Source organism: Nicotiana tomentosiformis, chromosome 1 (assembly GCF_000390325.3).
Source record: "Nicotiana tomentosiformis chromosome 1, ASM39032v3, whole genome shotgun sequence".
NCBI lineage: Eukaryota > Viridiplantae > Streptophyta > Magnoliopsida > Solanales > Solanaceae > Nicotiana > Nicotiana tomentosiformis.
Genome location: NC_090812.1, coordinates 28106757 through 28178845, shown reverse-complemented (window position 1 = coordinate 28178845; position 72089 = coordinate 28106757). Strand labels below are relative to the sequence as shown.

Here is a 72089-nt window from a genome sequence, read left to right as displayed (position 1 = left end):
AACTCTTTCGATTACCTAGAAAAGGCGTAAAATCAACTCAAATAAGATGGTACAATGCAAATAACAGCAAAACTTCTCTTTCGATTAAAGTAAAACTACAATAAGCTATGCAATTCAATTAATAACTCATTCAATAAATTCGGGCAATTAACATTGAGTAAAACCCAAAACAATATTCAAATCTCACATCCGTCAATAGCCCTAAGGAAGATTACTTCATAACAGAGAAAATATTCATGGCAAGAGTATTAGAATAACAAGAAGACATTACAATTCACAAATTCAAACAAACTTTCGTATTGAGTGAATTGGATCAAGTATCTTGCTTTTATGTTGCTTCCGTGCTTCTTCTCCCCCAAGAGTTGCTCTAAATATCCAAGATCTCCCCTATTTAGACGAGTTGGGCTTCATATAAGTCAAGAAAAGTTACCTCCGAAATTACCAAAATAGGCTTGAGAAAGTTTTTCGGAACAGACGTGCGCGGCCGCGCACCTAGGCAGGTGACCGCGCATATGGCCGCGCACTTTGGTCAGTGTTATGCTTCTCATGCGCGACCAGTGTGCGGCCGCGCACCTGGGCAGCTTCTTGCTCACTTCTTCGTTCTTCTTGTTGAGTGTGATATTATCCGTTGATCCTCGAACATAATCCCAACTTACTCCATGGGTTTTTACTCAGACTTCAAAACTCCATAATAGCTTGAATAAGCTCCATAACCTCATTGTACTCGGAATCGCTCCTGCGAAGCATAAAATACACACTTAGTGCAAATTAATACCATTTAAAGCTCAAATATTAGTAAAGTGCAGCGAATTAGAGTACAATTTGTGACCAAAATATACAATTATAGCCTACCATCAATACCCCACACTTAAACTATTGCTCGTCCCCGAGCAATCCACTACACTTCACCTATATACGCCTCTATTTCAACAACACTCAAGACTCATCACACCAAGACTCTTTAAAACAGATTAAGTACAATATCGTGACATCTTAACCTCAAAGTTTGACTCAATAGCACCACGCATTATCTATAACCTACTTATTTTCTCTAACATAGAGGTCAAAAATTACCTTTCCGTCATGAATCAAGTGCCCTCACACAACAATAGAGAGTAGTTTCGTATACTATAAAAGTTAATAAACAATTAGGAACTCAAGGTAGAAAGAATTCGCTCACTCTCGGAAACAACATTCATATGCCACAAAAGATGAACCATAGGCTTGCCTGTAGTGTACTACTCTACTAATTGAGTTCATTCAGTCAAGGATCAGGTAGGACTTTAATTAGTTGTAATGTAGGTTGCGGAACGGGAAGGATATATTTAGATATAAGAGTGACTACACCTCCATAAGCACTTTAATACATACATTTTAACATTCAAACCCCACACTTATGTCAAACCATAACTCCACCTTTACATCGATATACATCAACTCCCAAATTATTTAATCACAATTACATCAAGAGCCACCACTATTAATGAATATTTTGCACAACACTATAACTATTTTTTTTTCTTTTCTTATTCAATTCAAATGGCTCTTACTTTTTCAAAATAGTGCACCTTTATCCTTATTTCATTAGTTTCGTTCAAAAGCCAAACCAATCACCTCACACTTCATTTTTTACACATTTCATATAATTTAAGTGCTAAAGAGAGGTACAAGGTTCAAATAGATTGTCAACTCAAATAACTGGGTAAGGCTTGTAATGAGGATGCCAAAGAAAACAGGATTATAGGCTCAAAGGGGTTAATTAAGATACATAACAATTAGGTAGGTAATAACATATAGCTAGCTCAATAAAGAAACGCCTATATCACTTCCAAGACTGACAAAACTGCTATTTCTCTTTGCAAACACACGGGGCAAGTTCTAGATACCAAATGTAATGCATAGAATATACAAAACCTCACACACACATGGCTCATACTTTACTCAGGATTGGACTCATCAAGACACTCTAATCAAAGCAGTTAAGCAAAGTTAAGATCATACAATTTAAGGTACTTACACAAGAGTCAAAATGTGAGCCTAAGTGTCACAACTAAAGAACTCACTATTCTCAAGGTATAACGAAGTCGAGAGATATTGCGTTCATTTCAAATCACAGCTCAATATTTCCCGAATCCTAAAACAAAAATCTAACTACACCCGGTTCAAAACAAAATCCTTGAAAAAGAGTCGCGACACAAAGAAAAATCAAGGGGGAATTAATATACTACTAGCAAAAGAAAATCTTTTTGTCTTTTTGTTTCGACTTTACTCCCTCAAGAAACCTATCGAATGATATCCATCGTCGGAAAAAGTCAAAAATTTTAAAACTTTTGTGGTTTTTTATTTTTCTACCTACTGCATCTAGAAAAGACAAAGAAACTACAACTACCAAGAGGAAAACTCATATACATGTACATACAACACACACATATCCCCCACCCCACACTTTAAATGATGGCATGTCCCCATGTCACATAAAGAAAAATTCAAGGTAAAGAAAACTTCCCTGATAGAGTCAGTCCGTGTTGGAGACAGTGTCGGGGTCTAGATGGCAAGCCCGGCCAAGTACACGCAGCCATGCCATGATCTTCCTCTCATATTTGGCATTTTGTGTAGCAAGGGCATCCACTCGAGCTCCCAAGTCTGCGACAGAGGTACGCATCCCTACTATCTCCTGCTCTAAGGTGCTCATTCTTGTTTCCCATATGCCACCTGAGATATCCCCAACATCCTGCTCGTGCTTCGGGGAAGCAGGGGCCTGCTCATGTGGCGGAGAAACAACAACATCCTCATCTTGCACTTCATTGCCATCTTCGGGCGCATCAGACTCCTCGCTATCCACCTCAACAGGCCCAATAGGGTCTTTCCTAATTACTACTTTATCAGCCCGAAATTTTTGTTCACGCTTGACTTTTCCATCTATGTCCCTGTTTTTCGGTCAGCCCCACAACATAATGGAGTGACCAATGAGGGGAAAAAGAACCCATACCACTGCACAGGACATCGAATGAATATCTCATCCTGAATAACCTTAGCCACATCAAAATCGTGGCCATTGATAAAGCACCTGACCAGTGCAGCCCGAGGACCATTCACCTCAGTGGTATTTGTGGAAGGCAGCAGGCAGCTATTTATAATGTAGAGCTAGCATTTCGCTTCAAAAGTAAGCGACGCCGAATGAAACTTTTGCCCCTGCGTGATCTACACTACCTCCTTGTTGGGTACACAAATGGTTCTAAAGAACAGTTGTGTAATGACCCGGCCGGTCATTTCGGGAGTTATAGCCCTGTTTTCCCCATTTCTATTTCCTTTATGCTCTTAAGCTATATTATGATATACCGGGTTAGTTGGTTCGGGTCCGTAGTGGTTTCGGAGTAGAATGAGACACTTAGTCTCTTATTTAGAACCTTAAGTTAGAAAAGTTAAATGGATGTTGACCTATGTGTAAACGATCTCGTATTTGAATTCTGATGGTTTTGTTATCTCCGTTAGGTGATTTTGGACTTAGGGGTGCGTTCGGAATATATTTGGAGGTTCGTGGTAGAATTAGGCTTGAATTGGCGAAATTGGAAATTTGGCGATTTTCGGTCAGCGGTGAAAAATTTTACATCGGGGTCGGAATAGAATTCTAGAAAGTTGGAGTAGGTTCGTAGTGTTATTTGTGACGTGTGTGCAAAATTTGAGGTCATTCGGACGTGGTTTGGTTGGTTTCGGAATCGGATGCCGAATTTAGAAATTTAGTAGTTCTTAGGCTTGAATCCAAAGGTAATTTGATGTTTCGATGTTGTTTTGAGTGATTCGAAGGTTCGACTAAGTTTGTATGTTGATATATGACTTGTAGGTATTTCTGGTTGAGGTTCCGGAGGCCTCGGGTGTGTTTCGGGTGGGTTTTGAGCGAGTCTGGGCATTAACGGAACTAGGGCATGGTTCTGGTGCTTAATATTTTCGCTGAGGGCGGCAAAATTCCACTGAGGGCGGAGGAGGGGGCGCGGATCACGTAAATTTGGTCGCGGAGGCACTCCAGGGCAGATCTGTAGATTTGCTGGTCCAACTTCGGAAGCCTATATCATTTGATCTACAAAGAATTTTGAGGTGATTCAAAAACGAAAGTTGTAGCCCTTCGTGTCTAGTTTCCGGAAAGTTAAAGAAATCATCATTTGGATATCTGTAGAGAAAGTTATAGTCAAAACACTAAAGTCTATCACTACAGCCACCAGAAGCGCGAACAACGCTACTTTTTCGCGACCGCAGGGGGTGGATTTTTGCGGCCGCGCCTGGATTTTCGCGGTCAGCGTAGTGGAGATTAGAGATTGCACTATATAAACGGGGTTTAGGGCATTATTTCATATTTTGGACCTAGGGAGCTCGGTTTGTGGCGATTTTTTGAGTGTTTTTCAAGAAATTCATTGGAGTAAGTGATTCTAACTCGGATTTGGTTAATGTATATGAATTTATCACTGATTTCATCATTTGATTAGTACTTTGGGGGTAAAAAATTGGGAAAAATAGTAGAAACTTCATAAAATGGGTTTTGAGAGTTGAATGTCAATTCGAAGTCGGATTTTGACAAATTTGATATGGTTGGACTCGTGAGTGAATGGGTTTCCTAGTTTTATAAATTTTATCGGATTTTGAGATGTGGGCCAGGGGGCGGGTTTGTGCCAATTTTGGATTTGGGGCCAATTTGATAGTTTTTCTTGTGGAATTCATTCCATTAACGTATATTGATGGTGTTGTACTGATTGTGAATAGATTCAGAGCATTTGGAGGCCACGTCGAGAGGCAAGAGCATTTTTGGGTAGAGGTTTGACCGGTTTGAAGTAAGTAACGATTGTAAATCTAATCCTCAAGGTATGAAACCCCGAATTTTTGTATCATTCTACTATTTTGAGGTGATGCACATGCTAGGTGACGGGCGTGTGGACATGCACTGTTGGGGATTGTGACTTGGTCCATCCCGTAGCACTGTAAAGTTGCATATTTTGTGGAAATTATATGATACTTATATGTTTTAGAAAGAGTTTTGTAGTAAGTTGGGCCGAATGCCATGTTTGGGCCTTGTGCCAGTGCTGTTTGGACCCTTAGGGGCCTTTTCTTACTATCCTCTCACTGTTTTCGATTGAAAATCTATACTCAGTCATGGTTATACTTGTTTACTGCATAACTCAGTTTTATGACTCTATTTTGATGCATATAAATATTATTTTTGGCCGAATGCCATGTTTTTACTGAAATGCCCGAGTGGCTTGAGAGGTTTTATGACTGAGTGAGGCCGAGGGCCTGATTTGTGAGGATATTTATGGGATCGGGCTGCATGCTGCAACATGTTTGATATAGACCGAGGGCCTGAGTGATTTATGCCATGATTTGGCTTGATATAGCGCTTGGGCTGAAGGAGCCCCTCCGGAGTCTGTACATACCCCCAGTGAGCGTAGGTACCTACTGAGTGCGAGTGCTGAGTGTTAAGTGATTGTGAGGCATGAGTGATTTTAAGGTATGCCCGAGTGGCAAGAGTGATGATGAGGTATGCCCCAGTGGCACGAGTGACTGTGAGGTTTGCCCGAGGGACTGTTTATGATTTTATCATTTTTGCTCACCTTTGCATTGAGCCTTGTTTGAAAAAAACTGTTGAAAAATATCTTTAAATGATTTTTACTGGAACCGGGTTTAAACGAGATGATTTGATTCAGACACTGATTCTTAAAGCATGCTGTAGTTTACTGGATTTTTGTGATATGAACTTGATATGCTTTATTGCTCGTCACTACTGCTAAGTTTTTATTTATTGTTGTTACTTACTGAGTTGGCGTACTCACGTTACTCCCTGCACCCTGTGTGCAGATCCAGGTGTAGCTAGACATGGTAACGGTTGTTGATTATTCTGGTTGCAGATTTTCTCGGGGATAACAAGGTAGCTGCTTGGCGACCGCAGCCCCTGCTCTTCTCCCTCTTATCTTCCTTTAGTTGTATTTAGCTATTTTTCAGACTATATTAGTCTTGATATTGTAAGACAAATGGTAGTAGATGCTCATAACTAGTGACACCCCGATGTTGGGCTTTTCTTTTCCGCACTTTTATTTTTATTTGAACTCCTTTATGAAGGTTTTCATGTTAAATAGCATTGGAATTATCTTTAAAATGAAAATATCAATTTGTTTTGGAAATGAGTTGGCTTGCCTAGTTCCACGATAGGCGCCATCACGACAGGGGTTAGTTTGGGTCGTGACAAGTTGCCACATGGTTGGTGCTCTATGATCTCGACCAATTTCACTCCTATATTTGAGGATATAAAAACGGTCGATGCAATAGTAATATCCAACAAGAGTCGGGGTCGAATTCCGTAGGGAGCTATGAGAATGGGTGTTAGTAGTATATATCTTAGCGTGTGAGTTTGTATATCTAAATTTGCACTTCCGCAATAATTCGTTTTGTTTGAAAATCTAAATTAAACTACGATTGCGATTTAAAAAATAAAACTAGAAAATTATTTTTGATTTTTTTTCAAATGATATAAAAGTCCTAGGGCTATAACCTTCACCTAAGTGTTTGCCTAATAGGTTATAAATTTTATAGCTTGTTTTATTAGTCGGGGTGTATTATAGCTATCAACACTTAAGTACCCACTCAATACCTCTCGGTCAGAGAGCGGTTTTGCCCAATTTATCTTTCTCAAGTCCAAATGGGTATTGAACAAAACAGTTGATAATAAGCTCAAGTCGGGTTTTACTATCTCTAGGTTCAACCCTTTAATTGGGCTTATCAATCTCTAGATTGACCCAATTTCTTGCTAGCCAAATTTTCCTAGACTAAGTTTCTCTTTCTCAAGTGGAGACCAAGTCAAATATGCATGAAATAATATTTGCAACCATTAATTCTTCACATAAAAGCAAGAACTAGGCTAGATAATCAATACCCAACCATAAACATGCAATAAATCAAACACCCATTAAGTTTACACATTAGGGTTGGGTTACAACCCTAGTGAAAATATAGCTACTCATGCTTAAATTGGAAGAAAAAGAAGAAGAAGTGATAATTAAACCCATATTAATAATTAAAATGATGAAATCAATATTCAAAAAGCTCAAAATAGCAAAAACTACTAAAAGGAGCAAGAGAAATCATCTAGTGTGGCTGCTGATGTTAAAAGTTAACCTAAAAAGGTGAAACTCTTCTATATATACAGTGCTGGAATTTTCGGACAAAAATACACTTTCGGAGGTTCTGCGGCCGCACAATTCCATGTGCGGTCCGTACTTTGCTTTCGCCTGACAAGGTTTGAAACCTGCGGCCGCACAATTCTGAACTGCGGACGCATTTCTCTCTTTCTGCGGACAACATAAATATGTATGCGGTTGTACCATGCTCTTCTGTGGTCCGCACAAATGTGGTTGCGGCCGCACAATAATTGTGCGATACGCACTATTGTTGAACTTGAGATGCAGGTTCTATGAACTTTGGCTTTTACCCAGTTTCTGCAACCACACAATTTCATGTGCGGTCCGCATCTTGCAATCTTCTCTGATGGAATTGCTTAATGACCTGCGTCCGCAGATGGTATTCTGCGGACTGCACTTTGAGCTTTTGTGCTGTTTTGTCCTTTACTTCAGATTACTCCTTCTTGAAGTGGATTTCATCTTTGGAGCTCATCTTCCAATATTTCTACAATTAAGCATATTTTATTAGTTTTCGGCAACACAATTAAGCGCATTTGGACTAAAACGAAAGCAAAAAGGCGCTAATAAGTAGTCAAAATCCCCACTTATCAACTCCCCCAAACTTAAGCTTTTGCTTGTCCTCTAGAAAATAAGGTAATTCACACCTCCACAAGTTAAGAGCCATTCCAGCTAATCAAAGGTGAATCAATCACACATCAATTGGGACCAACAATTACCCACGGCACTTATGACTTATCAACAAGGCAACAAGTTAAACTTTTAAGCACGAATAGTTCTAATGTGATGCTTGAGCATCAAAAGTTGACTTTATTCATCAAGGAAGCTCGATATTTCATGTAGGTCATTGTGGATCCCAAACTTCTCCTCCTCTACTCTCCTTTTGCCTATCTCACTTTAGAATATAGCACTCAATTCCTAGGTTTGTGAAAGGTTCACTCATCTCTCTCAAAAGAATATCGCAAGTACGGCTTTAAGTACCATAGGCTTGCCCCTCATGTGAATCACCACTAATGTAAGCTTACTCGGCTTGAAATCACGTAGGACTTTTTCGGGATGCAATGAAGGCTTTTGGAATAAGGTTGGATAAGCTATGATGGAACAAGTTCATCTTTCCTTAAGCACTCCATTTTCTTTTATCGACTCATGCTTTTGCCAACTCTTTGAACCATTTTCTTTTCCTTAGGGGAACTAGAGAGACTTAACATCACTCTTTCTTGGCCATGTTATTCATTTTCTCCTTCTTTACTTTTTTCATGCTTTGCATCATTACTTTTCCTTGAATCCCTTCAACTTTTCAACTTATTCACTTTCTTTTTGCATTTTTTCTTTTTGTTCTTTCTTTTTCTTGCCTTTCCTTCTCTTTATTTCTTTTCTTTTTTGCCTTGATACTTATTTTTCAAACTCCTTGTCTCTTCCCCAAACTTACATTTTTAGCCAATTGTTTCACAAGAGTGTTAAGGAAAGCTCGGGTGCCAAGAGAGGGTCATAACTAAACGGGTAAAGGCTTGTAACGCGGTGATCAAATGAGAAAGGTTTTAGGCTCAATTGGGTTGACTAGGGATAACAACTTTGGTGGGCCATGGAAAATTTCAAACGGGTCAAGGAGAGCCTACAATCACTTTCAAGCCAAGCTAAACTTAAAATTTTGCCTAGAAACATATTCGGGACAAGTTCTAGATCATTTACACGGGTACTTGGACTTGCACTAACAACATCTCACCTCTCACGTAGCTGGATTGTTAAAGCGGATAGAGTCGAGGGCCCACAACGACCATATTCAAGATTGAAAATCACTATGGTTTGACTAAACCACTCGATAATTGCCTAAGTCAACACAAGAGTCACAAGGTCACTAACTAGAGTTATTTCTTTCCAAAAACCTTATTTTTAACCATAAGCACATACTTAAGTGTGTTGGTACCAAGTGAAACATGTTTGACTCTTCGAGACTTACTCAGTTAGTTCCTTTTATTCATTATTACTATTATTCTTACATAAACACCAAAAACGGACTCAATCCCTTAAGAAGGTTGTCACGCCATCCATCGTTGGGAAGAGTCATCCGGTTCACACAAAAATTACCTTTGGAAAGAACCATGACATTAAGAAAACCAAAGGCTTATTGTTCACTAAAACATAAAAAGAAGCTACAAAATTAAAAAGAAGCTACTAGATTAAACATAGACTACTAACTAGAAAACAGAATAAAGGAGCTAAAAAGCAAACTACTGAAAGCATAATGGATATACATAATAAGAGAGAAAAAGAGAGAATATATACATCAAGAGAGAACAGAGAGAATATATATACAGAATAAAGAGAAAGAAGAAAATATTACCAGTTATTACAAACGAAATGTCTAAAAGTCATCCAAATAGCAAATAACTCCACCCCCTCCCCCGAATAAAAATAAGCATTGTACCCAATGCTTAATCAAAACAAGAATAAAGAAGGGTAAGAGTGAAAAAGACTCCATATGTGGTCTTGGAAACCTCCATGTCCATAGCAGCGTCACCGCCCTCAGTCTCCTATAACTGGATCTCATCATCATTGGCTCTCGGAGTAACTGGGTTGTTGAACATCTGGCGCACTACCTCAGCAGTGTCGATAGCCATGTCTAGCTCCTCAGACTAGCCAGCTGGTGCCACTGGAGCTGATGGTGCTGCTGGATCTACTAGTGTTGGTGGGTCTTACCCTATGAGCATATCAAATGAAAGATCACCAGCTGATGCTATCTTGGTCACCTCTCTCCTCAGCCTGTCAACTGATTTCCTGGACGTCTGGAATTTCTTCATTTTCTTTACCTATTTCCCCAGCTCCTCAATCACTACTCCATGTACTACCAAGGTGTCCATGATGGTGGTCTGGTTCTCCAAGATCTTCTTCAATGTATTCTCCACTGTCGGAGGAATTTGGGGTGCCAGAGTGGATGACTGTGCTGCAACAGCACTGGATATGTCAGACAGCTTTGTAGTGGCTATCTGCATCTAGTTGTTGAGGCTTTCCAGTCTTTGGGAGACTCGCAATACAGATAGTGGATGAGCGGGCATGTGCACCGGCTTCAAAACTGATGTGGAAGGCACTGATGCTGAAGGGCCTGAAGAAGGAGGTGGAGGCATAGCTGTTGCACCATCAGAAGGCTCTGCGGAAGTAGATGGCATGTCAAATGTCTCAACAGCTACCCCGGCGGGCTCATCAGAATGGCCTGCAGTAGTAGAGGGTTGACCCTTTTTCTTTGGGTTTCCACCACCCATCAAAGAATACCATGAAAAGGGCTTCTTCGCCTGCACCTTGGTATCAAAATCCCTCGGCTCTACCCCCATATCCATAAGGTACTCAGTCATAGTATTGGGATACGGGTATGAGGTGTCACCTTGCCTGGCGACCACAAACAGGTTGGCCGATATCATGACACCCACATTGATTGGGTACCCGGCCATGATAGAAGCGACTAGCACTGCCCGCTGAATTGGAAGATTTGTTTCATTTTGGCACAGGTCTAGTCTACTACACATGAATGTTTGCCATCCCTTTGCCTCAAAATTTAGGGTGTTCCGCTGAATGGGAACCCCTGCTGTGATCCATGGTGGAGGCGGCCCCGGAGCTGCAAGCATCTCAGCTAGCCATGGTCGAACTGCATCTCCTAGTGCTAACTTTTCCAGGTATTGCACAGGCTCCACATCCTCAAACCTTAAATACATGTTCAGGGTGCTCTAATCGAATCTCACATTTAGATTTCTCACTTTTGTTACCTTGGTCCCTTTCTTTATATGCGCCATATTGGCATAAAATTCCCGGACCAGGTATTCCTTGGCATCTACCACACTTTTGGTGAACCACATCCACCTCTTCCGCTCCCAGAACTGTCTCAACACTGTGAAGTTGTATTTGTCAAGGTCTTTTATCATGAACTGTCGCTCAAGAGTGAGTGATGTCACTGGCCACCACTCTTGGAAGCTTATGAAAGCAGCCAGACTAACAAACCTATCTTCCCAAATCTCTTTCTTCTTCGACCTCTCAAGGCCGGCAACTCTGGTGTCACCCTCTAGGCCATCATCCGTAATATTATCAACATCCACTGTAGTAGCAGTTGTGTCGAGGGCATGTGTAGATGAGGGCTCTGAAGCCTGATTGTCACCTTCCAAACCCTAGGAAGTGCTCTCAGAGGAGGAAGGCTCATCTCTAAGTTAGTATCTGTCATGTGGCTGATGTGGCTGTGATTGAATAGTAGGTTGCTCTTGCAATGAGTCACCCTCTAACTCTTCGCGAGATGGGACATATGAACTAGACTCGAAAGGCTCGGGCTGTCTTCCTCGGCCTGCTATGGCTTTCTTACTGATTACCCTTTGGAGGGTGAGAGGTAAATTGCTTTTGCCTCTGCCTCTTGAAGTTTCACCCCTCCCCTTTGATGTATCACCATGACCTCGTTATCTGACCATTTTCAGTAACAAACAGCAGCAAAAGTCAGTTCTAGTTCAAGTGCAGATAAATAGACATTCACAAAATAAAACATGTTTGCAGGGTGGGGAAGTGCGGTCCGCACAATTGCAAGTATGGTCGCAGCTTGGGTTGTGCGGACAGCGCAATTTAGACTTGAACCCACAAAGATGAAACTGCGGTCCGCACAATTTTGAGTGCGGCCATATATCTGAAGTGCGGTCTGGACAATTGTTAGTGCGACCGCACTATGAGTACCTCAAAATGGCAACTCTCTGAAGACAGAGATTGGCCTGATATGCGGCCGCACACACTTTTCTGCGGCCGCGATGAGATTACTGCAGTTCGCACAATTTCAAGTGCGGTCCGCACATTATTGCCTTACCAACTGCACTAGTCAACATTTCTGCAGACCGCATAATTTTTTGTGTGGCCGTAGATTTCAAAATTAGGTCGGGCAGATCCCTTAAGGGTTTCGATTTATGCATAAATTGTACATGGTAATAGAAATTAAACATGATAATCAGGATACCATTCCCCAAATAGCAATTAGAAGTTGAGCCATACAATTTAAACCCCACATGGATAGAAAATTGACTTCTAATGACAAACGGTCTAAAATAACTAACAAATTATAAACTAAACTAAGAAAATTAAAGAATCCTAGAAATAATTTGAACATACTAGTGATGAAGCATTGCTAAGGTATGATCACAGATGCGTATCTAGGTGGTAGATGAGTGAACAGATGTGTGCAAAGTTTTAGCCCTTTTTGAGTGCTCAGAGAATAAAAAGTTTGTACAATAGCCTTAACATTACTATTTATTCAAAAAGGATCTGGCTATGGAACAATGAGATGAGTGCGGCCGCAGAATTCCTTCTGCAGTCCGCACTCTGCTACCTGGAGGTTCACTTTCCTTTGATGATTTGCGGTCCGCGGATTTAGCTGTGCGACCGTAGATTTTCGTGCGGATCACAGAATTCACTGTGCGACCTCACTTTGGCTATTTCTCTGACAAACAAACTTCAGAGAGTTTGCATTTTTCCATCTCAATTTGCAAGGTCTGCACAAGAATTGTGTGGCCGCAATTGCCTTCTGCTGTAGCATTCAAAATTGTGCAGTACGCACTTTTTCCTTACTTAGCCAATTTTTCTGAGCACAGTTCCTGTAAAGCACATTCATTCCTGCAACACACTTTAAATCTAGTTAGCACAAAATAAGACCTATCTAAAGAATAAGAAAAGAAAAAAAAAGAAAAAGAAACATGGGTTGCCTCCCAAGAAGCGCCTGATTTAACGTCGAGGCACGACATAGATTACCATCACTTCAAATGAATCACTGCCACAATGTGGCCATTATTATCTTGTCCCACATAATGCTTCACCCGGTGACCATTGACTCAGAATACCTCATCATTTTTGTTCTTCAAGTCTAATGTACCAAGAGGTGTCACACCCACAATTTCAAAGGGACCACTCCATTTGGATTTCAGTTTTCCGAGAAACATTTTCAATCGTGAGTTGAACAATAAAACAAGATCGCCCACCTTAAACTCCTTGTTTCGAATGTATTTCTCATGAAAGTACTTCATTATCTCTTTGTTCAAGGATGAGCTTGCATATGCATGGTACCGGAACTCATCTAATTCATTCAATTGTGCAACCCGCAAGTTAGCGGCTGCATACCAATCAAGATTTAACTTCTTTAAAGCCCACATGACTTTGTGCTTGAGTTCCCCCGAAAGATGACAAGGTTTGCCAAACACAAACCGGTATGGAAACATCCTGATAGGAGTTTTGAAAGCAGTCTGATAAGCCCATAGTGCATCATCAAGCTTCTTTGACCAATCTGTCCGGTTAGCATTCACTGTTTTGGAAAAAAATACTCTTTATCTCCTAGTTGGAGATTTCCACTTAATTATTTGCTTGTGGATGATAGGGAGTCGTGACTTTATGAGTGACACCATACTTGGTGAGTAAAGTGTCAAAAGTCTTGTTACAAAAATGTGACCCTCATCGCTTATGATAGCCCGCGAAGTACCAAATCTTGTGAAAATATTCTTCTTCAAGAATACCACCACACTTCTCACTTCATTGTTGGGTAGAGAAACAGACTCAACCCATTTAGACACATAATAAACCACGACCAAGATGTAGGTGTTTCCACAAGAACTCAAGAAGGGACCCATTAAGTCAATACCCCACACATCAAAGATATCAATCTCCAAAATGGTAGTGAGAGATATTTCATTCTTCTTCGAGATTCTACCGACCCGTTGGCATTCATCATATCTTTTTACCATATCACTTGCATCTTTGTAGAGAGTGGGCCAATAGAAATCGCAACTTAGTACTTTAGCCACCGTTCTTACTCCACCATGGTGACCACCATAAGGCGAAGAGTGACAAGCCTCAAGAATAACATTTTGCTCTTCTTCTGGTACACATCTTCTAATGACCCCATCCGTGCAAATTCGGAAAAGGTACGGTTCATCCCAATAATAGTCTTGACAATCCCGTTTGAGCTTCTTCCTTTGGTTTGAAGAGAACTCATCCGGATGATACCACTTACAAGAAAATTTGCTAGATGTGCAAACCATGGCACCTCTTTCATTGAAATAGACAAAAGCTGCTCATTGGGGAAAGAGTCATTGATTTCAAGGCCATCATGCGGCCTCTCCTCCTCCTCCAAACGAGACAAGTGGTCCGCCACTTGATTTTCACTCCCTTTCCGATCTTGAATGTCAATATCAAACTCTTGTAACAATATCACTCATCTAATCAACCTAGCTTTTGAATCAATATTGCTCATAAGATAACAAAGTGCCGCATGATTCGTGTGGACAATCACTTTTGCACCCATCAAATACGAGCAGAACTTCTCAATAGTAAACACAATGGCGAGGAGCTCTTTTTCGGTAACAATGTAATTGACTTAGGCATCATTCATGGTCTTAATAGCATAGTAGACCAAATAAAAAATCTTGTTGATACGTTACCTCAAAACTTCTCCAACCGCTACATCACTAGCATCACACATGAGCTCAAAAGGAATGCTCCAATTAGGAGCGGTAATAATGGGAGTAGTTGTCAACTTGAACTTGAGCAACTCAAATGCTCTCATGCAATCATCATTGAAGTGAATTTTAGCATATTTCTCCAAAAGCTTGCACAAGGGGTTCACCACTTTGGAAAAATCTTTTATGAAACACCGGTAGAACCTCGCGTGACCCAAGAAACTTCTCACGCCCTTCACGAATGTTGGAGGTGGAAGTTTGGAAATCACCTCTATTTTCGCCTTGTCAACCTCTATTCCCTTCTTTGAAATCTTATGGCCAAGGACAATACTCTCCTCGGCCATGAAATGACATTTCTCCCAATTCAACACCAAGTTCGTTTCTTCACACCTTGCCAATATCTTATCCAAATTTGCCAAGCAATTATCAAAGAAATCCCCGACTATCGAAAAGTCATCCATGAAGACTTCAAGGTAGTCCTCTACCACATCTATAAAGATCGCCATCATACATCATTGAAAAGTTGTTGGTGCATTGCATAAGCCAAATGGCATCCGCTTGAAAGCGAAAGTGCCATAGGGACACGTGAAAGTTGTTTTCTCTTGATCATCCGGGGTAATAAGGATTTGATTGTAGCCCGAATATCCATCTAGAAAGCAATATAACGCCCGGCCGACCAACCTATCAAGCATTTGGTCAAGAAAGGGTAGTGGGAAATGGTCTTTCCTTGTGACTTTGTTTATTTTCCGATAGTCCATACACACTCTCCACCCGGTCACCGTTCTTGTTGGAATCAACTCGTTCTTTTCATTGGTGACCAGAGTTATGACCCCCTTCTTCGGAACACATTGAACCGGAGAAGTCCACGAACTGTCAGAAATAGGGTAGACCACCCCGACATCTAACCACTTTATGATCTCCTTTTTGACCACGTCTTTCATGGTTTCATTGAGTCTCCTTTGATGTTCAATGGAGGGTTTGGCATCTTCCTTCAAGTTAACATTGTGCATGCAAAATGCGTGGCTTATTCCCCGAATATCCGCCAATGTTCACCCAATAGCTTTCTTTCTCTTGTGGATCACTGCCAATGTAGAGTCAACCTGCACATTAGTCAAACATAAAGAAAGAATAACCGATAAAGTAGAGCAGGGGCCAAGGAATTCATACCTGAGATGTGGAGGTAATGGCTTCAACTCCAAGATAGGAGGCTCTTCAATTGAAGGCTTTGTAGGAGGAGTTTTCCTATGCTAAAGATCCAACAAAAGTTTCCGGGGTGCATAATTGTACGACCCCATCCCTTGCAAAGAATTAACATATTCCATGAAGCCATCCATTTCAACATCATCAAAATTGAGCAAAATGGCCCCCAACATATCACCCACATTAATCATGGCACTTGTATCATCAATAATTACATCGGTCACCAAGTCCACGAATGAACACGCTTCATTGCTATTTGGTTGCCTCATAGATTTGCACACATGGAACACCACCTTTGCATCACCTACTTGGAAAGTGAGTTCACTGGCTTCCACATCAACAACAGCCTTCCCCGTAGCAAGAAAAGGTCTACCAAGAATAATCGTCACCTCATAGTCCAATTCACAATCAAGAATAACAAAATCCGCCGAGAGAATGAACTTGTCAACTCAAACCAATACATCCCCAATCACCCCCAACGGTCTCTTCATTGTACGATCGGCCATTTGTAATCTCATAGATGTGGGTCTTGGTTGCCCAATTCCCAATGTCTTGAAAACCAAATAGGACATCAAGTTGATACTTGCCCCAAGATCACAAAGAGCTTTTGCAAACTCGGCACTTCCAATGGTACAAGGAATTATAAATGCACCGGGATCTTCCAACTTAGGAACCATCGAATGCACAATTGCACTCACTTGGTGAGTGACTTTGATAGTTTCAAAATTCATCGATCTCTTCTTTGTCACCAAGTCCATCATAAACTTGCATATCTGGGCATTTTCTCAAAGGCTTCAACTAATGGCACATTTATAGAGAAACTTTTCATCATATCAATGAACTTCTTAAATTGATTCTGGCCATTTTTCTTGGCTAGCCTTTGAGGATAGGGAGGAGGTGGCTTATGCAATGACGCCTTAGCTTTTTACAGTACCGGTTCCGGTATATCAATCACATGATCCTTAGATAGGTTCACATCCTCTTGAGTTTCTTTCCCGTGTCATCAATATCAATCCGCACTTCATTATTTGCTTGCACAACATTGTTGGGGATCTCCTCTTCTTCTACCACTTGATCATCTTCTACAAGTTGCTTTTGACTTGAGGTAGGTGCATTTACACCTCTTCCACTTCTAGTAGTAACGGCTATGGCATGCCCCGTATTGTTCTCACCCTTCGGGTTCACCACTGTATCACTTGGTAGTGCCCTCTTAGGATGAGAATTTAAAGCTTGAGAGATTTGACCTATTTGCACTTCTAAGTTTCGGATTGATGTATTGTGTGAAGCAAGTTGAGCATCAGAATTGGCATTCTTCTCCATCATTTGCTTGAACATGTGTTCAATACGACCCATTTCATTATTGGAGGAACTAGGACCATGAGAAGGATAAGGAGGTGGGTTGCTCGGTTGTTGATACATAGAGGGCCTTTGAAAACCCGACCCCCGATTTCCTTGGTTGTTGTTCCACCCGCTTTGGTTGTTGCCTCCCAAATTGCCTTGGTTATTATTGTTTTGCAAATTCCCTTGGTTATTCCTTCCACTCCAATTACCTTGATTGTTGTTCTTCCAATTGCCTTGATTGTTTCCACTATTCCAATTATCTTGGTTGTTAGAACTCCAATTGCCTTGATTATTCGAAGGTCTCCATTGTTGTTGACTAGGGCCTTGGAAGTTGTTTCTTTGCCCTTGAAAGTTGTTCATATATTGGACCTCTTCTTATTGATCATTGTAAGAATCAACTTGATCAAATCTACTATCTTCTTGCATAAAATTATCCAGTCTTTGTTGCACTTGTGGAATTCTTGTTCTTCTCTTGTTTACCATCATATTGACTCCCTCCATAGCATTGACTTGCCTCGGGTTTTGCACTTGTTGACATGAATCTTTGCCAATTGGTTCATGGTGGTTATCAACTCGGCTATGGCTTGCCCATGGCCATGTAACTCTTAATGAAGAAGAATCACATTTGGATCACCTTGTGGAACATTGGCTCTTGATTGCCATGCCGATGAAGTATCCTCCATCTCATGTAAAATATCACACGCCTCTGCATAAGGCGTAGTCATGAAGTTCCCACCGGCAAGTTGATTCACTATATATTGGTTGGTGGTATTGATACCCCGATAGAAAGTTTGTTGAATCATGTTCTCCGTCATATCATTGTTGGGGCACTCTTTCACCATTGTCCTATATCTTTCACATATCTCGTGTAGTAGTTCATTGGGCTCTTGATTGAATGCTAGAATTTCATCCCGAAGAATGGCCATGTGCCCGGGAGAGAAGTACTTTGAAATAAATTTCTCCGCTAGTTCATCCCAAGTACAAATGGAATGATTTGGCAAACGTTCCAACCAATCTAAAGCTTTCCCCCATAGAGAGAAAGAAGGCTTTAGCCTCAAAGCATCCTCGGAGACATTTATTTGTTTGATCCCCTAACACGTATCAACGAACCCTTTCAAGTGTTTATATGTATATTGACCCAGTGCGCCGGTGAAGAACCCTCGTTGCTCAAGCAAAGTGAGCAATACGTTGTTTATTTGAAATTTGCCCTCCCTAATACGGGGTGGGACTATAGCACTTGCATACCCTTCATTCGGCAACAGCCGGTGTAGAGCCGCTCGTAGTGGAGGTGGGGGTGAAACGGGTATATTGTCTTGAGGCGGTCGGCCTCGTCTATTGTCTTGAGGTTCAAGAGGGACCTTATCCATTACATCATCATTAACATCCACATCCCCCACGGCTATGTTTCCGAGCTCGTTGTTTGCCATGATTACACCTACAATACTCATATGTTACTAACAAGGAAGGAAAAGAATTTATTCCAAAAATACACCTAAATATATAGCTAATACCATTTTTTAGCTCTCCGGCAATGGCACCAAAAATTGATCTCGTCCAATTTCACTCCTCTATTTGAGGATATGAAAACGACCGATGCAACAGTAACACCCAACAAGAGTCGGGGTCGAATTCCGTAGGGAGCTATATGAATGGGTGTTAGTAGTATATATATTAGCGTGTGAGTTTGTATATCTAAATTTGCATTTCCGCAATAATTGGTTTTGTTTGAAAATCAAAATTAAACTATGATTGCGATTTAAAAAATGAAACTAGAAAATTATTTTTGGTTATTTTTCAAATGATATAAAAGGCCTAGGGCTATGACCTTCACCTAGGTGTTTGCCTAATGGGTTGTAAACTTTAAAGCTTGTTTTATTGGTCGAGGTGTATTATAGCTATCAACACTCAAGTACCCACTCACTACCTCTTGGTCAGAGAATGGTTTTGCCCAATTTGGTTTTTTCAAGTCCAAATGGGGATTGAATAAAATAGTTGATAATAAGCTCAAGTCGGGTTTTACTATCTCTAGGTTCAACCCTTTAATTGGGCTTATCAATCTCTTGATTGATCCAATTTCTTACTAGTCAAGTTTTTCTAGACTAAGTCTCTCTTTCTCAAGTAGAGACTAAGTTAAATATGCATGAAATAATATTTGCAACCATTAATTCTTCACATAAATGCAAGAACTAGGCTAGATAATCAACACCCAACCATAAACAAGCAATAAATCAAACACTCATTAAGTTTACACACTAAGGTTGGGTCACAACCCTAGTGAAAATCTAGCTACTCAAGCTTAAATTGGAAAAACAAAAGAAGAAGAAGAAGAAGAAGAAGAAGAAGAAGAAGAAGAAGAAGAAGAAGAAGAAGAAGAAGAAGAAGAAGAAGAAGAAGAAGAAGAAGAAGAAGAAGAAGAAGAAGAAGAAGTGATAATTAAACACATATTGATAATTAAAATGATGAAATCAATATTCAAAAAGCTCAAAATAGCAAAAACTACTAAAAAGAGTAAAAGAAACCGTGCTGATATCAAAAGTTAACCTAAAAAAGTGAAACGCTTCTATTTATACAGTGCTGGAATTTTCAGACAAAAATGCCTTTTCGGGGGTTCTGCGGCCGCACAATTCCATATGAGGTATTGCTTCCACTTGACAGGATTTGAAACCTGCAGCCGCACAATTCTGAACTGCGGCCGCACTTCTCTCTTTCTGCGAACAACACAAATATATCTGCGGCCGCACTATGCTCTTCTGTGGTCCGCACAAATGTGATTGCGGCCGCATCATTCTCTTCTGCAGCCGCACAATAATTTTACGGTCCACACTCTTGTTGAACTTGAGATGCAGGTTCTCTGAAGTTTGGTTTTTACCTAATTTCTGCGGCCGCACAATTTCATGTGCAGTTCACATCTTGCAATCTACTCTAATGGAATTGCTTCATGACTTGCGGCCGCAGATGGTATTCTGCGGACCGCACTTTGAGCTTTTGTGTTGTTTTTGTCTTTAAGTTTAGATTACTCCTTCTTGAATTGGATTTCATCTTTGGAGCTCATCTTCCAATATTCCTGCAATTAAACATATTTTATCAATTTTCGGGAACACAATTAAGCGCTTTTGGACTAAAACGAAAGCAAAAAGGTGCTAATAAGTAGTCAAAATCCCCACTTATCACTCTACTATACGTGTCATAGTAGACTTTCGAACCATGCATACATGGTTGTCATATTCTGGGCAGTTCGCATAAAACTCCCGAACGACCATTAAGTTAGCCTCTTCAGGTTCTTCAAAAAATATCCCCAAGCCTCGTCTGACCAATTTATGATACATATTGGGACAGTCATTTTGGAAGGACCCCATATCAATTCCCCTCTCTAGTATGGGCTTCTTTCTTGCCTTATTTTGGAATCGTTCCTGGGTTGTCCAGGAGACGAACTTGTTTTTATCATACGGGCGAGCAGTAGCAGAAGCTCGCGACCAGGATGAGCCAGCGTGACCACTTGAGGAGGCACCTGTGGTTTTTTATTTTTTGGATGGTGCCATAATACTTGTACAAATACCAAATATCAGCTAATGGCACAATCGGTGAACCAAGAGAGGCTACTCAGATTTCACCTTCACACTTGGTCACAAAATTACGCTCTCAAACTCTTTGTGGCATTTATACGAACATCTGATATGCACAGCTCTTCCGAACCCTCCCCTCCTCCCCCCCCCCCCAAAATATTTTTAGCCCCAATTAGACTAAGGATACACCAATGTCATGCCTAGACCATCCATGGTGAAATTCAACTTCCACCCCACAAGAAAACGAGTATAAATAGAAAGAAAACACCAACAAAAATCTACTACAATACAAGAAAAAGAAAAGAAAATAAACTAAGAAAAGAGGGAGAAATCATCTCACTTACCCGAGGTAAAACTTGTGAGGATGTGGTGAGGGGATAAGAGGAAAGATGGCACTGGCGTTGATGGTAGTATTGTACTCTTAAGAGAGGATATGAGAGAAGGGGGTGGGTTAGGGTTATGTAGTGTAGGTGATAGAAAGGGGATATTTTAGAATTGGGGGTGTTAAGAAAGGAAGGTTCGAAATTAAAAAGAAAAAGAGCAAAACTCAGCCAGTGCACGGCCGCGCAAGTGAGGCAGAACAAGGCTAAAAATGCGTGGTAGGTGCGCGGTCAGTGCGTAGCCGCGCACGTGCCGCCTCAGCTATCGTAAATTTTTGCGCGACCAGTGCGCAGTGTCACCCCCCAGGTGCGCGGTCGCGCATATAATCTTTAAAAAAAAACTTTTTTTTTTGAAACCTCACTTCCTACCTTCCATGACATGTACCCTCCTGCACCTACTACATCATAATATACACTAATTTCTATCTATTCTACACTATTAACAAAAGTGAAACAGAAAAAAAAAATCTAACTAGTAGAAGGGTTAGAGGTAGTTCTGAGTATCGTCAGCTTGACTCAACCGGGCATCCTCAATTGATTTTGATGCTCGAGGATTGCTGCGCAAATCCTTCAGCAAGATACAATTTTAGTTTGTGCCCATTTACTTTGAAACTTTTTGTTCCGTCCTGGTTCTGGATCTCAATTGCCCCATATGGTGATACATGTTTCAACACATACGGTCCCGTCCATCTAGACTTGAATTTTTCGAGAAATAATCTGAGTCTACTATTGTATAGTAAGACTTTGTCCCACTCATAAAACTCCTTTGGTTTAATTAGACGATCATGCCATCTTTTAGTCTTTTCCTTGAAAATCTGCGCATTTTTATACGCGTCCAATCGAAACTCCTCCAATTTGTTCATATGTGCCAACCTGTGATCACCTGCAAGGCTAAGATCAAGAGTAAGCATCTTAATTGCCCAATAAGCCTTATGTTCTATCTCAACAGGTAGGTGACATGATTTTCCATACACTAATTTGAATGGTGAAGTCCCTATGGTTGTTTTGAACGCAGTTCTATACGCCCATAGAGCTTCATCCAACTTTACAGATCAATCTTTATGAGAAGCACTAACCGTCTTTTCAAGAATTCGTTTAAGTTACCGGTTGGCCACTTTAACTTGCCCACTAGTTTGGGCATGGTACGAGGTTCCTGTTTTGTGTCTGACCCCATACTTGGATAGCAGTGCAGCAAACTGCTTGTTCAGAAAATATGACCCATTGTCACTGATAATCACTCGAGGTGTCTCAAAGCGGGTAAAGATATTTTTCCATAAGAACTCACTCACCACCCGAGCATCATTGGTCCTAGTAGGGATTGCTTCGACCCATTTAGAGATGTAGTCAACGGCTACTAGGATATACTCATCAAAATGCGACGTTGGGAATGGACCCATGAAGTCAATTCCCCAAACGTAAAACATTTCACATACCAGAATGGAGTTGAGAGGCATTTCGTCCCTCTTGCTAATATTACCTTCCCTCTGACACTTGTCACATGCAGCTACATATGCTCTTGAGTCTTTGTACAAAGTAGGCCAAAAGAAACCAGCTTCCATGACTTTTGCTGCAGTGCGATTTCCACCATAGTGTCCTCCAGCTGCTCCATCATGGTAATGAGACAAAATGCTCGCCATCTCTCCTTCAGGCACGCATCTTCTAATCATACCATCTGCACACAGTTTAAACAAGAAAGGGTCATCCCAAAAATAACTTTTTATCTCACCTTGAAGTTTCCATCTTTGATCACGAGTGAGGTCAAGAGGCAACCATCCACTAGCCAAGAAGTTGGCTACATCAGCATACCACGACAGCCTTTTAGAGACCGCAGCTATGGAGAAAATCTGCTCATCAGGGAACTCTTGACTTATTTCAATTGGTTCGACCGACGGCTTCTCAAGTCGAGATAGATGATCTGCGACTTGATTTTTTATGCCCTTCCTATCTTTTATCTCCAAGTCAAACTCTTGGAGCAACAACACCCACTGCATCATACGTGGCTTGGACTCCTTCTTACTCAACAGGTACTTCAAGGCTGAGTGATCAGTGTGTACAATCACTTTACTCCCTACAAGGTATGATCTAAACTTGTCAAAAGAAAAAACCACAACAAAGAACTCTTTCTCAGTAATGGTATAGTTAACTTAAGCATCATTCAGCGTTAGAGAATTGTCCTGGGCCATAGTTAACTTTGTGCTCTGATGGGCAAGTGAATGTGGTCTTCTCAACATTTTTTGGGGCAATGAGTATCTGATTATAGCCCGAATACCCATCCAGGAAGCAGTAGCATCTGTGTCCAGCCACTTTCTCGAGCATTTGATCAATAAAAAAGAGTGGGAAGTGGTCTTTCCTTGTTGCATCATTCAGCCTTCTATAATCAATGCACATTCTCCACCCAATGACTGTTCTTGTGGGGATTAACTTATTGTCTTCATTTTTCACCACTGTTATGCCTCCCTTCTTAGGTAAAACTTGTACTAGACTAATCCATTAGCTGTCAGAGATGGGGAAGATCACTCCCGCATCTAGCAATTTGATGATCTCGTTGTACACTACCTCTTCCAAATTCTTGTTCAGCTTGCGTTGCGGCTGCACCACTGGCTTGCTATTTTCTTCCAACAGAATTTTGTACATGCAAATGGCTGGACTGATTCCTTGAATATCAGCTATGCCCTAGCCAATGGCCTTCTTATGCTTTTTCAGTAGCTCCACCAGCTTTTGCTCCTGTGTACCTGTCAAGTCAGCAGAAATAATCACAGGAAAATTGTTAGTTTCAATAAAAGCATATTTCAAGTGAGTGGGTAGGACTTTCAATTCCACATTAGGCTTAGAAGCCTTCTCTTTTAGTTCCTCCTCATCAATCACTTGATTCTCAGTTTCAAGAGCTTCAGCCTCTTTCTTTATTTCAGGATCTCCATCCTCCACTGTGCTAGACTGAGTAATACACCCCTCTAGAGTATCTCCCATAAGCTTGTCTAACTTTTATTTTTTAGCTAATTCCCCTACAATATCTAGCTTGAAACACGAGTAGGCGGACACCTCATCACTGAGGTATTTCATTATCCTCCTTATCTGAAACACCACTTTTTCATTGCCCACTATGAGCATAAGCTGCCCCTCATAGATATCAAGGATAGCTCTACCTGTACATAAAAATGGCCTCCCCAGAATTAGAGGCACCTCCTTGTTCACCTCCATATCCACCACAATAAAGTCTACGGGGAACACAAACTTATCCACCCACACTAGAATATCTTCAATAATTCCCTCAGGTAAAATAGTGGTCTGGTCAGCCAGTTGTAGGGACACTGGTATTGATTTGATCACTCCAAGCTCACCTTCCAGTCTCCTGAATACAGATAAAGGCATTAGATTTATAGACGTCCCAGAATCATAGAGGGCCTTGTCAAACTCTGCACTCCCCAATAAGCATGGTATGGTGAAGCTTCCTGGATCCCCACACTTTTGAGGAATTTTGTTTTTCAATATCGCACTACAGTGGGCATTTAACTTGACCATTATTGTTTCCTCTAATTTTCTCTTGCTAGACAGAATTTCCTTCAAGAAATTTGCATAAGCATGCATCTGAGTGAATACCTCTGTGAGGGGAATGTTTACATAAAGGTTCTTGAGCATCTCCAAGAATCGCCCAAAACATTTGTCAAGTTTCTCTCGCTTCATATTTTGAGGGAATGGTAGATTGAGTATGTGCCTACTTTCTTCAATCTCCTTTTATACCCCACTACTCTGGCCTTTTTGCTCTTCATTCTTTTCTCTTCTAGTGTCTCAGTCTGCTTGTTAACAACCTCAAGTTTAGCCTTCACTATTGGGCCAGTCAATGCTTTACCACTTCTCAGAGATACAACTTTGATTGTTTCCTTTACGTCTTTTTAGTGTCAGAGGGAAGAGTCCCAAGAGCCTTCTCGGACAAAAAATTTGCAATTTGTCCCATTTGTCTTTCTAAATTCCGGATAGCCATGCCCTGAGTTTCAAATTTTTCTTCTGTTTTGTTGATGAATGCCTTCATGAGATCTTCCATATTTGACTGATTTGGCTGTGGTGACTGGTATTGCTGCCTCTGCTGGTTTTGAAAACCTGGTGGTCCTTGACCCTGGGGTCTGATATTATTTTGCTGCCATGAGTTCAAGCTCCCATTAGGTGAACTCCATGAAAAACCTGGATGTCTTTGACCCATAGCATTATAATTGTTACCACCTTGGTAGTTTTCTCTATTGAAGTTCCCTACAGCGTTGACTTCCTCAATTATAGCTTGACACTCATGTGTAGGGTGTCCCAACCCACAGATGTCACATCCCACCTGTGGTTGAATTTGCACGTGAGCCATCGTCAGTTGCTTGATCTCCTTAGCCAGAGCTGCAATTTGGGCCTGCATTGCTACAGACGATTATACTTGGTGCACCCCTGCTGGTTTTATTCGATCCCCGTGATCTGTGGACCATTGTTCCGCATCCTCAGATAGTTCATTCAAAAGAGTGACAATCTTTTCAGGAGTTTTCTTCATCAGAGGACCCGCAACTGTACTATTAAGCAATCTCCTTGACAACCGGTTTAACCCATCCTAAAAGTCCTGAAGTTGCATCCATTGCTCCATTCCATTGTGAGGGCACCTCCACAGTAGCTCCTTAAATCTTTCCCATGCCTCAAACACTGTCTCTCCTTCAGCTTGGCTGAAATTGTGAATCTCCTTCCTCATCCTCCTAGTCTTAGCAGCCGAGAAGTATTTTTCCAGAAACTTGGTAGTCATTTCCTCCCACGTACGGATTGACCCTGTGGGCAGACTTCTCAACCACTGCTTTGCATCATCCTTAAGTGAAAAAGGGAAAGCTCTGAGGTAGATAGCATCATGTGATGCTCCATTGTAGCGGAATGTGTTCATAATTTCATCGAAATCCATTAGATGGTTGTTGGGGTCTTCATTGGGGTTGCCTCTGAAAATTCAATTGTTCTTAATAGTCTGGATGACTCCCTGTTTGAGTTCAAAATTATTGGCGTTGATGGGTGAGGGACTCATACTAGACTGTTGTTGGTTATACACCGGTCTAGCATAATCTCCTAGCGATCTCCCAGGCCTAGGAACTACATTTTCAAATTAATCTTCAATTATGTTTCGCTTGGGATTGAACCTTCGCTCCCCGTCGACAGTTTCCTCTGCAATTCTGGCTGCTTCAGTTGATATCCGTGCTTCCCGTTGCTGAGCTGCCTCTCTCGCAACTAGGTCCACTACCTCCTCGTTGTTTACCATTGTATCTTGAGTTGGAGGTTGACCCAACAACAGTCCACTCGATTCTTTCTCTCTTCTCAACTGCCTCAGGTATTTGTTTAACTCTGGGTTGTATGGCACCAAGTCCTTTGAAGAGGATCAATTCATACACCGCTGAACTTAACTTGTTGCCTGCACACAGATGAGAAGAGCGTAAAAAAGGAAAATAAAATAAAGTTGTTCCTGAATTAGCATTGAAAATTAATTTAAACACTATTAATTGCCAATCCCCGGCAACAACGCTAAAATTTGATGAGCGCAAAACCGGTGTATAAAACGTAGGCTCACTAGTCAAAGATAGTATAGTATTAAATCGTCTCCACAGGGATTGGTTTAAATAATATTCTAATAAATTTTCAGCTCAACACTATACAGAATAATAAACCTTTGATTGATGTTATTATCAACTACAATTATAAATAAGATTATCAATTATGTGAACTAATGACACTTTAATGATTAGGCGCAACGATTGAATATCAGGGTGAGAAGTAAGGGTGATGACAAGATATGTGATAACCTATTGTTCCGGGCAACTCTGTGTTAAATTCATTCTTAACTTCTATTGATTCCTTCGGTTTCAAAAGATGATTAGGCTACTTCAAGGATTCAAATTCTTCTTCCGAATAAATATGATTCCTTTAATTAGCCTAATAATAGGTCCTACGAACATATGCACAAAAACAGTGAATGAACAATCTTTCGAAGAACACCTCTCGGTTATTCTTCCCAACTGAGTTAATTGATAACTCTCTAAGCTCTTTCGATTACCTAGAAAAGGCGTAAAATCAACTCAATTAAGATGGTACAATGCAAATAGCAACAAAAACTTCTCTTTCGATTGAAGTAAAACTACAATAAGCCTTGCAATTCAATTAATAACTCATTCAATAAATTCGGGCAATTAACATTGAGTAAATCCCAAAACAATAGTCAAATCTCACATCCATCAATAACCCTAAGGAAGATTACTCCATAATAGAGAAAATATTCATGGCAAGAGTATTAGAAGAACAAGAAGACATTACAATTCACTAATTCAAACAAACTTTCGTATTGAGTGAATTGGATCAAGTATCTTGCTTTTTCGTTGCTTTTGTGCTTCTTCTCCCCGAAGAGTTGCTCTAAAAATCCAAGATCTCCCTTTTTTAGATGAGCTGGGCTTCATATAGGTCAAGGAAAGTCGCCTCCGAAATTACCAAAATAGGCTTGAGAAAGTTTTCCGGAACAGACGTGCGTGGCCGCGCACTTTGGTCAGTGTTCTGCTTCTCATGCGTGCCCAGTGCGCGGCCGCTCACTTCTTCGTTCTTCTTGTTGAGTGCGCTATTATTCGTTGATCCTCGAACACAGTCCCAACTTACTCCACGGGTTTTTACTCAGACTTCAAAGCTTCATAATAGCTTGAATAAGCTCCATAACCTCATTGTACTCGGAATCGCTCATGCGAAGCATAAAATACACACTCAGTGTAAATTAATACCATTTAAAGCTCAAACATTAGTAAAGTGCAGCGAATTAGAGTGCAATTAGTGGCCAAAATACACAATTATAGCCTACCATCAATAGTAGGAATGACAAACGGGCAGGTCGGGTCGGATATGGTTCGGGTCGAAAACGGGTAATGAAAAAACGGATAAATTATCCGACCCGACTCATATTTAATACGGATAAAAAACGGGTTAACCGGCGGATAATATGAATAACTATATTATCCATGACTTCTTGCATATGATAACTTTTGGGAGAATTTTTAGTTTTCCTAACTTGAGGAACCCCCAATTTGAGGCTTTATAAATGTAAAAGTTAGACCCATTGGTTATCCATTGGTTACCCATTGGTTATCCATTTTCTAAATGGATAATATGGTTCTTATCCATATTTGACCCGTTTTAAAAAAATTCATTATTCAACTCATTTTTTAGTGAATAATTTGGGTGGCTAACTATTTTCTTTGAACCATTTTGCCACCACCGATCAATAGCTATCTCTTGTTAGTTAAGAACGACTATAATGATTTATTGACTGTACATCTTGAAGAATAAATATTTCAGGCAAAATACGCGATCATATATCCTCATCAATAGGCAATAATTTAACAAATTACCAAACAATTATACCAATAACTTAACCAATTATACCAAACTTTGCAAATTCCACTCGTAGAATCTCTGTGTTTCTTAAAGTTAGTACCTCTCTTTTTTCTTTCCAATCAAAGCTTACCTTCAGTAATAGGTTATGAAGAATTTTTCTTTTTTGTGTATGTTTTCTTGCGAGAGCTTTATGTACTGCTAATCTATCCAATTTCGCTTGCATAATCTCTCGGTACTGTCCCTTTGCCTCATTGTCGTTGTCATTGCTGATTAAATTGTCTTTCTTCACTTTCAAAAATTAGACTAGTAATATTTTATGTTTGAAATAGTATTGTTAGTTAGTCATACCTATCTCTTTCTTCAGTTTCAAATTTAAATTGATATGTTCAAATTAGCTAAATAGCTTACGCACATTATGCTTTTTTTTTTTGCTTTGATACTTATCTACAGCATTTGTGAAGGCATCTACAATTCCATGGATTTTTGGTGTGCTGGGAGCAAAGTAGGGTTCTAAATTTTCCTGCCACAGAGAAGTAGACAAAAGGAGCTTTTTTATGCTCTTCGTCAACTTGAGTAAGTTTTCTGTTCATTCTCTTTTTGATGTGATATGCTTCAGCTTTACCTTAGGAGGTTTTAGTTTGATATATTTGCGGCTGAAAGAATCCAATTTTTTTTAAACCATTTTGGGGATTTGGAATTTGGTAAGCCCTTAAATTTTTGTCCAACTCTGGGATCAAGAAATTGATGGAGAAGACTCAGGAAAAAACTACTAAAGCAATTCGACAAATGCATTAGCATGTACTTTATTGGCAATTTCTTTGGTTTCTTCTGAATGATTTACCTGCATTTGCTATTTTGTTACCTTCCTCCTCTTCCCTGCTAAACTCCTCCGAACAAACATGCTAAAAATTGAACATTACTATGTGGGATAGAAAGCCTATTTATTGTTTAGGAGCCTAGTCCAGCTAGTATACGCTTATCTTCTTGGTTCATGTTTGGGTTGTATTCATAAGAATTAAGATCTCCTAATTTCCAAGTATTGGCTAGCATGTTTCACTTAAGAATGCTTAACTCTAATTGTTTTCAATGAATGTTATAAAGAAACAAGATGCTTCTTTGTGGTATTAGAATCAGTCCACAGACTAACATATCAGTGTATTTTTTATCAATGAGTTCTACGACTGCTTTAATAGATGTTTGTTTTCTCTATCTTGTGAATTTCTATGTTTATAACATCGTAGAAAAGGCCCGGACCAGAAAGCAGTCAAACTCCACCCAAGGGGTGTTGTTTATACTTTCTTTCTTCCGATTATTAATGCTTTCGCTTGTTTGACACTATTGCAATCTGAATTCACGATCAGTATGGTTGTGAAGAGCATAATGATATGATTTAAGTCTACCATTATCAGCTTATGTCAATTCTACAGCTGGACCTCACCTATGAAAGAGATAACCGATACCTTTGTTGATTCAAAAAGGAATGGGAGGATGGTCTATGATTTGCGAATGGCTCCAACTTATTAAGGCATTTATTTTGACAATTAAAGAAACTTCACTAGAAGATCACAAGCATACACCTTATTACCATTTGCAACGTATTGCAAACTTGTGTTCAAACATAATAAGAGGAGGGATATATTAATTGGCAAGTTTTAGCTCCAAAGTTCTAAGATGATATAGGATTATAGACATCAGGTGCAGCAGGTTCCTTATTTTCAAATTTCTGTTTTGATCTCTTGAGTCCTTGCCATCTGAATATAAACAACGAGTATATTCTTTTTAAACAAATGACTGACGAGCTTTAGGCTTTTTAAGTAAAAGTATGGTCAGCTTGTACTTCCTTTTACAGCACTCTTGTTTAGTAATTATTATCACTGGTCACTAGCTGTCACAGCTGAGCTCTCATTCGATACTAGTGATGTAAAATGAGAGTTCAGTTTAATTACTAATAAAGCAGTTGCTAGTAACTTCAGCTAAGTTTAATGTTGCTCTGTGCATAGAGTTCCATGACCGTCTCTTGTTAATTGCAACTTGTGGATATGCTACAAAGGAAAGATGTCGTTGTTGAAAGCAATCATCCCTTGTCCTTATTGTATATTATATCAAGGGTTTGATTAAATGTATTTGAGCTTTCTAGAATGAAGCAACTAATTTAAGGGATTTGCTAACTTGACACAGGATTTCTGCTATGAGTTATTGGAGTTGCTGGTTCTTTATAATTTGCACTTGAAGCAGTTCGCCGATTTTACTTTCGGTTCAAGTCACCCAGATATAACCAGGATAAAACTGGAGCCACTGATGGGAACTGAATCTTAGGCTTGCTATCGGAGTTTATCAGAATTATTCTGCTCAGATGGTAAGATGTTTAATGTGTCTTGCTTAGGATGTGATGCTGAAGAATCCTAACTCTATGCTCATTAGCCTGCATTGCACTTAACTCATGTCTATTTATTCTGCTTATTGGAAGTTATGCCTACTTATTCTTATTTCTGAATTTACCAATTTTTTTCCGCATACAATTATGCTATGCTCTTTTTTCATTTTTTTTTATTCACGAATTCTAAGATGTTCTGGGAATTGCTCCAACTCAAATAAGAGTAGGAAAAAGTATAAGGGGCTCATCTTATGAAACCATCATTTAGTTTAGTTTGCTCTAATTGATTGGTTTGTAAAGTCTTGATGCATGTTTTGTGCTTGAGAAACCTCTATATCATTTTGGGAGAGTATGTTGGATAACAATGGGATTGGGAAGAAAATAAGTGAAATAGTTGAACAAGTAATCTGTCGATTAAGCTAAAGAGAACAACTTGTGTCAGATTGGAACTCAGCCAAAAAGAGGGGAAGAAGAAGAATGTGCAAGAGAGGGAGAAAGAGGAATGGTTGAGACAGAGTACATATGCCTTGTGGCCGGTAGAAAAACAGGGGACAAATCAAGCTCAATCTGTCAATCACTAGCTAAATTAACTCCAGTATCATTGAAGAAATGTTTCCCAGTTAGTAACGATGTTCAGTAACATGTCGTGTGAGTATTCAAAAGTTAAAAAGTTGATCTCTTATGCTTGTGTTGTGCCCCCTGAAGTCTTCAGCAATAGAATCTAAAGCTTCGAATTAATATTTAAAAACCTTTGGAGGGTGAAAGGGTGGGTTTTTTTCTTTTGCTTCTTTAACAATTTTGGATTCATACACCCTTAGTATTATTAGGTGACACTACACTATTGAGCTACTAATTTTTTACTATTGATGTTGGAACTCTTTTTGCTTCTCATAAGATGCTCCATTATGACTTAAAATAAAGTCTCTTTTATATTTACTCTAAAGCAAAAGTGATGACTTTGCTCATTTGCATAGAAGAATCATAGAAACATAGGCTAAAAGAAAACATCTAACCCCAATGAAAGATGGAAGGTAGAATTGACGAGGAGACCCCTTAATTTGAGAGGTCCCAAAGTTATCTACTTTCTGATAAGACCATAAAAATGTATTTGCAAAAAGGAAAAACATGGAACAAGATCTCTTTTGTCGCCTACTCCCCTTGAACCCTACTTTTTTGTTCGCCGTAAACATCTGGAGTTGGATAACATCCATGGACTGTATCAGAATAGGTAGAAAGACTAGTTGAATGCTCCATAAATTGTTCCAACTTTAGATTTTGATGTGTTTCTTGAGGAACCATCCAATTAATTGGCTCCGCGTAAGCCAGTCCATTGTTTGGTACAGCATCCTGTGCATAGTTGTCTATCATATGATAACCAAAGTTTAAACCATGTTCATCATTTGTAGCATCAACACTTCCATTTTGGTGATGCTCGAACGATGAGTACATCGAGTCTGCATTTCCAACTAGTTTTAATTCATTGGAGGATGCCATTGGATTGTCATTCAATAAATGGTTCTCTATATAGTTTAGCACTACATTATCTTGATTATGTCCCGTCAACTCATTTTGTTGATACATAGCTTGATAATTCTGTGTTGGAATACCCAAATTAGCTTGTGGTGTTGTAGAAACGGGCAACATTCCAATAGTTTGATTTCCCATTGCAACATTCACCAAGTTGTTTGGTCCTTGGCGCAAAAGCACCCTCCTTTGGTTGGTGTTTGCATAGTTACTTCTCCTCTCACCTGCATTCACAACAGTCATCACTCATTAATCGACTTTAATGGGTCATAACCCGTCCCACCACTTCAAAATCAAACTAATGGAAGCTGGGACAAACTTTTTTATATGGGTTAGTTGAGTTATGTCAAGAAACACCCGCCAATGAATATATACTTAGCTAATGAACATATACTTACCCAAAGTGGCGAAGCTAGAAATTTTTCTGTTCAGACTTGAAAGGAAAGGTATTTTCCATGAAGGCTTTTCGATATATGTTATATATATCTAAAATCTAATATTTTTTCTTAATATTTCGACGAAGAGCAAAAGGTGGCTTCGCCCCTGCTTACCCAACATGTCCAAGTCAAGGTGGCTAAACTTTTTATGGACTAAATTGACACCTCTAGAGTGAATCACTATGTCCACATGCTCAATATAATAAAATTAAAAAGTTATATAGAATAATTATCATTCATACCTGACACTGAAAAACTTGAATTGAAATGTCTGACAGGTGCCATCGTTGTCCTTTTATTATGCATTGGATGGTTAGGGATTAAAACAGAAGAAGAGAAACGAATAGGATGATGCATCTTGGGAAAAAACTGGGATCCATATCTATTGTCAAAGAAATCTGAAAATTCAGGAACATCTGATTCAAAATAAGGAGATAATTGGCTAGGGAAAGGTTGTTTGCTTAGTTCATTCAGCCTTGCATCATAATGTAGTAGCTTCTCATAGTGCTTGTCAAGTACTCCGGGAGGAAATCTAATCCAGTGCCTCCTAAAAAATATAAGTTAAAAAAAATTATTTACAAGTATTTTATTTTCTAATAGAGAAAAAGAAAACACATAAAATAGAGAATCATATAAGTAACTAGTTTAATTTTATGAAAGGGAAAGTTCACCTGTAAGTGGGAGCTTGGCCTCCAGTAAAATCTGATGTCTGCTGCCATAATGTGTGCTTTCGAGGTTGAGGATTTGTTTCACGATAAAAGTAAGGTGGTTGGTTCAACTGTATAAATGGTAATTATATGTGGTAAAAAATAATTACATCCAAAATTACAATAACATTAATATTTTTAACAAAAGGAAAACAATTAAGGACTATATTAAGAGAGAAAAGAAATTAACCTCAATCTCGAGAACTCCTGATTGATCATTTTGTAGAATGATGGCTCTAATAGCAATGATATCTGACCATTGCATTTCAATCTTGCTCTTCAGTGGTCCATCTAGAATTTCCCATACTAATTTTCGCTTAGCATAATAACATTTTGCTATCAAATCACCTTCGTACCTTGAAACTCTCTGCCAAATATTTCATTAATTAGTTTACTTCAATCAATCAGTTATAATTCAATTTTTCAAACTAGTTATGATTGGTTTATATTAATCATAAATCATTTGCACCATTTGTAATGTTTAATATGGACATGTTCTAAAATTTTAATATTGCACAAAAATTATGATTACATTATTTTAATTATGTTGACCGTTAACCTAGCAAATAATTTCTTTATCTAGATTTGGGTGTGCTATGCGAATAATTGTTTTAGTCAATTATGCTAATAAAAAGTTCGTCTAACTCTGTTTAGATAGACACTTCATTTTTGAAATAAATTGCACTAGAGTTTATCATTAGTTGTGTAAAAATTATGAAAACTTGACGGCCGGTTCTTGTTTTTATATTTTGTGGTAATAAAGTGCTTTTACAGATTGGTGACATGTTATCCATAACCAGGTCCTACATTTTAATTATCTGTCATACTGGAAATAAAAAATAAAAAGAACTATACTTCATTTGTCAAAGATCAATGTCTAAAATTTAAGATAAAAGCTGTGTGATAAGTATATATATCATTAAAAAGTTTTATGGTTTAATCAAGTAATGATACTAACTACTACAGTATTATTTTAATTTGTTTAAAATATTTTATGACATGCAAAAGCTCAAACAAGTTTTACCTCCCAGTCACCAATCTTGAGCTTTATAGCAGGGAAGTTGGAAGCCTTCAATTTTTCAGAAACAGCAGCAAAATCCTCCATCTTTGACCTATTTCTATTAGCATTTTTCGAAGAATTCATTTGATTTCCATTGCGAGAAGAATCTGCTGGTCTTCCCAATTGGCGCGGAGGACTGCTAGAAGAACTTCCTTTCTTTCCTTCTGAAAGTTGTGTTTCTATTAAGTTCAAAAAAGATGGCGTCTTCTTTAGTGTCAGACCAAGAAGGTTTGCCTCATTGACAAAATTCATTTCTCCATCCTGCAAAAATTCAATAATTAATTAATGTAGTTATGAAAGAAGAAACAAAAATATCTACTAACAAATTGTTTTTCATTTTTTACAAATCAAATAATGGTTGGTTCGTTTTTTACTGATTAATTTCTTGAATTACTTTATTTTTACAAGCTAATGAGATGTTCATATCTATGTTCTCTATAGATACAAAAAGTGAAAACAAATGGAGTGGAAATGAACAAATCATCCGCCAAAGATGAAAACAAAGCGCAATCGATCTAACATGAAGTTATATTTGGTTTTAAAAAAATATGTATGAGATTATTAGACAACAAGAAATTGAACAAGATTAAATAAAATGAACAAATGTGGATTCAAAGTGGATGAGGGGCCAAGGTGTGCCGACCTAAAAAAACATGTGCTGAAAGGACACATATAAAAACCTAAAAAAAAACATGCTGATATATAAAATAGAAAAAAGAAAAAGAAAAAGCAACCATGCATGTTGCAACTTAGATTTAAAACCTTGAACATGTAACGAACCTCTGAATTAGATTCTGGTGACGGCCTGAACCGTTTGGGGCGACCATCTTCATCTGAATCTGAGCTCATACTTCGGCTTTTTAGTCGAAGGCTGGTGTTTAGATAGCCAACGCGTCCATCATAATCGTTAACTTGTGGGTTCATAGATTCAAAGTTTTGATGAAGCCGTTGCTCAGAAACAGTAGCAGCATATTTATCTCGGGGAACCATAGAGAGAGAAATAAACTCAACTGAAAGAAAAAAGGGAACGATTAATTCTGAGTTTTTTTGACGAGAGAATAGTTGAAAGGAAGAACTAGAAAAAGGAGGGAGGAGGAGGATGCAGAGTGAAAAGGGTCACTTGTTTATATTGAGAAGAAGCCAATAGTATAGTGATTGTGGATATAAAGGACTCTGTCTGACTATGTGAAGTCTTTAATTTTTGTAGGGATTTTTTCTATTGGCGGTAAAAACAAAAAAAAGTCAAATTCCATTTTTTCTTTTTCTGAAAAATGTGGTAAATCTGCTTTTACCCCTCTTTTCCATTCTCGTCTAACAATTAAAGAAGCATTTGTTACGTTTTAGTGGAATATAATTTTTTTTAATTGGATATCGGATTTATCAGCCAAATCTTCTATCAGATTCCATTAACAAATCGCAATAAAGATCACAAGTCTTGCATTTCATGTGTGAGGAGTTTTGTCGTTATTAGAGTGTAGATGGCTAAAAAAACGTAAAAGAACTCTAATTACTACTACTTCATTTACTTGGTCCTCGAAAAAAACATTGGTCTAAAGTTCGACGATGCTCTGGCAACTAGGAGTAGCACTATATATAGTAATATGTATTAGTAATAGTGAGAATTGTGTACTTTTTGGTTTTTGTTTTGTGGAGTATAGATCTATGACATATTTGTTTATGTTATGAAATTAAAATAATTTAGTAAAATATGAACAAGAAATGTTGTTATGAAATAAAATCAATTTAGTAAAACATGATCAAGAAATAGAGATAGAGAAAAGGAAGAGATTTTCTTCTTTAATTGTATGTATTTTCCTATCTTTTACAAGGCCTTTATATAGGCATGAAAAGTGAAGAATCACTATTGCAAAATATGTCATTGAACATGTCATTAAGCATTTGAGAGGAATATCATGGAGGAGGTTATGGAGTTACAATCATAACTCCATAATTATTAGAGTATTGGGAGTTATGGAGATAATGGAGAAGAGTAGACATCCACCATAATTTAATTTTCTTATAACACTTCCCCTTGGATATCCATAGATAATGTGCCTCGTTAAAACCTTATTAGGAAAAAACCTATGGGAAAAAAATCCCAATGAAGGAAAAAGAGTACACATGTTTAGAAATACGCCTTTGTCACGACCCAAAACTAACCCTTGTCGTGATGTCGTGTATCGTGGAACTAGGCAAGTCGACTCATTTCCAAAACAAACCAATATTTTCATTTTAAAGATAATTCCAAGGTTATTTAACATAAAACCTCCATTTAAAGAGTTCAAATCAAAGAAAAACAGAAGTGCGGAAAAAAAAAATCCGACATCGGGGTGTCACTAGTCATGAGCATCTGCTATAATCTGTCTAACAATATCAAGGCTAACTCAGTCTAGAAAATAGGTAAATACAACTAGAGGAAGATAAGAGGGAGAAGAGCAGGGGCTGCGATCGCCAAACAGCTACCTTGCTATTTTCAAAAAAATCTGCAACCAGAACACTCAATAACTGCTACCGTGTCCAGCTTTACCTGAATCTGCACACAAGGTGCAGGGAGTAACGTGAGTACGCCAACTCAGTAAGTAACAACAATAAATAAAGACTGAGCAGTAGTGACGAGCAATAAAGCATATAACGTTCATCGGGAAATCTCAGTAAAATACCACATGCTTTTAAAATCAGGATTTGAATCAAACATCTCATTTAAACCCAGTTCCAATAAAAAATCATTTAAAGATATTTTTCCCACACTTTTTTTCCAACAAAGGCTCAATGCAAAGGTGAGCAAAAATGATGAAATCATAAACAGCCCCTCGGGAAAAAGATCACTCATATACAGCCCCTCGGGCATACCTCACAGTCACTCTTGCCACTCGGACATACCTCATAATCACTCTTGCCACTCGGGCATACCTCACAATCACTCATGCCTCCCAGTCACTCAGCACTCGGCACTCGCACTGGTACCTGCGCTCACTGGGGGTGTGTACAGACTCCGGAGGGGCTCCTTCAGCCCAAGCGCTATAATCTTCACGGACAACTCACGTGCGATAATAATAAAGTATGCTGCAGGCGGGCAGCCCCGATCCACACTCATCCTCACAAATCAGGCCCTCGACCTCACTCAGTCATAAGTATGCTGCAGGCGGGCAGCCCCGATCCACACTCATCCTCACAAATCAGGCCCTCGGCCTCACTCAGTCATAAGTATCTCAAGCCTCTCGGGCATTTCAGTAAAATAGGGCATTCGGCCCAAAATATTTTTGTGCATCAAAATAGAGTCATAAAACTGAGTTATGCGGTAAACAAGTATAAACATGACTGAGTATAGATTTTCAATCGAAAACAATGAGAGGATGGTAAAAAATAGCCCCTAAGGATCCAAACAGCATTGGCGCAAGGCCCACACATGGCATTCAGCCCAATTTACAGAAATTCTTTCTAAAACATATAAGTATCAAATGGTTTCAACAAAGTATGCAACTTAACAGTTGCTACGGGACGGACCAAGTCACAATTCCCAACAGTGCGCGCCCACACGCCAGTCATCTAGCATGTGCGTCACTTCAAAATAATAGAATGATACGAAATCCGGGGTTTCATACCCTGAGGACTAGATTTACAATCGTTACTTACCTCAAACCGGTCAAATCTCTAACCCGCAATGCTCTTGCCTCTGGACTCGGCCTCCAAATGCTCCGAATCTATTCACAATCAGTACAATACCATCAATACGCGCTTATGGAATGAATTCCACAAGAAAAACTACAAAAATTAGACCAAAATCCGAAATTGGCTCAAACCCGGCCCCCGGGCCCACGTCGCAAAATCCGACAAATTTTACAAAACTAGAAATTTCATTCACTCACGAGTCTAACCATACCAAATTCAACAAAATCCGACATCGTTTGTTCCTTCAACTCCTTAAATTACTCTCCAAAAATTTCAAGCCCTAACCCTTCATTTTCACTAATTACCATGATTAAACAACGAAAAATTACTATATATACAAGTATTAGGGCTCAAGTAACTTACCTCAACGAAGCCCCCCTGATTCCCTCTTCAAATCTCTCCTAAAAGCTCCAAAAACCGAATAGAAATGGTGAAGAATGCACCAAAATCGCGAAGGGTTCTATTTATGGTTTCTGCCTAGGTTTTTCGCACCTACGACCATTTTCTCGCACCCTCGCGACCGCACCTGCAGTCTAAGAAGACGCACCTGCGCAACTCACTTAATCACCCAGATTCCGCACCTGCGGACCCCTTCCTCGCATCTGCGAAACCAGTCCAAACTTCTCATCTCCGTATCTGCGCTCAAAGCCTCGCACCTGCGGGCTTGCAGATGCGGCCAATTCTTCGCACCTGCATTCCCAGCCTTGGCCCAGAGTCTCTCGCACCTGCGCACTCCCCACGCGCACCAGCGGCCTCGCACCTGCGACCCTTTCTTCCGCAGGTGCGGAAATAGCAGCTCCAGCTGCAATTTCCAACTTCAACAAATCCGTTAACCACCCGGAATCACCCCGAGGCCCTCGGGACCTCAACCAAAAATACCAACAAATCATATATCAACATACCAACTTAGTCGAACCTTCGAATCACTTAAAACAACATCAAATCATCAAATTACCGTTCAAGCCTAAGAACTTCTAAATTTTCAAAAATTCACCAACTGATGCCAAAACCAACCAAACCACGTCCGAATGACCTCAAATTTTGCACACACGTCAGAAATGACACTACAAACCTACTCCAACTTTCAGAATTCCATTCCGACCCCGATATCAAATTTTCCACTGCCGACTGAAATCGTCAAATTTCTAATTTCGTCAATTCAAGCCTAATTCTATCACGGATCTCCAAATCACATTTCGGACGCACTCCTATGTCCAAAATCACCTAACGGAGCTAACAGAACCATCAGAATTCAAATCCGAGATCGTTTACACATAGGTCAATATCCGGTTGACTTTTTCAACTTAAGTTTCTACTTAAGAGACTAAGTGTCTCAATTCACTCTGAAACCACTCCGATCCCGAACCAACTAACTCGATATAATATAATACAGCTGAATAACACAAAAGAAGTAGAAATGGGGAAAACGGGGTTGTAACTCTCGAAATGACCGGCCGGGTCGTTACAGCCTTTTGGTTGCCTCGTTAAAAACCTTGCAAGGAAAACCCTATGGGACAAAAACCTTGTAAGGAAAAAAGAGTACAACACGTATTAAATCCCCCTGATGAGAGCATCAATTCACATCCCTGAGCCTTCGCATCCCAATCTTGTATACTAGTTTCTTGAAGGTTGATATCAATAGAGATTTGGTGAACAAATCAGTCATATTATTACTTGAACGAATCTGTTGCACATTGATATCACCATTCTTTTGAAGATCATATGCGAAAAATAACTTTGGTGAAATGTGTCTTTTCCTATCTCCTTTTATGAATCCTCCCTTCAATTGGGTTATGCATGTTGCATAGTCTTCATACAAAATTATTGGTAGTTTGTCACACTTCAAACCATATTTGTCTCGAATAAGATGTATTATAGACCTCAACCATACACATTCTCGACTTGCTTCATGAATAGAAAATATCTCAGCATGATTAGATGAAGTAGCCATGATTTATTGCTTAGTCGATCGCCAAGATATGGCAGTGCCTCCATATGTAAACACATAGCCATAAAATAAGCCCATATCGGTAGTCCCTTTGAGATACCGCAATATGTGTTTGATTCTATTCCAATGTCTCCTTGTAGGAGTAGAGTTATATCTTGCCAAGGCATTAAATAAAAAAATTATGGCAGGCCTTGTAGTGTGAGCAAGATACATTAATGCCTCAATTGCACTAAGATATGGTACTTTAGGACCAAGAAGCTCTTCAGTATTTTTATGAGGTCGAAATGGATCTTTATTTATATCGAGTGATCTCACAAGCATCGGGGTACTCAATTGATGTGCTTTATATAATACATAGAATCGCTTTAAAATCTTTTTAGTGTATGCTGATTGATGGACAAAAATTCAATCTGTCATATACTCAATTTGTAGACCAAGACAAAATTTTGTCTTTCCAAGATCTTTCATTTCAATTTCTTTCTTTAAACAGTCTACTGCTTTAGGAAGCTCACCATGAGTTCCAATGATATTTAAATCATTGACATACACATCAATTATAACAAATTCATATCCTTTTATAAGGACAAATTGAATCATTCTTATACCATTCTTTCAACAGGTACTCACTCAGGCGATTATACCACATGTTGATTGTTTCAATCCGTATAATGATTTTTGAAGATTTATTTAATAAATTTCTTGAAAACCTTAATATGCTTCAGAACAATTTCAATCCTTCAATGATTTTCATTATACGCATATCAAGTTTTTCATGTATTGCTAGATTAAAATGACTGCATCTACCATAGGAGAACATGTCTCTATATAATCAATGCCAATATATTTACTAATCTTCTTTTGTCACAAGTCGTCTTTATGTCTATCGACTTGACCTTTTTCGCACAAGAACACATTTATAACTCCACTGGCTTTATACTTTCAGGTGTTGGGACTATCCGTCTAACTTCATATTTTTCAGGTGAAATCAATCTTGATTGCGTATTTTTTTTATTATTTATTATTGGCCAATCATTTATCTGTCTATATTCCATGACAGATTTGAGCTCAAGATCCTCGTCCATATTAATAATATTGAGCGCTATATTATATTAACAACATCGTCGTCGATCATTTTATATCAGTTCCATTATTACTAAATAAAGACATAACTTATCGAGATCTCATTATTTTCAGGTACTTGAGCCTCTCCTATGAGGTCTTATGAAGTGTTATGTCGTGGTGCTCTTCTAGAGCACTTGCCTCCTTAGTATGGCCATCTTTACCATTTGCTACTCTCCTTCTTCAAGGAGTTTTATCTTTGGAACCGATTGGTCTGTTACGCTTCTTGCATGCCATAGACTTTGTCCCTCATGGACTTCATTCTATTTTGAGCATTAGCAGCTGAAATATGACATTTAGTTTTGGGTCAGCAAATGCGTCTAGCAATAATTTGCAAATGAATTATCACTTGAACTTCAAGTTCATATTTTCTTGTACGAGGATCTATATGTATTCATAATAATTCATTCCACGTATAATTTTCTCAGCTACCCATTTTCTCCCTCTAATGTTGGGATCACCAACATATTTTTTAACTTTATTTGGGAACCCATCTTTGTACATTGTGGTGGCATAATTAAATCATATAGCACATCCATATTTCTAGATGAAAATTATTTGGTTCATGACCCTAAACTGATTGTAAAAGGGAGAAATTTTCATAACTTGGCTAGATGCGTACAAGTGCTGCTGTATATTAAATAATATATCACATACCAAATTTCTTTTTGGGAGTTTTTTTCCCCATAATCAATGGTTTAGCTATAATTGGAGGCATACAATTTCTGCTAAAATAACTTGGATTTAAACCAGTATTATCAAGATAAATTATCATAATTTATATTCTGGAACTTTGGTCTAATAATTTGAGCAAGTAACCTTGCAAAAGTCAAACTGTAGGTTGAACAAATGCACATGTGACCATAGAATAGATGCATCTATTAAAATCATATAATAATAAAACGATCCACATGGCAGGTGACTGGGCTCATAAATTTATCACCTATTATTTGTTCTAAAAATCAAGTGATTCAATCTCAACCTTAACTGATATATCATGAGAATAAGTAGCACAAGAGAATTCTTGAAGAATCCTTTATTTCTTCAATATATGCCAATGTAATTCTCAATTAATTTTTCGCATCATAATTGAACCGGGATGGACAACCGGATATTCCAACTATTATTTATTTCAATAAACCTCTAATTTACTTGTGGCATGTGATTGCATCATCATGCTTATACTTGTATAGTACAAATAGAAGAAAAAAATCGGGTAACCTTTTATATTTACCCGGTATGATTATAGTAATATAAATATATTCAATCTTCTTTTCATTTATAGTCTCAATATGCCAACCACTTTGGCTAATACATTTGAAACTCAAAATGTTTCTTTTGAGACTTACTACAATATCAATGTCATGAACAATTTCATTCATCCACGTAGTAACAAATTAGTTCTTCTGGAGCTCTTAATTGATCTTCAACAACAAGATCTTTTGTCATACCATCCATATGGTGAATGTCTCATTCACGGAGAAAATCATATCATAATAAATTATCATGGTCAAAATCATCATAAGCAAAATCATTTCTTGCTTAATTTTGCCTTTAATAACTTTTATAGGGCATGACAAAAACATTTTGGCGTATCACATGTACGCGACCAATGAAATATTCATGTAATCACACAATAATATTTATTCTCTTTATTTCACTCAAACCTCCCTTAGAGGTGAGGTGTGTGGTATTTATCCAATCATGCATTGCATGTATTTATTCATTACTTTTATCACATATTGCCACATCCACCTTTAGGAATGAGTCTGCAATCTCAATGCTTATCAAAAGTTACATTCTCTTCAAGGAATGGATTATAATCAGCAGCCTGCTTTATTATTTTTCATACCAATTTGATGGTAAACATTGCCTTCACCTTTTGAAGGATATATTTTGAGAACCATCATTGTTCTCTTATTTTATGATTACCATAATGATGACTATTATTATTTTTTCATTTGTCACACCAATGTTCATTCGTCAACCATTTGTCTTTATTTAGACTTATTATGCACTGCTATCACATTCACTTCAAGAATGGAGCAAATCAAGTGAGACAAGCTTCATGCTTTTTCATGAAAAATACATTATTATTTTTTTAGTCATCATTATATCATCAATATGGTGCATTGGGACTCAAACCCAATACCTTACCTATATAAAGGCATGTTAGGCCATAATAAGTTGGGACTCTAACTCAACTCTTATCATCATGGTGCATAAGGACTCGAACTCAAGTCTTACTCTCATGGTGCGTTGGGACATGAATCCACCGTCTTACCCTCAATTAATGGCATCATATGCCAAAGTTTACGGGAATTCACCCTTGAGGATTCAAAAATATATCGGGTCGTAATTATATGCAAAAGTAAATTAAGTTTTAATAAAACATAAAATATTACCGTTCTTGCTTTTGGTGGTCTGATGCTAACTGAAGCTTTAAAAGTATTATAAAAATTAATGGCAAAAATCATTTATCTCTCATAACTTACCTGCCGTATAACATTCTAAATTATCTGATTCTGCAAAGTCCTTTAATTGAAAAAATTATTGACAATATTTATGCATGGCTGGTTTTAAAAATTTACTGGCACCATTTCTAAAAATGAGAATGGGATTGCTTCTAAGTAAAAATGATTGTGCTTAAAAATAATAGAATTAGATTTATAATTTATCACATGTCTATGCAAATGTATCATTGTTGCACGATTCAAAATGCAATCCTTTTGGGGTTAATATTAGTCTTAATTTTCATGAATTTGAAGCAAGAAGATATAACACTCATCATCAAATTGAATAAGATGATACGTCAAACTAAGGTCTAGCAAACATTATCATCAAATGAGACTGGCTTGAGATCAATATGAGGTTAACTATGCTATTGCAGTATAAAATTTTATCTTTCTCATCATTATGCATATAAGACTAAATTAATGACACGGCAGTGTCATCTTTAGCGCTTACCACAAAATCTTTATCGAGATGTAATGAAAGTTTTCCTTGGCAAAGCAGCAAAAGCAGTTGTAGCTTCCATGGAAGGTTTTCACTTCTTTTAGGAAGTATTAGAGGAAATAAAATAGCATTCGTGCTGATAACGTGTTATGAAATTAAAATAATTTAGTAAAACATGAACAGGAAATGTTGTTATGAAATAAAATCAATTTAGTAAAACATGAACAAGAAATAGAGATGGAGAGAAGGAAGAGATTTTTTTCTTTAATTGTGTTTATTTTCCTATCTATTACAAGGCCTTTATATAGACATGAAAAGTGAAGAATCACTATTGCAAAATATGTCATTGAACATGTCATTAAGCATTTGAGAGGAATATCATGGAGGAGGTTATGGAGTTACAATCATAACTCCATAATTATTAGAGTATTGGGAGTTATTGAGATAATGGAGAAGAATAGACATCCATCATAATTTAATTTTCTTATAACAGTTTAATGTTTATTTGGATGATTCCTGTTTTAATAAACATAATACTCCAATTGTCATAATCACAACATATCCTATCCAGTAATCCGTCAATTACATTCCAATACGCCTTCAAACTATTTTTTACGGGCGATATATTAGCTCAATTCGCTTTACATGTTATTATTATTTTCATGTTATTTTTGTTACTTAAGATGAGATTTATAGACCGATTACTCTTAACTTAAATTGCGTCAACTTATAATATAATGGTGAAAAACAATAATATTGCTTTTCGTAGGAATTAAACATGTTGCATAATTACAAACACTCTAACTTTTCGATCTAAAACGAGTAAACACATTAATGACTTGCCAATTTATTTTAGTTTTGACGTCAACTTATAATGGTGAAAACAACAAAATTTTCCTGTTTGTGGGAATTAAACACGCTACATAAGTAAAATCTTTCTGATTTTTGCTCTAAAACAAATAAACATGTAAATGACTTACCAATTTATTTAAGAACAAAAAGAATATTACACGTAATTTGAACTCATACTTCGGCTTTGTAGTCGGAGGTTGGTGTCTAGATAGTCAGCGCTTCCGGTATTATGATTACTTATTAGTTGATTCTAACGACTTGGGTAAACGAGTAACTTACCAAAAATTATTTTTATGACCTTCAACGATTTTCTTTTAAGAATATTTCTGGATTTTGGTAATACTTGAGATTAATTGGTTTATAGCTTTTGTAATCGACGGGATATATAAGAGGGAAAATTATGACTTGGGTGGTGAGACTATCATTTTAATTGGGAAGATGCCTATTTTTGCATGTTTTACATTTATTATTAGTCTTATACACCGATAAATGTTTATTATACGCGGTATTAGACTATAGAACATGTTATTTTTTAAAATTTGTTTTAAATATTTGACCAATACTTATAACTTAGAATATGACAAAGACATAACAAATTATTAAACACACATATATAATGGCTAAACAATTAATTAAATTGTGGAAGCTTTAAACACTGTAAATATTTTGTAATTTCTACACTAGAGCTGCTCTTGGAGATTTAAAGGAAATATATGACTCTTGACTCTTTTAGATTAAAAACCGACGTGATAGATTTAGTTAAATGTGGTCCTCTTAGTCATAAGTATTTCTTTCTTGTTAATAAATGTTTTGTTGGCTTTACTTCATTTTCAATAAAAAATATTAAACTAAAATTAGAATACATAAAAAATGTTTGTTATAGTCACTACAAATTTGATAGCGAAAAAGGGATTAGCTGGGATTTACTATTGCTACATCTGCTTTAATTGCTAATTTCCTCGATCTAGAAAAGTAAAATTGGCATAAATTGTAATCCAAAAGAATCCGAGTCCAAACTTATGACCAAACTACAAATGACAAAAATGAGTTTTGACCTATTATTTTTTGTTTTCTACACAGAAAAATAAAAACAAAAGAAGAAAAACGAGATGAAGGGGTTAATTATTTTGTGCCTTTTCACATACAGTGCAAGATAGTTCTGACTAGGAGTGTTCATAAAAACCCGAAAAATCGAACGAAATCGAAACCGAATCAAATCAATCAAAAAAATCGATATTTTTTAGGTTTGGTTTGGTTATGGTTTTAAATTTTAAAAACCAATTAAATTTGGTTTGGTTTTGGTTTTAATCATAAAATAACCGGAAAAACAAACAAAACCGACTATAAAAGTAGCTATTTAAATTTATTATTACACCTATATATATATGTATATTTTTATCTAAAATTTTATGATACATATTAGTCATTTGTATTTACAGTCTAGTTTTTTGCTATTATAATAATCTAATTCTATGCCTTCTAGTTTGATTGGCAGTTTTCTTTTGCTAAATACAAGAATTTATTTTATGTTAAAAATAATCAATTTTTAATTGAGTACTTAAATTATTCATCACTATTTGAGTCAATATATCTTGGTAAATGATAGATTTCTCAAAGAGCAATTGGTTTGATAGCGTTACGTTGAAAATGTAGTTGCCGGAATATGCGTTTGGTAGTTTATGTCTATATTTAAGAAAAAATCGATAAATAACTGAAAAACCAATAAAAACCGAATCGATAAAAAATCGACTTAATTGGTTTGGTTTGGTTCCAATATTTGAAAAACTGACTTACTTGGTTTGATTTCTTTTTAGAGAAAAACCGACTCAAATCGAACCATCACACCCTAGTTTTGACTTTGTTTAATAAGGACAAAAATCTGAGTTTTCTATGTTGTCTTCATCTTCCTGGTAAAAATCTGAGACCAAAAATCTGGTCATTTACTATTTGGATCATAGATTTACTTCTACCTATAATGTGAATCCACCTTCTTCTTCTTTTTCTTATTTACTCCCTTTTTGTCTTGCATCAAGAAATCTCTTCAGAAAATGAAAAATAGTTATTAATTTCAATCTGCTATAAATTTGATGGAGCCAACCGTATTTCAGATCGGAACGAAGAGTTTACCGAGTATATAAAATATATCAGAGTTAACTTAGATACTACTCACACAACTGCTTAAATTAAAAATATCCGAAAAATATATAATACGTGTATAATTCATATGTAATATATATATATATATAATTATATATAATCAAAGTATAATTTATGAATAGCGATCAGGAAGAGTAGACACCAAATTCGACCGGCCATCTGTGTAAGAATCTCATACAAAATTATTATCTTGTAAGATGTTTCTTTGTGGAATTTATATCTAAGATCAGGTCAAAAAGAGAGAATACTTTGTACATATAAAAGATCGGAATTTACATGTTAAGTGTGTCATTTACATGTTAAGTGTGTCCGCGGGGCGGCCTAACCCTAAAGCAAGTGAAGCACTTGTTTTAGACCCCAAAAATATAAGGGTCCCAAAATTACTATTTCTCTATATATAGTAGTATATTATTTATATAATTATCTCTTATTATTGATAAATTTATTTCTTTATTGTCATATTAATTTTTAATAACTCGATTTCTTTCTCTAATTAATATAACTAAAATAGTTTCTGTCAATCTTATTTTACTTTTTTACTTAATTATATTTCTCTATTCATTAGTTGGTCACGTAACTATACCTAATAATCTAACTTATTATTTATTTTCCTTACATAAATTATACTCTCTTCGTCCCAATTTATATGAAAGTGTTTGACTGGACATGGAGTTTATGAAATAAAGGAAGACTTTTGAAACTTGTAATCTTAAATAAATTATAGAAATTTGTGGGCTAGAAATCATCTCATTAATGGTAAAAAAAAATCTAAAGTTGAATTGTTACCAAATATAGAAAGGGACTTACTAAAAAAAGGAGTCACTTAAGTTGGGACGGAGGAAGTATATTTTCTCGATTTTCCCATTTCAGTTGTGATGCAATCAACGTTAAATTCATTTAATTTTTTATACTTTATAAAACTAAGTTCTCATTTTTTTTTAATTCCACGTCCTCACTTGTCTAATTTTTTAAAAAACGATGTTCATTAAATAATATATTATAATTATGGCCAATATTTTGGCTAATGGTGTTAATCTCACATAAGCATAAACATCTTTGGAAAGTGTAGACTTTGTTGGCAATATTCTTTGTGACCCAAAAATATTGCATTGTGTAGTAGACATCATTTGCACAAGTTATATCTCTTCTTTTACACTTAAGAGGTCAAGACCTTTTTGCTTATAAAAGGGAAAAATATTAGTTCATTTTAGACACAACCAACAAGACTTAAGTCTTCATTTCTTGTTTCTTCCTTTTCTCCTTTATTAAGAGTGTTTTGTATGAGAGTTTAGTGTTGGAAAACATGTGTGTGAACCCTTTCTTTGGAGTGATCTTATGAGGTTATTCCCTTAGGGTATTTGGGATTAATTAGAATATTTACTCTAATTTTGTACTCTCTTTTGTACTCTTATTGGTATAGTGAAATTGCTCCTCTCTACTTGTGGACATAGGTCATACTGACTGAACCACGTTAAATTCGTGTCTTATTTATATGCTTTAATTGCCGTTGCTATCAACTTTTATTGTATTTGTTATTGCCATTACAACATTGTTTGGCTATATTCAGCACTACCCGGGTTCACGATCCTAACAAATTGGTATCAGAACCAGATCTAACCGGGTTTGTTTCAGTAGCCAATATGACTTTAACAAAAAATTAAGTTGAGAAATTTGATCGAAGTGCAAACTTCGGAATGTGGCAATTAAAGATGGAGGCTATCATAATTCAGGATGGCTTAGATTTGGCATTGCAAGGAAAGGAGAAGAAGCCGGATAAAATGACGGATGAGGAGTTTACCGTCATAGACAAAAAGGCAAAAGCAGGTATCATTTTAGATCTCTCAAATGAGGTTTTACGTGAAGTTTCTGTAGAAACCACAGTCAAAGGCATGTAGGAAAATTGAAAACCTTATATATGAAGAGGACGGTGGAAAATAGACTTTACCTGAAGCATAAGCTTAATACAATTTGTATGGGAGAAGGTACCTCTATTCTCTCTCATCTTGACACCTTTGATTCCATTCTTATGGATTTGAGTAATATAGATGCTGAAATTAAAGATGAGGATCAAGTCGCGTTACTGCTTTGTTCTCTACCCCATCTTTTAAGCATATAAGAGATACTATGATTTATGCAAAGGATAATATCTCTTATAAGGATATTAAATCTATCTTAAAATCAAAAGAACAAATAGATAGTGATATTACTGGGGAAGCTAATGGAACTCAAGCGGAAGTTGGCTTGTTTGTTATGGGCAAATCCGACTCCATATCCAGATACAATAATTTAGAGTGTCGCTATTGTCATAAGAAAGGTCACATTATCTCTGAATACTATAAACTGAAAAATAAAAAAAGCATAAAGAAAGAAAAAATGAGCACAAAAATACTGACACCACCGAAGCTAGTGTAGCAATTGATGAGATTGAGGGAACTATATTTTTAGCAAGTGAAACAAGTTTCAGATTAGACAATGAGTGAATTTTAAATTTCGGTTGTTCACGTCATATGTGTCCTAGCAGGGACTTGTTTTCTATATATGATTCAATTGCAGGTGGAGTTGTCCAACTAGGTAACAATGTTACTTGTAACGTTATTGGCAAAGGTATAATTTGGATCAGAATACACGATGGTGTGGTGAGAACTCTCACCGATATTAGATATGTTCCTGAGTTGAAAAAAATCTCATTTCCTTGGGCACTTTAGAATCCCTTGGGTGCAAATTCACCAGTGAAGATGAAGTTCTAAAATATTTTTTAAGGTGCTCTTGTGATCATGAAAGCATACAGATCTGGTTCGTTGTATACTTTATTGGGCTCCACTGTTATAGGCCCTACTACAGTTTCAGTATCAGACAACTTGTCTGATTTTGATGGCATTAAATTTTGACATATGCCCATTGAGGCTTTTGCAGAGAAGGTGGAGCAAATTTACCATATCAGCCAAAATTAGGCCAATGTGGAGATTTGTAATTATGGACAATATTTTGGCTAATGAAATCCATCTCACATAAGCATAAGCATTTTTACAAAGTATAGACTTTGTTGGCAATATTCTTTGGGACCCAAAAATATTGCATTGTGTAGTGGGCATTATTTGCAAAAGTTGTATCTCTTCTTTTACACCTAAGAGGCCAAGACTTTTTTGCCTATAAAAGGGAAGGTCATTAGTTCATTTTAGACACACCAATAAAACTTGAGTCTTCATTTCTTATTTTTTTCCTTTCCTCCTTTATTAAGAGTGTTTTGTATGAGAGTTTAGTGTTGGGAAGTACTTGTGTGAACCTTTTTATGATGACCCAAAATGTCATCTTTAAATTTAATAAGTAATTCTGTATTCTAAGACCTCAAAAAACACCATTTATTATTTCTCGACTTGCGTGCATAGTACGTAAAATTTTCCGAAAAGTTTTCATGTGAAAAATGGATTAAAATATAAAATAAAGCTTTAAAACTCAGCTGAATTGACTTTGGTCAATATTTTTAGCAAACGGATCCGGATCAGTATTTTGACAGTTTCGGTAGTTCCGTATCATGATTTGGGACTTGGGCGTATGCCCGAAATTTAATTTGGAGGTCCCTAGCTCAAGTTATGACCATTTAACGGAACTAGCAATTTAAAGGCTAAAGACTTCCAAGTTTGATCACATGGTTGACTTTTAAATATCGGAGCCGGAATCCGATTCAGAAAATTTAAATAGCTCCGTTATGTTATTTATGACTTGTGTGCCAAATTTAAAGTCATTCCGGATTCATTTAATATGTTTTGGCACAAGATTTGCAAATTGAAAAGTTTAAAACTTAAAAGTTCGAATCGAGGTGTGAATTATAATTTTGATATTGTTTGGCGGGAATTGAAACTCCGAGTAAGTCCGTATTATGTTTCTGGACTTATTGGTATATTCGGACGGGTCCCGAGTACCCCGAGTGTGATTCGAATCGAAATCGGAACAAGAATTAGACTTAAGCAAAAATCTAAAATTTGGCCTTCTGGTGTAATCACACCTGCAGATTTTAGACCGCAGGTGCGAGCTCGCAGATGCGCCCGGGCATGGCTGGGCAAAGTCCGCAGGTGCGGAAACCTGCACGCACCCGCGCATCCGCAGAAGCGGACACAGTAATCGCAGAAGCGGAGGTCAGCGCAGGTGAGCAATTTTTCTTCTGCAGGTGCGAGATCTCGAACGGCAGCCCATTTCGCAGATGCGAGCTCGCATGTGCGAGTCCAGGCACCGCAGGTGCGGAAATGCCTGGGCAGTGTATATATCGAAGAGTCCGATATTTTTACTCATTTTGGTCATTTTGAGCTCGGTTAAGGCGAATATTTGGGCGATTTTCAAGAAAAATATTGGGGTAAGTATTCCTTATCCTATATTGATTATATTTCATGATTCCATACTCGTTTATATCATGAATCCGTGAATTTATAGAAGAAAAATCAAACTTTTCTAAAATCTTCCAAAACCGAAAAAGTTAGATTTGAAGGTCCATTTGACATCGGAATTGGATAATTTTTGTATGATTGAACTCGTAGCGGAACGGGCGTTCGGATTTCGTGAGTTTTTTTTGGGATTTGAGACGTGTGTCCCACTATCAAATATTTTAATGAATTTCGGATTTTTATCCGAAAAAATTAGTAAATTCATATGGAATTAATTCCTATGATTAGTATTGAATATATCGAATTGTTTGTGAATAGATTTAAAACTTTTGGTGACAAATTTAAAAGGAAAAATTGTAGTTGAGTAATTGATTGGAATTTGCAAAGCGAGGTAAGTGTCGTGGTTAACCTTGACTTGAGAAAATAGAACTCTTAAATTATTTGTTATGTGAAATGCATGTGAACGACGTATAGGCGAGGTGACGAGTGTCTATAGGTCGTCAAATTAATTGTTTGCCTGCTTATTTGAAAAATCATAAATTATTTTAAATCATGAATTTATTATTATAATAATTGTTTTTCTCCTATTCTTTGTCAAATATTAATTCATGAATTTCTGCATTAATTGTTACATGCTATTTAAATTATGTGCCTCAATTATTATTTGACATTTAGCATATTAAATATTAAACTGCATATTTTCTCTCTGATTTCCATAATAATTTGCTATTTGCCTTTGTTTGTTTCATAATTAAATTATAGTTATTGTATGCTTGTTGTCTTATAATTCTATATTAATTGTTGCATTTATTGGTGAAATTTCTTCTATAAGAATTGGTAAATGAATATGTTGAAGGAGCGGGTTGCACGCCGCAACAGAATTAATTATAATGAATATATTGGAGGATCGGGTTGCACGCCACAACAGACCTATTTAAAAGTCAATATTGGGGGATCGGGTTGCACGCCGCAACAGACTTATTTAAAAATCTATATATACTTGATTGAAATAAATATATGGCATACTTGATTAAAATGAATATATTGTGAGAGCGGGTTGCACGCTGCAATGGAAATTGATGGAAATGATAATTCGTTATGACTGTTGGGTTGGCTTCAATTATTATAAATGAGTTATCTGATTTATTTCTATTATTTGTTGTTGTTACTAATATTGCGTACAGGTTAATGTAAGTGACCCGCCTTAGCCTCGTTACTACTTCGTCGAGGTTAGGCTCATCACTTACCAGTACATGGGGTCGGTTGTACTGATATTACACTCTGCACTTTTTGTGCAGATTTCGAAGTTGGTCCCAGCGGCATACAATAGACTTGCTCGGATTTCAGCTACTAGAGGAGACTTGAGGTATAACTGCATGGCGTCCGCAGTTTTTGAAGTCCTCATCTACTTTACTTTAGCTGTGTGTTTATTATCAGACAGCTTTATCTTGTTCAGACACTTATTTGTATTATTCTAGAAGCTCGTGCACTTGTAACACCAATTCTGGAATGGTATTTAGACACCGTTATTTTTATGGATTATTCACTATATTTTAGACTTTACTTCCGCATTTGTTCTTTGTTATTAACAAATTTAAAAATTACTTTAAAAATGAAAAATATTATTCTAACGTTGGCTTGCCTAGCAAGTGAAATGTTAGGCATCATCACAGTCCGAAGGAGGGAATTTCGGGTCGTGACAGTTGGTATCAGAGCACTAGGTTACATAGGTCTCACGAGTCACGAGCAAGCATAGTAGAGTCTGAAGGATCGGTATGGAGACGTCTGTACTTATCTCTTAGAGGCTATGAAGTTTAGGAACAATATCACTTCTTTCTTATTTTGTCGTGCGATTTTATTCTATCATCGATGATTGAACCATTCTACTCTTATTCTCTCGCAGATGGTGAGAACACGTAATACCTCTACCGATGGTCAGGGACCAGAACCCCCGGTAGTAACTATGGCCAGGGGTAGAGGTCGAGGCCGAGGTCGTGCTTGAGGCCGAGGCAAAGGCCGAGGTAGAGCTCAATCCAGAGCTCGAGCAGCTGCACCTGTTGAAGAACCTCAGGTGGACCTTCAGGAGGAGATTCCAGTTCTGAATGTACCAGTTGGACCAGTTCAGGTCCCAGAAGGATTCATAGCCACTCCAGTACTTCAGGACACTCTAGTCCGTTTGGCACCAGCCGTCTCACAGGCTGGGGGAGGAGCACAAACTCCCACTACTCCCGCTCCGGAGCAGATGGCTCCCCAGAATCAGGCTCCAGCAGCCCCGCCAGTTGGGGTAGTTCAGCCAGTTGTTGCGGCACAGATCGGTGATAGGCCCGCCATGTCTTTTGTGGCCTTATTGAGACTGGATAAGTTTACCAAGCTCTTTCCAGTTCACTTCAGTGGTACACCTTCTAAGGATCCAAAGGATTATCTTGAACGCTGCCATGAGGTGCTGCGGAACATGGGTATTGTTGAGACCAATGGGGTTGATTTTGCTGTATTTCAGATGACGGGTTCTGCCAAGAGGTGGTGGAGAGATTATACATTGACCAGACCAGTCGGATCGCCTGCACTTACATGGGAGCAGTTCTCCCAGCTATTTCTGAAAAAGTTCCTCCCTATCATACTGAGAGAGGAATTTCGCAAGCAATTTGAGCGTCTACCGCAGGGTAGTATGACTGTTAATCAGTATGAGTCCCGTTTTGTGGATTTGGCCCGTCATGCTCTCCTTTTACTACCTACGGAGGGAGAGAGAGTGAGGAGGTTTATTGAGGGACTCACTCACCCTATCAAACTTCAGATGGCCAAGGAGACCAGAAGTGACATTTCTTTTCAGGAGTCTGCTAATGTCGCAAGGAGGATCGAGATGGTTCTTGCACAGGAGAGATGGCAGAGGTCTGATAAGAGGGCTCGTCAGTTCGGTGGTTTCAGTGGTGCCTCGTCTGGAGGCAGAGGTAATTTTGGTAGGGGTCATCCTCCCAAACCATTTCATTCAGCACTTCATATATCTCCCGGTGCTTCAGGGAGTCACGGTCCTATTATGCCTTACTCTGGGCAGCCAGTATTCAGTGCATATTCAGTTCCTGTCAGTGCATCACCACTCCAAAGTTACTACAGCGGTTATCCGGCCCATTTAGGTCAGCTTCAGCCAAAATTAGGCCAATGTGGAGATTTGTAATTATGGACAATATTTTGGATAATGGAGTCCATCTCACATAAACATAAGCATCTTTGCAAAGTATAGACTTTGTTGGCAATATTCTTTGGGACCCAAAAATATTGCATTGTGTAGTGGGCATCATTTGTACAAGTTGTATCTCTTCTTTTACACCTAAGAGGCCAAGACTTTTTTGCCTATAAAAGGGAAGGTCATTAGTTCATTTTAGACACACCAATAAAACTTGAGTCTTCATTTCTTATTTCTTCCTTTTCTCCTTTATTAAGAGTGTTTTGTATGAGAGTTTAGTATTGGGAAGTACTTGTGTGAACCTTTTTGTGATGACCCAAAATATCATCTTTAAATTTAATTAGTAATTATGTGTTCTAAGACCTCAAAAAGTACCATTTATCATTCCTCGACTTGCGTGCGCAGTCCGTAAAATTTTTCAAAAAGTTTTCATGTGAAAAATAGATTAAAATATAAAATAGAGTTTTAACAACTGAGTTGACTTTGGTCAATATTTTTTGCAAACAGACTCCGGGTCAGTGTTTTGACAATTTCGGTAGCTCCGTATCATGATTTGGGACTTGGGCGTATGCCCGAAATTTAATTTGGAGGTCCCTAACTCAAGTTATGACCATTTAACAGAACTAGCAATTTAAAGGCTAAAGGCTTCCAAGTTTGACCACGGGGTTGACTTTTTGATATCGGAACCGGAATACGATTCTGAAAATTTGAATAGCTCCGTTATGTCATTTATGACTTGTGTGCTAAATTTGAAGTCATTCCGGATTCATTTAATATTTTTTGGCACAAGATTTGCAAATTGAAAAGTTTAAAACTTAAAAGTTCGAATCGAAGTGTGAATTGTAATTTTGATGTTGTTTGGCGGGAATTGAAATTCTGAGTAAGCCCGTATTATGTTTATGGACTTGTTGGTATATTCGAACGGGTCCCGAGTACCCCGAGTGTGATTTGAATCGAAATCGGAACAAGAATTGGACTTAAGCAAAAATCTAAAATTTGGCTTTTGGGTGAAATCGCACCTACGAATTTTTGACCGCAGGTGCGAGCTTTCCATCGCAAATGCGCCTGGGCATGTCTGGACAAAAGTTCACAGGTGCAGAAATCTGCACGCACCTGCGTGTCCGCAGAAGCGGACACTATAATCGCAAAAGCGGAGGTTAGCGCAGATGCGCATTTTTTCTTCCGTAGGTGCGAGACCTCGCCTGGCAGCCCATTTCGCAGATGCGAGCTCGCATGTGCGAGTCCAAGCACTGCAGGTGCGGAAATGCCTGGGCAATGTATATATCAAAGAGTCCGATATTTTTACTTATTTTGGTCATTTTGAACTCGGTTAAGGCGAATATTTGGGCGATTTTCACGGAAAACATTAGGGTAAGTGTTCCTTATCCTATATTGATTATATTTCATGATTCCATACTCGTTTATATCATGAATCCGTGAATTTATGAAAGAAAAATCAGATTTTTCTAAAATCTTCCAAAAACGAAAAAGTTAGATTTGAAGGTCCATTTGATATCGGAATTGGATCATATTTATATGATTGAACTCGTAGCGGAACGGGCGTTCGGATTTCGTGAGTTTTTTTCGGGATTTGAGACGTGGGTCCCACTGTCGAATATTTTAATAAATTTCGGTTTTTTATCCGAAAAAATTAGTAAATTTATACGAAATTAACTCCTATAATTAGTATTGAATATATCGAATTGTTTGTGAATAGATTTGAAACTTTTGAAGACAAATTTAAAAGGAAAAGCTGTGGTTGAGTAATTGATTGGAATTTGCAAAGCGAGGTAAGTGTCGTGGTTAACCTTGACTTGAGGAAATAGAACCCTTAAATTATTTGTTATGTGAAATGCATGTGAACGACATATAGGCAAGGTGACGAGTGTCTATAGGTCGTCAAATTAATTATTTGCCCGCTTACTTAAAAAATTATAAATTATTTTAAATCATGAATTTATTATTATAATAATTGATTTTCTCCTATTTTTTGTCAAATATTAATTCTTGAATTCCTGCATTAATTGTTACATGCTATTTGAATTATGTGCCTTAATTGTTATTTGATATTTAGCATATTAAATATTAAACTGTATATTTTCTCTCTGATTTCTATAATAATTTGCTATTTGCATTTGTTTGTTTCATAATTAAATCATAGTTATTGTATGCTTGTTGTCTTATAATTCTATATTAATTGTTGCATTTATTGGGAAAATTTCTTCTATAAGAATTGGTAAATGAATATGTTGAAGGAGCGGGTTGCACGCCGCAACATAATTAATTATAATGAATATATTGGAGGATCGGGTTGTACGCCGCAACAGACTTATTTAAAAGTCAATATTGGGGGATCGGATTGCACGCCGCAACAGACTAATTTAAAAGTCTATATATACTTGATTGAAATAAATATATGGCAGACTTGATTAAAATGAATATATTGTGAGAGCGGGTTGCACGCTGCAAAGGAAATTGATAAAAATGATAATTGGTTATGACTTTTGGGTTGGCTTCAATTATTATAAATGAGTTATCTGATTTATTTCTATTATTTGTTGTTGTTACTAATATTGTGTACAGGTTAATGTAAGTGACCCGCCTTAGCCTCGTCACTACTTCGTCGAGGTTAGGCTCAGCACTTACCAATACATGGGTTCGGTTGTACTGATACTATACTCTGCACTTTTTGTGCAGATTTCGGAGTTGGTCCCAATGACGTACCATAGACTTGCTCGGATTTCAGCTACTAGAGGAGACTTGAGGTATAACTGCACGGCGTCCGCAGTTTCTGAAGTCCCCATCTACTTTACTTTAGTTGTGTGTTTATTTTCAGACAGCTTTATCTTATTCAGACCCTTATTTGTATTATTCTAGAAGCTCGTGCACTTGTGACACCAATTCTGGGATGGTATTTAGACACCGTTATTTTTATAGATTATTCACTATATTTTAGACTTTACTTCCGCATTTGTTCTTTGTTATTAACAAATTTAAAAATTATTTTAAAAATGGATAATATTATTCTAACGTTGGCTTGCCTAGCAAGTAAAATGTTAGGTGCCATCACGGTCCGAATGAGGAAATTTCGGGTCGTGACACTTTTCTTTGGAGTGATCGTGTGAAGTTATTCCCTTAGGGTATTTAGGATTAATTAGAGTATTTACTCTAATTTTGTACTCTCTTTTGTACTCTTATTGGTATAGTAAAATTATTTCTCTCCGTTTGTGGATGTAGGTCACACTGACCGAACCACGTTAAATTCGTGTCTTCTTTATATGCTTTAATTGCCGTTGTTATCAACTTCCATTGCCTTTATTATTGCAATTATAACATTGTTTGGCTATATTCCGCATTATCCGGGTTCACGATCCTAATATATATATATATATATATATATATATATATATATATATATATATATATATATATATATATATAAGCCTCTTAAGGCCTCGGGTGATGTTGGGTTGCCTAACAGTGAAATTAAGAGGATTAACCAATCTAAAGTTGATACTATGTGGAAATTAAAGTTTCAAACTTTAATCGACGGGTGTTTGATAAATCATTTCTCTTTCTTCTTGTTTTCAATCAACTCAAAGACATACGTGTTATTCAATTAACAAAATTTAAATTGAAAATTTTCACTTAGACATTACATAAATTACTTTTTCTTTTTCTTTTCATTAAATTCATTGTTGAACCATTTGAATAAGTACGTTCAAACAAGTTTCTTCATTTATTAGCGGAGGTGGACCCCCAATTATAATAATCTAAAATTTTAAATTTTGGACCCCCCACCCCTCTGCTTAGAAGTATATCTAAATGCGTCAAACACAAATGTGTTATAAAATAAAAGCAATTTAGTAAAATATGAACAATACATGTTGTTATGAAATAAAATCAATTTAGTAAAACATGAACAAGAAATGGAGATAGAGAGAAAGAAGAGATTTTCTTCTTCAATTGTGTGTATTTTCCTATCTATTACAAGCCCTTTATATATGCATGAAAAGTGAAGAAAAATATGTCATTGAATATGTCATTAAGCATAGAAATATGTCATTGAATATGTCATTAAGCATAGAAGAAGATCATGGAGGAAGAGTAGACATCCACCATAATTTGATTTTTCTTATAACACTCCCCCTTGGATGTCCATAGATAATGTGCCTCGTTAAAACCTTATTAGGAAAAAACCCTATGGCAAAAAAATCCTAGTGAAGGAAAAAGAGTATACATATTTAGAAATACGCCTTTTGGTTGCCTCGTTAAAAACCTTGTAAGGAAAACCCAGTGGGACAAAACCTTGTAAGGAAAAAAGAGTACAACGCGTATTAACTCCCCCTGATGAGAGCATCAATTCACATCCTTGAGCCTTCGCATCCCAATCTTGTACACTAGTTTCTTGAAGGTTGACGTCGGTAGAGATTTGGTGAACAAATCAGTCATATTATCACTTGAACGGATCTGTTGCACATTGATATCACCATTCTTTTGAAGATCATGTGTGAAAAATAACTTTGGTGAAATATTTTTTGTCATATCCCCTTTTATGAATCCTCCCTTCAACTGGGCTATGCATGTTGCATTGTCTTTATACAAAATTGTGGATAGTTTGTCACACTTCAAACCACATTTGTCTCGAATAAGGTGTATTATAGACCTCAACCATACACATTCTCGACTTGCTTCATGAATAGCAATTATCTCAGCATGATTAGATGAAGCAGCCACAATTGATTGCTTAGTCGATAGCCAAGATATGACAGTGCCTCCATATGTAAACACATAGCCTGTTTGAGATCGAACCTTTTATGGGTCATATAAATACCTAGTATCGGCATAACCAACAAGATCAGGACTGCAATCATTGCCATAAAATAATCTCATATCGGTAGTCCCTTTTAGATACCGCAATATGTGTTTGATTTCATTCCAATATCTCCTTGTAGGAGCAGAGCTATATCTTGTTAAGATATTAACTGAAAAAGTTATGCCAGACCTTGTAATGTTAGAAAGATACATTAGTGCACCAATTGCACTAAGATATGGTACGTCGGGACCAAGAAGCTATTCATTATTTTCATGAGGTCGGAATGGATGTGCTTTATCCATATAAAATCGCTTTAAAATCATTTTAGTGTATGTTAATTGATGGACAAAAATTCAATCTTTCATATACTCAATTTGTAGACCAAGACAAAATTTTATCTTTCCAAGATCTTTCATTTCAAATTCTTTCTTTAAATAGTCTACTACTTTAGGAAGCTCTACTGCTTTAGGAAGCTCCCTAGGAGTTCCAATGATATTTAAATCATCAACATACACGGTGATTATAACAAATTTAGATCCAGATCTTTTTATAAAGACACAAGGATAAATTGAATCATTCTTGTACCCTTCTTTCAACAGGTACTCACTCAGGCGATTATACCACATGCGCCCTGATTGTTTCAATCCGTATAAGGATTTTTGAAGCTTTATTAAATAAATTTTTTGGAAACCTTAATATGCTTCAGAACAATTTAAATCCTTCAATGATTTCCATTATACGCATATCACGTTTTTCTTGTATTGCCAGATTAAAACCTGAAATGGCGACATCCACCACAAGAGAACATGTCTCTATATAATTAATGTCAGGATATTTACAAATCTTCTTGTGACACAAGTCGTCTTTATGTCTATCGACTTGGCCTTTTTTTTTCGCACAAGAATACATTTATACCTCCATTGGCTTTATACTTTCAGGTGTTGGGACTATCCGTCCAACTTCATATTTTTCAGGTAAAATCAATTTTTATTGCGTATTTTTTATTTGGCCAATCATTTATCTGTCCAAATTTCATGACAGATTTGAGCTCAAGATCCTCGTCAATATTAATAATATTGAGCGCTACATTATATTAACAATATCGTCGATGATTATTTTATATTGGTTCTACTATTACCCAATAATGACATAACTTATTGAGATCTCTTTATCTTAATATTTTCAGGTACCTGAGCCTCTCTCATGAGGTCTTATGAAGTATTATGTCGTGGTGCTTTTCTAGAGCACTTGCCTCCTTATTATGACCATCTTGAACATTTGCTCCTCTCCTTCTTCAAGGAGTTTTATCTTTGGAATCGATTAGTCTATTATGCTTTATGCATGCCATGGACTCTATTCATTATGAACTTTATTTTATTTGGAGCATTAGCAGCTGAATATAACATTTAGCTTTGGGTCAGCAAATACGTCTGGCAATATTTTACAAATGAATTATCACTTGAACTTCAAGTTCACATTTTCTCGTACGAGAATCTCGATGTACTCATAATAATTCATTACATGCATTACTTTTTCAGCTTCCCATTTTCTCCTCCTATTGTTGAGATCACCAACACATATCCCTAGTCTTATTTGGGGATCCATCTTTGTGCATTGTGGTGGAATAATTAAATCATATAGCACATTCATATTTCTAGATGGAAATTATTTGGTTCCTGACCCTGAACCGATTGTGTTAGGGAGAACTTATTATAACTTGGCTAGATGCGTACAAGTGTTGTTGTATATTAAATAATACATCACATACCAAATTTTATTTTGGCAATTTTGTTCTCATAACCAATGGTTTAGATATAATTGGAGGCATACAATTTCTGCTAAACCAACTTGGATTTAACCCAGTATTATCAAGATAAATCATCATAATTTATATTCTGGAATTGTGCTCTAATAATTTGAGCAATCAATCTTGCAAAAGCCAAACTACAAGTTGATAACAAATGCACATGTGACCATATAATAGATGCATCTATTAAAATGATATAATAGTAAACGGTCCACATGGAAGGTGACTGGGCCCATATATTTATCACCTTTTATTTGTTCCAGAAATCAAAGGATTCAATCCCAACCTTAACTGGTATATCATGAGAATAAGCAGTACAAGAGAATTCTTGAAGAATCTTATATTTCTTCAATATATGTCAATATAATTCTCAATTAATTTTTTTCGCATCATAATTGAACCGAGATGGTCAACCGGTCATGCCAACTAATATTTATTTTAGTAAACCTCTAGTTTACTTGTGGCTTGTGATTGCATCATCATGCTTATACTTGTGTAGTACAAATAGAAGAAAAGTCAGGTAACCTTTCATATTTACCCGGTATAATTATAGTAATATAAAAATATTCAATCTTCTTTTCATTTACAGTCTCAATATGCTAACCACTTTGGCTAATACATTTGTAAATCAAAATATATTTTTTGATACTTACTACAATATTAATGTCATGAACAATTTCATTCATCCGGATAGTAACAAATTAGTTCTTTCAGAACTCTTAACTGCTTTTGTACTACAAGATCTTTTGTCACATCATCCATATAATGAATGTCTCCTTCACAAAGAGAATCATATCATAATAATTCTCATGTTCAAAATCATCACAAGCAAAATAATTTCTTGCTTTAATTTTGCTTTTAATAACTTTCATAAGGTATGACAAAATATTTTTTGGCGTATCACATGCATGCGACCAATGATATATTCATGTAACTACAAAATAATATTCATTATCTTTCTTTGTCTCAAACCTCCCTTAGAGGTGAGTTATAGTATTTATTCAACTATGCACAAATACATTATTATGCATAATCTTTATCATATATATATTTTCACATTCGCTTTTAGGAATGAGTATGCAATCTCAATGTTTATCACAAGTCACATTCTTTTCAAAGAATTTCTCCCTTTTTATAATTACCATAGTGATAACTATTATTATTTTGGCCTTTCGCACGCCCGCATTCATTGGTCAACCACTTGTCTTTATTTAGACTTATCATGCACTGCTATCATATTCACTTCAAGAATGGAACAAATCAAGTGGGACAAGCTTCATGCTTTTTCATGAAAATTATATTATTTTTTCTTTAGTTATTATTATTATTATCAATATGGTGCATTAGGACTCAAACCCAATGCTTTACCCATATAAAGGCATGCTAGGCTATAATGCATTGATAGATAATGCGTTGGCATAACATGATGTATTTCATTAGGATATATGCCAATTTTGCTTTCAATGAAATACATCATGTTATGATAAAAATATTATTACTAAATTATCTTAATAATTATCCATCATAGTATGTAAAAGGTTAGAACATATATATACGTTAGAATATTATCTTTGTCCTATAAGAGATGTAGCAAATAAAGACATACCTTTTCAGTTTTTTATTTCACTGGATACAATTGAAAAAAATATTTTTACTAAATACTGCACATAAAGTTAATGCAAAGATATGAAAGTATGAATGGGTTTAGATGGATGTAAAACTTATCTTTGTATTATTATCCAAGACATTTTTTTATTGTACTTGATCTCATTGCCTGCTTATAATTTACATAGTCTTGACGTAGAAGATCATGAAATGAGCAATTCGTGCTGATAACGTATTATAAAATAAAAGTAACTTAGTAAAACATGAACAAGACATGTTGTTATGAAATAAAAGCAATTTAGTAAAACATGAACAAGAAATGGAGATAGAGAGAAAGAAGAGATTTTCTTCTTCAATTATGTGTATTTTACTATCTATTACAAGGCCTTTATATAGGCATAAAAAGTGAAGAAAAATATGTCATTGAATATGTCATTAAGCATAGAAATATGTCATTGAATATGTCATTAAGCATTTGAGAAGATCATGGAGGAAGAGTAGACATCCACCATAATTTGATTTTTCTTATAACAAAATGTAAGTTATGTAACACTGAAAATTTACATATTCGTTTATATTATCAGTATAGTTTAATATGTGATAGCATGTCATTTAAAAATTATTTTACTAGATTACCAGTTAATACTTATCATAGAAATTTATTTGTAATTACCTTATAATTATTTGTCAAGAAATTTTTTTACTGTTAGCAAATAAAACTTAAATCCATAAAATATTAGGAATATAAGAAAAAAAAAATAGTGATGCAAATAAACTATGTAAAGAAGCATCAATCTTTGCACGTGGAACTTTTCTTGTATTTTTTAAGAACATGGAATTTCAACAAACTGGCTGCGAAATCCCCCTCAAGTAGATAACGGTGAAACTTACAAAGGAATTGGGCCATACGTAATCTCTCCTCTACACTTCGGGAAAAAAAGTGCAAGAAAGTGGAAGAATGTGGAAATGCATGCGCAACTACTCTCGTTCAGACGCCAATGCTAAACATCTGTACATTTACATGGCTTAAAATAAGAAAGGGCCTCTTTTCTATTCTTATGTGACTAAAAGACCAATCATTACTTTTATGATAGTAGCAACTCTATGTGACATTATCAAAAATCTAAGTGAAAGTGATGGCAATAGGGGTTTTGAACAAAAGTGGCATTCTTATCTTTTGTTTGTGGAAGAGTGACATTGACAATATTGGCCTCTTATTAGGGACGATGGCCATCAGATTGCCTGATCCGAAGGTTTCTTGAAAACAGACTCTCTGTCTACATAAAGTAGGGGTAAGATCTGCGTACATATTATCATCTTCAAACTCCATATATAAAAAAATACTGGGTATATTGTTGTTTTATTGTTTGGACATGGTCATCGCCTCATCGGATATTCATTGGCTTCATTTTTATTTTATTTTTTCTTTGATATGTCTAAGAGACATAATTAGAAAATATGTACCTAAATGTTACACTCCCTTATCTTACCATGTCTGTTTGACAGAGAATTTTCAAACGACAAATCAGGTATATGTTAAAATTTATTATACATCAGGTTTTACAATTTTACACAACAAAAAAGTCGAAAAATTAAGGATATAGGAGTACTTCAAGGTAGAAAGTTTATAATTTATAATTTTAACTGTGGGTCAAAATTGAGTTAATTATCTCAAGTCCAAAAATAAGGCAAGCTAATTTCCTAGGCAATTAATTGACTTCCTCAGGCTTTGCCATGACTAAAACTCAAATCGGTCCAACTAAATACAGGTTGAGCGTTTGATGTGTTAGCTTTAAAATAAGTTGGCGTCATCATATATTTAATTAATAAAATAAAATAAAATACTATATGCATAATATATATTCGAAACAACCACGCTCAAGATCTTGGTGGGACATGGGGTTAGCTGGAGACACCATTAAGCTTTCTTTGGATGCATGCATTGTATGTAATAAGACTCTGCAAATGGGAAAAAGATTATTCATAATATCAAACGATCTGACTCATTTTGGAATTTTGAAATAAAATAATCCCTACATATCAAGTGATCATTTCTCTAGTTGAAGGTCTAGTCATTCATACTCATGTTTCAATTCCAGATCTAACTTTCAACTTTTTTTCATGTCATCACCGTGATCATATCTCTATATATTAGAAATATAATATTCATAACCGTGGCCCATATCTAAGCAGCCCCATTCAAGCGGCGAAGTTGGGAATCACGAAGTTTGACAGCGCAACAAGAGCACAAAGCACTACTAAGGCGTTCGATGGGTGTATTTACGTCCTATATTCTTAATCAGAAATTTCGAATTTGAACCTTAAAGATTAGAAACATTTTAATAGGGAATATTTATGAGTCCTATTAATGAGTATATCTCGCACGAATTTGAATTAATCCGATCAGTGAGCTTACGAATACCAGCTACAAAAGAAAAAATATGATTTCATCTTCTAAAGAACTTAACACCTTAAGTTCAATTCTCTATAATATGTGTTGTTTTTCCTTTGTATAGCTAATAAACCTTGTTCAAATTTAGTTACTATGCACCTTCGTGTTATTATACCTCTAATTATATGTTCTAACATCTCCATGTTGAAACTTTCTTGATCCAATCTTATCTCATATCTATACACTATTGTATCTCTACCGGTATATATTCTTAGCCTAGCTATAATGTGGGGTTTGTCCAAAGAACTAATGAGTAGTAGCTTATTGAGAATTCACGTGTGGATGCAACTTTATTCTAAATCTTTCTTGATTTTGAAGGAGCTGAAGTAGGCACCAAATCCAAATGGACCCATCTCATATTAAACAATGATTAGAATTGGATTGAAATAATAGGATAAGGGAACTTATGTCATAGTCCTAACTATTTCAAGTTATGTGGGTAGTCAAGAAGCATGCCCTTTTCCTGTATAGATACTCCATACTACTTACAAGAATAGCTTCTTTCCACGCTTGAATGAGATTAGCTTCTGATATTGACAACGACTCCTCTTAGGCAATTATTAATAGATCCAAGAAAGAAAAAACATATGTATTCCTCTTTATTAAACTTATAATAATAAAAAAAAAAAAAAGAAGGTGCAAAAGTATATATCTAACTAACCGTTTCAAGAAAAAACTGTCTTTTTCGGAGAATATACATCAACTAAAAAGATATGAGTACAAGATTTACTATTTCAATTATTAATTGAGCTTCTCGAAGGCATCCTTTTTCACTCAATTTTTAATTTGTTTGCAATCTAATGAAGCTTTTCGATTGAGGAAGATATTGGAAGATATTCGACGAATACTAACAATAAACAAATCTAGGTTAAACATATACATTCCAAATATTGTTTCAATGTGACTGTTATAATCAATGGGATTACAGTCCAACAACATCTCACAATAAATTAATTAGTTGAGTTTGATAATTATTTCTATTTGAGTCTTTTAAAGAATTGATTACTATTGTTGCGGAAGATCGTGGGTTAACTAGCACACAATCACACACAAAGCAAATAGAGAAGAAATATCAACACAAGGATTTAATGAGGTTCGACTAAGCCTAATCCTCGAGGCAAAAGCAGAGAGAATTTTCTATTATGAATGAGAAGAAAAGTACCATGCAATCTATATAATCCCCAACTACAACCCCTATATATATATCCCAAATAGTCTCAAACCTATAAGATAAAGGTTTCCCAATTTGACAAAGACAATATGTTTTCTTTTCTCAAATTTATTAGGACAATGGGTATTCCCAAACTTATAGAGATTATGGGTTTTCTAAAAAATACAAGAAAATAATTCAAGCCATAAATAATAATCTTCCCCTTGGCTTGAATTCTCTTCATCAACAGGAACAACATCTCTCTACCTTGCCCTTAGCCCTCACAAGGGCTCTACCCATTTCCACACACATCAACCAAGTCTAGGCAACGCCTAAACTTGTTAAGAGACTCAATCTCTTCAGCCATAACATTAATCCGTCGATTTGGTTCTGTACTCAAAATAGCTTCTGGATAGCTATAACACTCATACTCATGAATGATCTCTACAACTGCCAAAGCAAATCTCACGGGATTCGTATATCCAAGAAGATTCCCATCAACTATGTTTGCAAACCTTTGCGATCGGTTGATCACTCTCTTCTCTCTGCCTGTTGCAATGTTATATGGTTGATGTTGCACAAGTGCATTAATATTATCATCTTGATCAATATTTTGCACCTCCTCCACTTTCTCTACTTTAGAATTACTGGGCTGGGTTAGTAGAGATTCAATTTCTAGCTCTATGCGGCCACTAGCACTATAATATATTTCTGCTATTGCCTTTTTCCTCTGACTGTCCAGTAAGATAGATTCATTGAATGTTACATCTCTACTGATAATTAGCCTTGGAGTCTTTTGATCTGTGCACCATAACCTATAACCTTTCACTCCAGTTGCATACCCTAGAAATATGCACTTATTTTCTCTCGGCTCAAGTTTTCCATCCATCATATGAGCATAAGCAGGACAACCAAATATCCTTAAATTTAAATAATCAGCAATCGAACCGGACCATACATCAAAGGGAGTTTTGAACTCAATAGTTGTGGATGGAGATCTGTTAACCAAATAACAAGTTGTATTGATTGCTTCAGCCCAAAAATCCTTGCTAGCACATGAGTGTGAAAGCATGCTTTGTGCCCTATCACAAAGCATTCTGTTCATACATTCTGCAATATCATTATATTGTGGTATTCCGACACAAGTGCGGTGTCTCATTATGCCCTCTCTGCTGCAGAAATTATCGAACTCAAAATTACAAAATTTCAACTCATTGTCAGTTCGAAGACGCTTAACTTTTCTTTCCGTCTACCTTTCAACCATCGTCTTCCATTTAACAAATGTCAAAAATGCCTCATCTTTTATTTTCAGAAAATACACTCACACTATCCTTGAGTAATCATCAATCAAAGTCATAAAATACCTGGTACCACTCTTGGAAGAAACTTTGTTTGGACCCCTTAAGTCTGAATGTATATAATCTAACTTGTCTATGGTCTTATGCTCGACCTTTTTGTTGAATTTTACCCTTGTCCGTTTAGTAAACACACAATGCTCACAAAAATTCAAAACTTGATTTTTGTACCCATTCAGCAAATTCTGCTTACTCAACAAGAAAAATCCCTTATCACTCGTATGACTAAGTCGCAAGTGCCACAATTGAGACTGATTAAGATCACTTTTCCCATAAGCTACAACAACTTCCCCTTTAATTACACTAGCCTGAAGATGATATAATTTAGAATGCAGTTTACCTTCATGAGTACCATAGATCCTTTACACACTTTAAGTATTCCATTCTCGGAATGAAACTTATATCCTTGATCATGCAATATCGAAAGAGAAATTAAATTTCTCTTTCTCCGAGGGACATGCCAACACTCAATGTTTCTGACAATTCTATCGAACATTCTCAATCTGATGTTACCAATCCCTCTACTGATAATGAATTATCATCTCTCATGTATACAGTCCCACTGGCATGCTTGTAAGTTACAAACTAATTCTCATGTTGCCACATGTGTAAAGTAGTACCAGAATCAAGAATCCAGGAATTCTGCCCATGACTAGAACTCACGGCACAAACTTTTCCTACATAATCACTATCATCATAATTATTGCCAGTGTCAACAACATTTTTCGAATTATCTATTTGCTACTTCCTTCTTTTTTTCTTTCAGCTCGAGACAATCTCTCTTGTAGTGACCTTGCTCCACGCACTCCTAACAGTTCTGCTTCCTTGCTTTAGACTTCAATCTGGCAGTTAACTTTTTTCTGTTAAAGTCCTTTGGTTGTGTTCTTCCTCTACTCACAAGACTCTCACCCTCAGTTCTGTTATCTGGAAAACTTTTTTTCAATTCTTTAGATTTTAGTTTATTACTAACATCTTCCTGTGAAATACTGCCTTTCCCAGATAGTAGCATATCGGCAAAAGTATCATAAGATGGTAAAGAACATAACACAATCAAGGTCTGATCCTCGCTCTCAATATTGATATCCACGTCCTTCAGGTCCATTATAATTAAATTAAACTCATAAAGGTTAGTTTTAACAGGCGTGCCTTCGTTCATACGGAAATTGTATAACCTTTTTATCAGGTAGAGGCGATTTGTCAACGATTTCTTATAATATAGATCTTCCGGCTTCTTCCATGTTGTTGTTACAGAAGTTTCTTCAACAATTTTCCAAAGAACGCTATTTGTAACGCTCATGAAGATCGCACTCAAAGCCTCTCCGATCTGCCTTCTCTCTCTCTCTCTTTCATCTTTTCAGGAAAATCTTCATCAATTACTTTCCATAACCCTTGTAACACCAGGGATGATTTCATCCTAATCTCCCATAGACTGAAACTAGAACCCCCGTCAAAATTCTCTACTTCGTACTTTGTTGAAGATGATGAAGACATCTTAACCCTAGATTATATGTAGAAACCTGAACCTTGCTTTGATACCAATTGTTGCGGAAGATCGTGGATTAACTAGCACACAATCACACACAAAGCAAATAGAGAAGAAATATCAACACAAGGATTTAACGAGATTCGGCTAAGCCTAATCCTCGGGGCAAAAGCAGAGAGAATTTTCTATATGAATGAGAAGAAAAGTAACATATAATCGATCTATAGAATCCTCAGCTACAACCTCTCTCTATATATATCCCAAATAGTCACAAACCTATAAGAGAAGGGTTTCTCAATTTGACAAGGACAATGGATTTTTCTTTCCCAAATCTATTAGGACAATGGGTATTCTCAGACTTATAGGGATTATGAGTTTTTTTAAAAATACAAAAAAATAATTCAAGCCACAAATAACAACTATGCATGTTTACAATACAAAAAGCACTCATTACATGAAACTAATTTGAGAAGAAATAAATATTACTGTAAACATATTTTGAAACTAATCCAAGATGAAATAAAAAATAGGAAATATTGGATGAAGAAAAAAATCCCTTCAATTTATTAAACTAAGGGTGGCATGTGGGCCGGTTAGGACCGAGCCCGGCCCAGGATCGCAAGACCAAATGGGCGGTGGGCCTAAACGGTCCTAACCGAATAGGACCGGGCCCGTGGGGAGGTGGGCTGGTCCCATAGGCGAGGCCCGCTAGATCGGGACCGGTTGGAACCGGGATTAACTGAGAAGTGAGCCAGTTCAAGCGGTCCTAAACGGGCCTATCCGGGCCCAACGGCTAATTTTTTAAAAAAAAAAAAAATTGCCACATTATAGCCGTTATGACATTTAAAATATGGCCATTTTACCAGCCAAAATAGTCGTTGGCTATTTATAAAATAGCCATTTAATCCTCCAACTTTGTTTTAACCCCAATTTTTTTATAATTATACTTTTTCTTATATATATATATATATATATATAGCATATATATATATCGAATATAACTTGTTTTTGTCTTTAAATTTGAATTAAAAAATTTAGGTCACAATTCTATAATATAATTTACAAGGAATTGCCTTAGATATTTTTATTACCATTTTTTTCTCTAACTTCTATAAAAAAAATTTAAAAAATAAAAAGTACCTATTTGGCCCCCTTGAGCCCACTTAGGCCTGAGACCGTTAGTTCGTGGTCTCGGTCCCGGGACGGTTCCAACAAGAAGCCCGCGAAGTCCGGGACTACTTAGGACTGGCCCACATAGGACCGACTCACTTAGGACCGGACCCACGAAACCCACTTAGGACCGGGGCCGACCCACATGCCATCCTTATATTAAACTGTAAGAAGCCCCGAGTGGTTAAGTTAGAGTCAATCATAACTTTTAATATATTTTAATTAGGCTCGTGTCTTTTTAACGATCTTTTAAGGCCAAATACATATGTGGGCCCTCAAACTTATCCCCTTTTGTCACTTGGACACCTAAACATAGGTTTGTTCCTATCAGGCACTCCAACTAAATTCATATGTGCCAATTAAACACCTAAACATAAAGTTGTTCCTATCAGGCAATCCAACTAAATCACATTTGTGCCATTAAACACTGTCAAGGGAAAGGGCGCGTGAACATGAGAAAAACTTGTTGATTTTTTTTAATTATTATTATTATTATTATTATTATTATTATTATTATTATTATTATTATTATTATTATTATTATTATTATTATTATTATAATACTCCATATTATGATTATTTTATATATCCTAATATATTATTCCTATTAAAGCCAGATCGTCATTTTTTTCTTGGCAAAATCGAAGGCAGAGTTGCTTGCAATTTTTTCAGGTGGTATGACAATAAAATTCTTAAGAAACCTAAGAGGGCAAGCAACTTTGCCTTCGATTTTGCCAAGAAAAAAAATGGCGATCTGGCTTTAATAGGAATAATATATTAGGATATATAAAATAATCATAATATGAAGTATAATAATAATAATAATAATAATTAAAAAAAAAATCAACAAGTTTTTTTCATATTCACGCGCCCTTTTCCTGATAGGAACAACCTTATGATTAGGTGTCTAAGTGACAAAAATGGACAAGTTTGAGGGCCTACATATGTATTTGTCCATTTTTAAGTTATACTGGCGATGATATATGTGGATTCATTTCCCAAGGTAGTTTGTGAGTAAATTGCTGGAGATTGTGAAATTTGATAATTTTACTAATTGCTGCTTCTTCAAGAATTTTATTTCAATTTGAGTATGTTAAAGATGGTCTTACGAAAATAGCCCAAATGTTGAATAAGAGGTTTCTTTGAACTGACTAGTCACACCTACCCACTTAACCGACCTTACATCTCCTCCTTTAAGCTCTCAGCATCCACATTTTTCCAAAGGGGAAAAAAGGGAGAATATGATGAGAAAATGTAAAACTAATATGGTGGGGCATGAAATTAAAGTAGAAACTTCTATGATTATGACTATACTTTCAACAAGACCTTTCTATCTTTTTAATATTTCGGCTAAGAAAATGATTGAAAGAATGAGAAAGAAGCCTACTTTCTTTGTTGTTACAGCTCT

At 36.8% G+C, this 72089-nt stretch overlaps 2 protein-coding genes and 1 long non-coding RNA gene across 7 annotated transcripts; 1 reads left to right on the top strand and 2 right to left on the bottom strand.

Annotated features, from left to right (window-relative positions):
• Positions 1 to 24098: 24098 nt before the first annotated feature.
• LOC104110086 (uncharacterized) lies at positions 24099 to 24797 on the bottom strand. The gene has a single exon (XM_009619508.1). The coding sequence runs from the start codon at positions 24795 to 24797 to the stop codon at positions 24099 to 24101; it is 699 nt and encodes a 232-aa protein (XP_009617803.1).
• A 3647-nt stretch (positions 24798 to 28444) lies between these two features.
• LOC138895142 (uncharacterized) lies at positions 28445 to 41744 on the top strand. 5 transcript variants are annotated; one of them, XR_011409351.1, is made up of 5 exons: positions 28445 to 28719; positions 28938 to 29060; positions 30666 to 30843; positions 41150 to 41185; positions 41401 to 41744. It is a non-coding gene; the product is annotated as an uncharacterized lncRNA (long non-coding RNA). The 5 variants fall into 5 exon arrangements; XR_011409358.1 differs by lacking the exons at positions 41150 to 41185; positions 41401 to 41744 and adding an exon at positions 34586 to 34962 and having other exon boundaries at positions 28447 to 28719; XR_011409353.1 differs by lacking the exons at positions 41150 to 41185; positions 41401 to 41744 and adding an exon at positions 34583 to 34962 and having other exon boundaries at positions 28448 to 28719.
• LOC104110084 (uncharacterized) lies at positions 31772 to 35886 on the bottom strand. The gene is made up of 6 exons (XM_009619506.4): positions 35370 to 35886; positions 34554 to 34850; positions 33720 to 33896; positions 33494 to 33600; positions 33065 to 33369; positions 31772 to 32609 (listed from the first exon to the last, which is right to left on the bottom strand). The coding sequence occupies exons 1-6, from the start codon at positions 35577 to 35579 to the stop codon at positions 32011 to 32013; spliced, it is 1695 nt and encodes a 564-aa protein (XP_009617801.1). The 5' UTR covers positions 35580 to 35886; the 3' UTR covers positions 31772 to 32010.
• Positions 41745 to 72089: the final 30345 nt, after the last annotated feature.

Excerpts from the sequence above, each read along its gene's own strand:
- LOC104110086 (XM_009619508.1), bottom strand. The coding sequence starts at position 24,797 with ATGAAGCGAGAGAAACTTGACAAATGTTTTGGGCGATTCTTGGAGATG.
- LOC104110084 (XM_009619506.4), bottom strand. The coding sequence starts at position 35,579 with ATGGTTCCCCGAGATAAATATGCTGCTACTGTTTCTGAGCAACGGCTT. Across the intron at positions 34,851-35,369 it reads CACCAGAATCTAATTCAGAG|GATGGAGAAATGAATTTTGT; the intron begins GTTCGTTACATG and ends GAATTTTTGCAG. Across the intron at positions 33,897-34,553 it reads TCAAGATTGGTGACTGGGAG|AGAGTTTCAAGGTACGAAGG; the intron begins GTAAAACTTGTT and ends AATATTTGGCAG.